The 72,089-nt window shown below is 38.6% G+C and overlaps 1 protein-coding gene across 3 annotated transcripts; it reads right to left on the bottom strand.

Moving 5' to 3' along the window:
- Window positions 1-3,781: 3,781 nt before the first annotated feature.
- On the bottom strand, window positions 3,782-58,091 carry ME2 (malic enzyme 2). 3 transcript variants are annotated; one of them, XM_032422747.1, is made up of 16 exons: window positions 57,320-58,091; window positions 50,083-50,202; window positions 40,257-40,390; window positions 35,802-35,951; window positions 33,641-33,716; window positions 32,372-32,533; window positions 31,915-32,018; window positions 29,961-30,070; window positions 29,550-29,647; window positions 29,123-29,236; window positions 26,608-26,722; window positions 24,170-24,312; window positions 17,132-17,234; window positions 9,138-9,208; window positions 7,985-8,083; window positions 3,782-4,218 (listed from the first exon to the last, which is right to left on the bottom strand). In XM_032422747.1, the coding sequence occupies exons 2-16, from the start codon at window positions 50,188-50,190 to the stop codon at window positions 4,051-4,053; spliced, it is 1,755 nt and encodes a 584-aa protein (XP_032278638.1). In that variant the 5' UTR covers window positions 50,191-50,202; window positions 57,320-58,091; the 3' UTR covers window positions 3,782-4,050. The 3 variants fall into 3 exon arrangements, with proteins under 3 accessions (XP_032278638.1, XP_032278639.1, XP_032278640.1); XM_032422748.1 differs by lacking the exon at window positions 57,320-58,091 and adding an exon at window positions 55,295-55,331; XM_032422749.1 differs by lacking the exon at window positions 57,320-58,091 and adding an exon at window positions 48,737-48,850 and having other exon boundaries at window positions 50,083-50,172.
- Between the last annotated feature and the right edge of the window lie 13,998 nt (window positions 58,092-72,089).

Raw genomic sequence — 72,089 nt, forward strand, 5'->3', positions numbered from 1 at the left:
GCTATTTCATTATTTATAATAGTTCCTTTAAATGGAATCCCAGTAGAGAGCTTTGATATTTACATGAATGTTCTTAAGTGTTATTTATGCTCGGCAGAGCTGATTCCATTTTGGTGAATCCACCAGAACCCTGGAACTGTTCAAGAATATAATAAAGTTCTCTTTAAGGGATACTGAATGGGCTTGGGAAAAAAGCTACAGAACATCTGGATGAAGGCAAGGCTTTCCCACTCCCCTAACCCCTTTGGGCCTTCTCAGTTATCTGAAAGCAGTAAATAATGCTCCACACTCCTTAATAATTTTGCTTTGATCTTAATTCATTAGCAACTCCTTTGCAAAGGAGAATGTAGAATCTTATTTCTTCAGAAGCTGGTAATTTTAGAGAAAGAGAAGACAAAGGATAGGGTAAGTCATATTATAAGACAACCAGTAGAGAAGAAACAATTATCCATTTGATAGCGAACCTTTTCAAAAATGAAGACGGGTTGCTAGGTTTTACTTAATAAGTGAATTTAAAAACTCTACTTGAGACCTGAACAGTATTCTAGTCATGTATTTTCAGAGCAATCTGTTTAAAAGTTCTATATTTTTGCCCCTATACACATCCCATAAAAACTAGACGTAAGAAAAACAGATGAAACCAATTCTATGTAAGAACATAATTTATCTTTTTCATATAAAGTATATACTATATGAGCACTAGACAAACTGCACACCACACTCAGTACTCAGTGCCTTCCCTGTGCAAGTAGCCTGGACACCACCTGGGAGCTGGTAAGAAATATAGACTCTCAGGCTCTACCCCAGACCCACTACATCGCGAGGAGTAATCAGCTCTCCGGATGATTCGGATGTCCACTTTAAGGCAGCGAATGAGAGGCAGGGGAAGTGTGCGTCAGAGTCCCCTGGGAACTTGCTGGAAATACACCTGCCAGCGCTCTGCCCCTGGGGGCCCAGGGGGCCTGGAAGGAGGTAGAAGAATATGCATTTTAAAGAAGCTTCAGGGTGATTCTGAAGCAACTTCCTGGTTAAGAAACCATCCTTTAAAAAAGATTTTAACCAAAATCTTTAACATGTTTACCAAATGTTAAACTCAATAAACCTTACCCCACAACTCATCCAGTCTCTTTCACACCATGGGGGCTGGTGCCAGATGAGGACATGTGTTCTCAGTTTCCCCTACTAAGTAATTTCTGACAGACTAATCTTACAGAATCTCTTCTCTATTCAAAAGAATGAAAATTTCTCTCCATTGCTGGTTTGTTTTTTTTTTTTAAAGATTTTATTTATTCATTTGAGAGGGAGAGAGACAGAGAAAGCACAAGCGGGGGAGAGGCAGAAGGAGAGGGAGAAGCAGACTCCTGGCTGAGCTGGGAGTCCGACGTGGGGCTCGATCCCAGGACCTGGAGTTCATGACCTGAGCAGAAGGCAGATGCTTAACCATCTGAGCCACCCAGGTGCCCCTCTCTCCATTGCTGTTTTTAAAAATAATTACCTTCTTGCTTGGTAAAAATTTCCATAGAAGATCTGAATGTTTGTTTCTTTTCCAATCTGATGCCATAATGCCACCAAGCCCTTCCCACCATGCTGGTAGCTCCTGCCTGTGTTCTTAAATTTTTTCTTCGATTTACATCCAATAGTTGTTACTTGGTCGGTAAAATACTGGTTGGTAAATAGCATGTGAGAATAGGTGGCTTTTAATAAATATACATTTTATATATATAATAATATATATTAACAAATATTCTATTTATTATGTATCTCATATAGTATGTGTAAATATATCTTATTTCTCCAGATAAATATGTATTCATTAAAAGCCACCTATTCTCATGTGTTATTTACCAACCAGTTTATTACTGGTTTTATATATATATATATATATATATATATATATATATATATGAATATATGATTTCTGTCTTATTTAATAAGCAGGCTATATGCCAGTTGGCCTTTTTTCCTTAAAATATAATTTCCATAAAGACTGTACCAGACATATTTACCAAGCAAACATCTTAGTAAAATTACATTAACTCAGCATATGGTCCTGCCTTCAGTAAGCACTAAGCAAAAAACAGGATTTGTAATTATTATACTTGTAATGTTAAACTCAAGTCAAGAGAGTATTTTTGGGGGTGATTTTGTTTTGACAAAGGTAACATGAAAAACATAAACCTTTCACTTTTAATTAAAAGAAACAAATAGTGACCTGATTGCTTATTTTATACAACAGATTTATATAACAGACTTCTGACTTTACTCATCTGTTAAATGGATTAATCAATTGCATTTTAAAATACTCCAAATGGCAGTGCCATTTCAAGCATTCTTAAAATGTTAAATTATATTCAAAATTAGTATGAATCAATCTCTACCTATACATAGAAGGACATATGAACATATAAATGATGTCCTTTTTCCCCTACAGAATATCACATCTAACATATCAAGGACTGTGGAGAGAAATACCAAATAATGTGCACCCTTACATGTAGCTATGAATAACTTTTTGTAGTTAATCTTCTAGAGTAAGCACTTAAAATAAGTTTTTGTTCCTTCAAAGCAATTCCGTTAGGCACATATCAAGTAATACTACTAACTTTCCAAATACTTTTGGGTTTTCCTTTAGAACTCTCCGATATGTAAGTCATAAGAAAACTGGTCTCGGGGCGCCTGGGTGGCTCGGATGGTTGGGCGTCTGCCTTCGGCTTGGGTCATGATCTCAGGGTCCTGGGATTGAGCCCCATATTGGGCTCCTGACTCAGCGGGGAGCCTGCTTCTCCCTCTCCCTCTGCCTGTCCCCCTGGTTCATGCTCTCTCTGTGTCTCAAATGAATAAAATCTTAAAAAAAAAAGAAAACTGGTCTCACTGGCCAATTGTTACCCATTTTACTGGGATTAAAAATGGCATTTCCTGGTCTGCACACCTACCTTATTCATCCCCACTTAGCTCTAAATTAAATTTGGTGGTTTCAGAAAATTAAATTCATCTTCAGTGGAAAGAGTTGTCACTAATGGTATTCAAAGGAATGTATCATAAAGACATTCCAAAATTATCCAAATAATAAAGAGCACCACTACTGGAATAGGGGGGATAGCCTCTCTAGTTAAACATGCTTCATTCAGATGTGAAACAGGACTAATTTGTTAAAAGTCACATGATGTCAGTTATAATTTATATATTATATCCCCTCCTTTGAATCATCTAGAAATAAATAAAATGAAAATAGGTGTTTTTCATAATAAGCAAATCTAAATTTCTAGTTGGACAATAAAATCGCATTAATTGAAGCAATTAAATTTAAGACATTACCTTTATTAAATAAAAAAGTTACACTAGGATTTTTATACACTGTTGAAAACAATGACTATTTTGTTTATTTCTCTAAAGACAGCAGTACTTCCCATTTCTCTCTCATGATATTATAGTTAAGCCTCAATTTAGGTCCAGAAAATAAATAACAGGGTAGATTTTTCGCATTTCTCTATATTTATCAACTGGAAAGGAATTTCAGAGCATGAAGATAAAATGAGGCTGAAATAAAAGAACTTTTAGATACTGACAGTTTGTCCTTATAATCTGGTTAAATTTGGCTTCTTAAAATTCTATACTCATATCCACAGAAGTAAATTTCTATCTTAGTAGCCCTAAAAGAGCTGGGGAGAGAAGATTATTACTGTAGTAGTAAATAGCAAATACTTTGGCAAGCATGAACAATAGCACAAGTAGAGACATTTACAAATACATCTGTAACGTCTCTTTGATGTGGTGTGAGCTACAAATCAGAAGAAAAGCATTACGGTTATTTGATTGCGGGGTACTGGTGGGCATTCACAATGTAGCCAACACATTGATCCTCTATGGAAGTACAGATTCATGAAAAAAAAAAAAAAAGTCAAGCAAAGCAGTGGGGGAGAATAAAACACAGGAAAATACCACAAATTTGAGAACATTATCTTTTTTTTCTGGGAAAAAAAAAAAAAAAAAACAGAAAAAAAAGGAGGGGGTTCCCTGAAGCATGGAAAGTATTTTTCAGTGGGTGTGCCTCTATTCCGTTATCAGGGGAGGGCTTAATGAAGATTCTGGCCAGTCATACACGTCTGGCAGCAGGGAATCATATTCACTTCGCCATATTCTTTCTCTAATGTATTTGGCCTTGTCCTCAGGTTCTGGGTATCGGAAAGCCATTTTGTTAGCATACAGGTATTCTGTAACCTGAAAAATAAATAAGATGACTGCGTAGGCTCTGAGTATTAACCTGAGAGAAAAAGTACTATTAAAACCCAGAGACGTGAATTTAGAACGACATTTTTTTTCAAATTAAAAAAAAAAAAATAACATTACTTTGACTCATTTCAAAACATGTGGAAACTATTAAAACTTGAAAGATGAAATAAAAATGATCTGCAATTTCACCATAAGTTTGATGTGTTTTAAAGCCCCTCCCCCCCATCATTGGCATTTCCTTAATACTTCAACCTAACAAACAATTTTAAGCTCTACTTTGTGTCAGTCAAATAGCCCTACTTGGGCAACCTGGCTAGCCCATGTCCTTCCCCCACTTTCAAGTAGCATGTAGAAGAGTTTATTTCCTACCCACAGATGACTGGACTGGGGTGAAAACCTAACCTAATGTGAGCCAGGTGTTTTTGCTCTAGAATTTGGATTAAGAGACACAGAAATTATTATAAATCAGGTGTTGAACACCAGAACTATAAGGTCCAGTAAAGTTGGGGCTGGGACCTACACACGGAAACTCCCCACCACCATCATGGAGTGCCAGGCATGTTCCATGTGTTTTACATGTACAGCTCATTTAATCCTCGCACGAATCCTATGAGGTAAGTACTGGTAGTATTATCCTCAGTTTACATATGAGGACACCAAAGTATGAGGAGTTTAGGTAAGTAACTTGCCCAAGATAGTTGAATGAGAGCTGTGTCTCAAACCCAAAGCATTCAGATTATAGATCCCAGGCCCGAAACAGTTAAGCCAGATTACTTCCCACCTCATTTGGCTTGGGTGGCTTTCCGATATTTGTAAGCAAGCCACACAAAGCATGACTGGTGATGAGGATAAACCCTCTCTGAGCCTCAGTTTTGATGTAAAATGAGGTAGTACAGAAAGCTTCCTCACAGGATAGCACAGTGCCTATTATATAGTAAATTCTCAAGTTATGGTTTCATTTTAACTTAAAAAAAATACTGTAACGCATGATTTAAAAAATTCAAACAATTAATGCCTTTCTCCTCCTACTCCAATTCCCCTTTTTTTTTTAAGATTTTATTTATTTTTCATTTGAGAGAGCTAGAATGAGAGAGAGAGAGAGAGAGCACACGAGAGGGGGGAGGGTCAGAGGGAGAAGCCGACTCCCCGTTGAGCAGGGAGACCGATGCGGAACTCGATCCCGGGACTCCAGGATCATGACCTGAGCCGAAGGCAGTCGCCCAACCAACTGAGCCACCCAGATGCCCCTCCAATTCCCACTTCAACTGGTGACCACTATGAAAGTTTATTTCAGCTTTCTAAGAAAAAAAATTTAACCAAAAAATGAAGGTTATTAAAAATAACCTTTCATTCCAGGGACTCAACCTTACTGTCTTTTGTGATGAAAATGTGTTTCAATTATTTTCTAGCCTATTATAAGAAACATATTTGTACACACAGAAAAGGCTGGGGCAAAGCATGAGATCAGAGATGCTCACTGGCTGTGGGATGGGGTGAGGGATAGAAACAAAGCACTGCCTAGTCTCCTGATCCCTTGCTCTTAAAAAGGAAAACCTTAAGCCAATGAAGAAGGAGCAAATGCTCTACCCTGGGGAAGGGAGAAGAGGCATGACCCTGCAGCTACCTCCTGTACCAACCCCGAAGCTCAGGCATCTCCTTCTATTCCATCTGACCTTCCATCTGGACACACCGGTAACCTCCCGACTGGCTGGTATGTTCCAAAATCTGTCCCAAATGTAGTATGATTCTATCTAAGGCTGAGCTCTTTTCATCCTAGTTCTGGGCTCTAAAATCCTCAGTTGTTTTGCAACAGTAAGGTATTTAGACTCCTTAGCCTGGCATTTGTGTGTCTGTACAAGATGGCCTGAAGGTAACTTGCAAATCCCGTCTTATGCCATTTTTCTACCTATACTTTAGATTCTAGCTCAACTGGATTGGCTGTTATTTATTTTTTAAGATGTTATTTTAAAGTAATCTCTACACTCATCATGGGGCTCAAACTCATAACTCCAAGATGAAGAGTCACATGCTCCATTGATTGAGCCAGTCAGGTGCCCCTGGATTGGCTGTTCTTTCTTTCTTTTTTTTTTTAAAGATTATTTGAGTGAGAGAGAAAGCACGCAAGAGCGTGTGTGAGTGGTGGGAGGGGCAGAGGGAGAGGGAGAGAATCTCAAGCAGACTCCCCACCAAGTGCGGAGCCTGATATGGGGCTTGATCTCATGACCCTGAGATCATGACCTGAGCCAAAATTAAGAGTCGGATGCTCAACCAAACTGACTGAGCCACATAGGTGCCCCTGGCTATTACTTCTTAAATATATCATCCTCTAATTCCCAATCTTTATTTAGTTTATGAGTGTTAAAATAATGCAACAATATTTATAGTCAAAGGGGTAAAAATTTTATAATCATCAGCATATAGTCGAAAATGTGGTTGATAAATTCTACATCTAATCCTGATGTTTAAGAAAATCTTAGTAAACTAGGGATGAAGATTACTTCTTTAAAAAGATAAAAAAATATTTATTTCAACCAAAAGCCAGTATCACATTTAGTATTAAAATACAAGGATGCCCTTATCAACTAAGTTGCTTAAAACTCCTCTTAAAGGGGAAAAAAAGAGCAATACATAAAAAATGAAGAAAAAAATTACTTGCAAATGATTCAAAACTCAAAATTCCAAAAGAGTTAATTAAAAGAGTTAAGATTGCTCAACAAACTAGTTATCAAGTAAATTCATAAAAATTAATACCTCCCCTATATGCCAGAAATGATAAGTGAGGAAACAGATATGGAAAGAAAAATCTTCATTTATTATAAAGAACAAAAAAATTTTAGAAAACAATGAATCATGGAACACTACATCAAAAACTAATGATGTACTGTATGGTGACTAATATAACATAATAAAGTTAAATTAAATTTAAAAAAAAAGAACAAAAAAATTTTAAATATCTAGGAAAATAAGTGTTAAGCAACATACCACGTTTAGAGAAGAAAACAACAAAATTATATTGACTTAAAAAAAGAAACAGACTGCGCTGAGTGGGAAGAGGTACTGGTGGGGAGGGAAGAGCCAGTCCCCAAGACTCAATTTCATTAATTTATAAGTCTGATAGTTTCATACACAGATGCAGGGTTTTCTTTGAATTTAAAAAATTGATAGAAAAATTCATCCTAAAGAATGCACAATTTAAACAGATATGAAAATACTGAAAAACCATAATACTGGGAAACAAATAGTTTCAAATAATACACATTATACATACCACAATAATTATTATTTAAGATTTTATTTTTGAGTAATCTTTACATCAACTTACAACTCCTAGATCAAGTTGCACTCTCTACTGATTGAACCAGCCAGGCACCCACATACCACAATAATTTTAAGGGTGCGTGGGTGCCCCCCAGGGGCACCTGGGTGGCTCAGTAGGTTAAGTGTCTGTCTTTGGCTCAGGTCATGATCTTGGGGTCCTGGGATCAAGCCCCGCATTGGGCTCCCTGCTCAGTGGGGAGTCTGCCTGAGATTCTCTCCCTCACCCTCTGCCCCTCCCCCTGCTATCTTTCTCTCTCTCAAATAAATAAATAAATCTTAAAAAAAAATATTGTGGGTTATATTTTGGGAGTAAGAAAATGGGTGATCTAAAATTTCTTTGCACCCTTGAAATGTTTCAAACTTCTCTCTAATAAACTTGTGTTACTTAAGGAAACATCATTAAAACTTATGTGAAGAGGTATAAATTAATACTTACTTTAATAGCAATGTTAATAGAAACTTCCTGAATATTAGCAAGTGGTGGGTAAAGTCTCCCTTGAGCTAGCTCTTTATCTGTCAACTGATTTGCCAGAGCCTGAAGAGAAAAACAGCATTTTATTTTATTTTTTTAATTTTTTATTGTTATGTTAATCCCCATACATTACATCATTAGTTTTTGATGTAGTGTTCCATGATTCATTGTTTGCATATAACACCCAGTGCTCCATGCAGAACGTGCCCTCTTTAATACCCATCACCAGGCTAACCCAGCCTCCCACCCCACTCCCCTCTAGAACCCTCAGTTTGTTTTTCAGAGGCCATCGTCTCTCATGGTTCATCTACCCCTCCGATTTCCCCCCTTCATTCTTCCCCTCCTGTTATCTTCTTCTTTTTTTTCTTTCTTAACATATATTGCATTATCTGTTTCAGAGGTACAGATCTGAGATTCAACAGTCTTGCACAATTCACAGCGCTTACCAGAGCACATACCCTCCCCATTTTATTTTTGATTGTTTAAATAACACAGAATAAGGACCTAATAAAATGGAAAAGGGGTTTGGGGAGGAGAAAATACAGGTAACATAATTCTTATTTTTAGCAGGAATATACTTAAAGCACTGCAGAGATTAAAACTGTTCACCACTAAACAAGAAATAACCAGATTGAAAGGTTTATTGACATATTCTACTTAATACCTACAAAGTTTGGCATAATTACATCAGTTACTATGGAAATAAACATTAAAATCTGTATTAATGTGAGTTCTTCAAAACTCACACTACAGTCTGGTGCTCAGACCAGCCCACTCCAAATAAACCAGTATTTGTCCACTAAAAAAATGAAGGTGTTACATTTTATCTATGCTGTCATAATATATTACCTTCAGATATATATATACACAACAGGTACAGTATGTGTTATATATATGAAAGGATTCATAGCTTAACATTCAAACATTTGAAAAATCATGATAAAAAATTAGTCTTATGCAAAAGTAGATAGCCAAATCAAAAAAGCAACAGATGAATAACTTCCTTTCCATTCATAAGGCAGATTTAACCCCTTTTCTCTCTCTGCTTTTAATTAAAATCCACTCATCTTTATAATTCATCCTGATAAAAGAGCCAAACAATATTTAAAACATTTACCTTTGCAGCTTCCAGGAAAACATGGTCACTAATATGCCGGGTGTTACAGAGAATAACAGCTAAAGCCACACCTACGAAACATTTTAAATAGTTTATTTAGTAAGGTCACTTTTCAAATTATGAAAGGAACCAAATAAATTCCTAGACTTAAAGCAAGTTAATGGTAACACTACCCCCCAGACAGCCACCCCCCTCAAACAAAGCAGCCAAGAGAAAACAGAAATCTGAGAGTGAAAATCAAATGATCTTAGTTAACTGTTACAATTCTTATCTCCTAGAATAACTTTAAAAATATGAAATGGTTTTTCTCAATTTAGTTTTTACAATGAGCAAAATTGCAATGCATACAATTCATCAACACTTGTTACAAGAAACATCAATTCCCAGCCCACCTTTAACCCTTCCACTTCTTGTTCTGTAGAAGCAGCTACTTTCAATTCTTTTAGCTGATTATTTTTATATTTCTCTCTCTCAAACAGCTTGCTTGTATGTCTCCTGATTGACGTCCTGTAGGAAATAAGTACTTGGCTTTCTTTCACATTTCCAGCCTCGTCCCCTCTTCCAGTATGGTTAGAGCACCATTTTGGCTGAATCAATCAGTAGTCAACGTTTATATTATGGCTTCATGAGTGTTACTCACAGCAGAGCCATTCTTAACACCGTGTCATGACTAGTTCTCCCTTCTGCATAACTTTTGGTTTTCCCTGAAGTTACTCTCCTGTTCTCCTTGTTTTACTTTTTCAGTACTTAAAATTATTTCACACTGAAACACTCATTCGATTGCCTGAATCATCCAGTATCTCAGTCACCTCACGTACTCTCTTCCTACATCCTCTAGAAGAAACTCTGCTGCCGCTACCATCTGGTGCAGCTGCTCTCCATCCCAGATCTGGATCAGTCATCCTGGAAAATCCCTTATGTTCACGGGGATTCCCTTTGTTTCTTTCTGAGTTCACTTCCTAAATCCCACCTCTTCCTAGCTTTTTGTTACTCTCTTTTTTTGGTAGGACACGGTTTCCTATAGTGCCCCCCTTTCAGTTCCTCTTCTGAAGATGCTCCCCTTTACCACCCCCCTTTTTTTTTTTTACTACTTTCCACTTATTTGATAGTTTGGGTTTAGAATTCTAGTTTGGAAATAATTTCCCTTCAGAACTGTGAGGCATTATTTCAATACCTTCTAGCTGCCAGCATTGTTGTTGAGAAATCAGTGCCAATTTGATTCCAGATCCTTTTCGGTGATTATCTTTTCACTGCATCTCTGGAAGTATTACGATCCTTTTTCGTACCGAATATTCTGCAGTTTCCCAGTGATGTGCCTTGAGGTGCATGACTTTCACATACCACATCTGGCACTCAGTGGGAGGCCCTTCCTATCTAGCAACTTGGGTCTTTCAGTTTGGGGAAATGTTCACGAAGTCTTTGACAGTTTTCTTCCTTCCACTTATCTGTTCTCTCCCTCTACAATTGTTTTCTGATATTGTACTTTCTGGACTAGTCCTCTAATTTTCTTCTTCTGTTTTCCATCCCTTGTTCTCTGCTTGTTTTTTAGGTGATTTCCCCAGCTTTTTTTTTTTTTTTAAATAATCCTTCTGCTATCAAACTTTTCATTTTCAAGAGTTCATTTTTGTGTTCTAATTAAAAAAAAATTCTGTCTTGTTTCTGGAACATAATATTTTTGTCTCCATGAGGATATTGATAATTTTTAAACTTTCCTTCTCCCCACCTAATCCCTGCTTCTTCCTAAACGGCTTTTTAACTTGTTTATTTTAGTCTCTTTTATGAGATAAATTGTTCATATAAGAGACTTACGTTAGCTGACCAGTAATCTTTGAGTGTTTTTCATATGTAAGGGTTAGGAACTAAAAGAATGATTGGTAGCCATGAGCATGAGGAGGGGGCTTGCCCACTCTGAGCATCACTGTGGTGACATGGCTTTCAATCAGCCTACTTTTTGGCACCTCCCTCCTCAACTTTGTCTGGTGTCTTCCAGTCTAGAAAGTCTCAGCTTTACAGCATTCAAAGAGTATCCCAACAGTCTTTGGCCAGAGTGGGGCAGTACAGTTATCCACTTAATCAAGGATGAGAAGGAAATCAGGTGGTTAATAGATTCCTTATTTTAATCCAGCCTCTAGATAATATATATATTTCAGAAAGTAGAGCATTTGTTCCATCTACAGTTAATATAGTTGCTTAAATGTTTGGGGCAAAATCTATAGTCCTCTTATATTTGTCTTGTCTATTTCATGTTCCTTCCTTTCCTCTTCATTCTTGACTGTTGGATTTTTTTTTTAATCATTTCATTTCCTCCCCCAACATTCTCTCACCATAGTTGGGAAGTTTTTCTAGTCTTCTAGTGGTTATCCTAAAATTTATAACATGCACCCTTATGAAAACTCCATGGCAATCTCTAATTTACCCTCCCACAAAATCTTTTCGCTCTGGCTGTATTCATAGTCTTCTCTTTGTTGTTGTTTGCTGAAGCCTCACAACGATGTTCCTAGATGCGGCCTTCCTTTTATTTATCCCACATGGGTTTCACTGGGTTTCATGTCAATATTGTGTATTGATGTCATTGATCAGGTTCTAAGAAATTCTCAGCCACGAAGCCTACAAATATTGCCTCTGCTTCATTCTCATGCTCATCTTCTGGGACTATACAATAAAGTATATCAATTAAAGGTATATATCTGTTTTTCTATATTTTTCTTTTTTTGGTCTCTGGATCATTTCCTCTGACCTTACAGTTTAATTCTCTTTAGTCTAATCTGCTATAAGCCTCATTCACTGAGTTCTTAAATTTATTTTATTTTTCAATTCTACAATTTAGTGTTCCTTGGCTGAATCTTTCAAGCTTGGCTTTTATCTCCATAAACACAATAGCATATTTGTTTCATAGCATCTGTTTGATATCTAGAATTCCAGAGTCTTCTTGTTGTTTCTGATACTTTTGGCTTCTGCTGTCTTGTCTCTGTATGTGTGTCTTTATTTTTTATTTTTTAACTGGGGGTGTATTTCAAAATTTGTGAAAGTAATTTGAAGAAAAGGATAGTGTTATCTTGTTCCACAGAAGATTTCTGTTCGCTTCTGCAAGTCACTTGTGGATGCTAGTAAGCCAGAACAAAGGCTTGAGGTCTTCTAGATCATCCGTGTGACAGTGCAAACTATACCCATATTCCAAGCTACAGCCTTTAGGGTTTCAGCCCACTAGTGGTTCACATAGAACCCCATTCTTGGCAGATGCCAGACTCTAATGCTTGCCCTCCTTCCAGGAGAAGCATGGTTTTACTGCTCAGCCACTTCTTGCTGAGAATACTTCCAGTGCAAAAGTCCTTCACATGCTGGTTTTCTGAGCTCTAGTCCTCTCCCTACTATTGATCCAGAATTCCCGAGGATTTTGTTAGTCAGTATCTTATTAGCCTTTGGACCCTTTTAAGGCTTTATTTTTGTTGTTACTTCACCCAGTTATAATTGCTGGACCAGGTAATTCAAACATTATCGGAGCCTTACATTTTTTTTTTATCAACAGACTTTTGGCCTCCTGCTTTAAAGTCCATTTTTACCTCTACTACCAAGTCATTTTTACATCTATATGTATAGTGCTGGTAATGGTTAATAATAAAGTTAGGACTTTGTAGTGTTGTATAAAAACAATCAATTGCCAAGTTCCTTATTCGTCAAATAAGATACAGAAAATGACTTTGTTAAAATCAGCAGAAAAGTATTCTTTTCCATGCTGTTATGCCTTTATGCCACAGAAATATTGTTGGATAGAACAGATTGATTTTGAACATTATCAAGTTCTAGAAAGAGATCACTGGTGATGGGAGAGTTCCTATTACAGACACTAGGTCTCAAGAGCCAAGCACTTGTAGACATGAAATGGCTACATGGGAGGAAAAAGGAGGAAAATTCATACACAAAAGCACTGGGATATTCACAGGCTAAAAGTCTTCTTTACTTTGACAACAGTTACAACGTGCTAGCTTGATGCTAGCCTACGTACACTAGAAATCCACCTGTCATGAAATCTGAGTTAGAGCCTACTATCAGCTCTTCAGGGAGAGGCCCACAAGAAGACAAAGGAAATTCAGGCCAAATCCAACAGTCTTTCATTAAAATGAATGAACTAAGGATCACCAGAAATTTATAGAAAATGAACAGCACAAAGGAAGAAATATTTAAAAGAATCTTAGCTCTCAGAAGAAACTCAAAAGGATCCTGCAACCTTTTAAAAAAAATAAAAGTGGCTATGAAAAAAGTGTGGCTTTAGGATTAGATAAAGGTATTGGGAATAAAAAAAATAGTATTTGAGCCTACTGAACTGATGATATGTGATATTAAGCAAATGTTAATTTCATGTGGTATGATATGAGTATTATGGTTATGTTTAATTTAAAAAATTACTTTTTTAGAGATACATACTGAAGTAGTTATAAATGAAATTATATGATGTCTCTGATTTGCTTTAAAATAACCCAGTGAGGAAGGAATGGGTAGGAAAATATGGTTACATGTTGGTAACTGCTGAAATGTGGGAGACTGGAACATGGGACTTCATTCTTCTCTCTGCTTTTGTGTATGTTTGAAAATTTTTATAATTAAGAAAAAGACTTTTTTGTTGTTTCTAGTTTTTACTTTAAGTAGGCTTCACGCCCACGTATGGGGCTTGAATTCACAGCCCTGAGATCAAGAGTCGCATATTCTATGCACTGAGCCAGCCAGGCACCACATAAAAAAAGACTTCTGAAACGTACACTGAAAGTGCTAAAAAACAGATGAATGAATGAATGCCACAGAACTCCCCCACATTACAGAATAAAAAAAGGCAGAGTTGAAAATGTGAAATATAATTTACAAGTCAAGGACAACAGAGGTATTTGACCATGGTCTAACATAAGTTCCGTAAGAGAAAAACAGAAATAATGGAAAGAAAGAAATGAGAAAAAAAAAGTTATAAAAATCTTTTGGAAAAGAAGATACAGTGACCTGGCCCCCCCACAGATATGCATAGTAAATGGAAATAAGCCCAAACCTGGATGCATCCTAGTAACCTTTTGGAAATCTAAAGATAAAGAGAAAAATTTAAGTATTTTTAGGGAGAAAAAGCTAGTATGGATAAGGAAATGAGAATCTCAATGACATCAGATTTCTCACAGCAACACTAAAAGTGGAGAAATATTTTCAAAGATCTGCGGGAATGGGTGTTCAATCTACAAATCTCTACCCAACCAAACTATCAAGTGAGAAGACAAAATAAAGACATTTTTAAGATATGTGAAAACTCAGGAAGTTTTCATCCATGCTTAATAAAAACACTTTTTCAAAAGATGTGCTCCAGAAAAATGAGACCAAGATAGAGAGGAATAGCACCAAGACAGAAATGGCACTTATGCATGAGAGAGAACAACATGGGTCACAAGAAGTAGTCTGCTATGCGGGGCGGCTGGGTGGTTCAGTCAGTTAAGCATGTGACTCTTGGTTTCGGCTCAGGTCATGATCTCAGGGTTATGAGACTGAGCACCGCATCAGGCTCCCTGCTCAGCAGAGAGTCTGCTTGGGATTCTCTCCCTCTGCTCCTCCCCTGATATGCACTCGTGCTCTCTCTCCTTCAAATAAATAAATAAATCTTAAAAAAAGAAAAAGTAGTCTGCTGTGGAGCAGGATCCAGAAGAAATGAAGAAATTAAAGAAAGATTCACTATACTTGATACTTGAAAGACTTTTACTTTGAGTTTAATAAAAATTTTGTAATATAGAATTACATATTCTACTATATTTATCAAATCATACTCCTGTTTAGATATAAATAATATATAATCCTATAATTTCAGAATCAATCCATAGACAAAGCACAGAAAATAATAGAGCACAACGTACATGTCCAAAAACCCTCTCTACAATGTAGAAATATTGACTAACCAAAATTGAGAGATGGAATAAGAACAGATAAAGCTAAATACCAGATTTTTCAACAGTGGCAAGCTAACAAAAACTGTCATAAGTTGCTATCAAAAGTTTAGATATGTTATATAAAAAATAAAGGTAACTACTAGGAAAACTAAAAATAGTAACACAAACTGAAAGGTAGAGAAGCAAGGTATTAGGAGGTACGTGTACACTATTATATTGAACAGTGGGAAGTTCGTACATATAGTCTACAGCTAGAATCAAGATAAGGGAAGATAAGTGTATCAGTCATGATGGCAAACCATCAGAAAAACTCAAAGCAAACCACTGACAGTGGTTATAGCTGAGAAGTATAATAAGGAGGTACCAAGTGGGACACTTGGACTGTTTCCATAGTTTGGCTATTGTAGATAATGCTGCTATAAACATCAGGGTGCATGTATCCCTTTGAATTAGTATTTTTGTATTCTTTGGGTAAATACCTAGTAGTGCAATTGCTCAATCATAGGGTAGTTCTATTTTTAACCTTTTGAGGAACCTCCATACTGTTCTCCAGAGTGGCTGCACCAGTTAGCATTCCCACCAGCAGTGCAAGAGGGTTCCCCTTTCTCCACATCCTCACCAACACCTACTGTTTCTTGTGTTACTGATTTTAGCCATTCTGATGGGTGTGAGGTAAGATTATCTCATTATAGTTTTGACTTGTATTTCCCTGATGATCAGTGATGATGACCGTCTTTTCATGTATCCATTGGCCATCTGTATGTCTTCTTTGGAAAAATGTCTGATTTATGTCTTTTGCTGATATTTTAATTGGATTATTTGGGTTTGGGGTGTTGAGTTTTATAAGTTCTTTATATATTTTGGATACTAACGCTTTATCAGATAGGTAATTTGCAAATATCTTCTCCCATTCTGTAGGTTGCCTATCGACTGATAAATGGATAAAGATGTGCTATAGGGCACCTGGGTGGCTCAGTCGTTAAGCGTCTGCCTTCGGCTCAGGTCATGATCATTCTAGCCCCGCATCAGGCTCCCTGCTCAGTGGGGAGCCTGCTTCTCCCTCTCCAGCTCCCCCGTGCTTGTGTTCCCTTTCTTGCTATCTTTCTCTGTCAAACAAATAAGTAAAATCTTAAAAAAAAAAGAAGATGTGGTGTATATATATATATATATACACACACAATGTAATATTACTCGGCCGTAAAAAAAAAAAAAGCATGAAATCTTGCCATTTGGGACAACATGGATGGAGCTAGAGAGTATTATCCTCAGCGAAATAAGTCAGTCAGAGAAAGACAAATACCATATGATTTCACTCATATGTGGAATTTAAGAAATAAACGAGCAAAGGGAAAAGAGAGGGGCAAACCAAGAAACAGACTCTTAACTATAGAGAACAAACTGATGGTTCCCAGAGGAGGGGTGGGTGGTGGGGATTAAGGTGGGCATTTGTCCTGATGAGCACTGGGTGTTGTATGGAAGTGCTGAATCACTATATTGTACACCTGAAACTAATACTACACTGTATGTTAACTAACCGGAATTTATTTATTTAAAAATTTTTTTTATTTTATTTATTTGACAGAGAGAGACAGCTAGAGAGGGAACACAAGTGGGGGACTCGGAGAGGGAGAAGCAGGCTCCTGGCTGAGCAGGGAGCCCGATGTGGGGCTTGATCCCAGGACCCTGGGATCATGACCTGAGCTGAAGGCAGACGCTTAATGACTGAGCCACCCAGGTGCCCCACTAACTGGAATTTAAATAAAAACTTTTAAAAAAGGAGGTACTGAAGGCAGAGATAAAGAGGATTAAATAATTCTATAACATTCTGTTCTTTTTACACTTTTATATACCATATACTACATTATTTCTATAATAAAAACAAGTTTAATGAAAAAGATGAATAAATACATTTATAGGGAAAATAAAGCAAGTTGGATTTGCTGAATTCCTTGAGTTTCCCTAGACATACATACCAAAATTCTATAAATACTATTGTTCATTTTAATCTTAAATTCTACGTAATTTCGTTAAGTATTTTAACGTAATTAACGAATACTCTTTAACATAAATAATGGTGGCACTTACCTGGAAAAATATACACATTGTTTCCTTGGCCTGGTGTAAAGAGTTGCCCGTCACTGAGTTTCACTGGCTCAAATGGACTGCCACTGGCAAACAAACACCTTCCCTGTTAAGAAATGAAATAACCTCAATTTGTAACTTAATGTGGACTAAAATTGAGGTGAATCAAAACAAAATTAAATCCTGTACTAAAAAAGACCAATGTATTACTTGCGAACAGGCATAATTTACTATATAACATAATCCTTTCATTAAAATTCTTATCAGAATGAGTTTTTATGCATACACACATTCAAATAAAATTGAAAACTGTCCATTAATAAACCAAAAAACCTCATGCTTCTCATTCCTTTAAAAAGTTTAAAATGTAGATGGGCCAACAAAAGCATCCCAAATAATAAAGATTGCTATAAACATCTGTGAATGAAGGGGAACACATCAAAAATTACACTGTGATCACTGACTATACATCTACTATTTCTGGCTCTGTACCAGGTGCTTGGTATGTATTAACTCAGTTTAGCCTGCACAAAAAGTCTTAGGAGATTATCATCATCTCCATCTCACTGATATAAAAAAAAAAGAATCTCAGAAAACTACAGCTTAGATTTCCAAGTACTCTGTAAAAAGTCACACATTACAATTGTAGAGGTTAAACTTGAATCCAGATTTTTTTTTTATAACTCCAAAGCCCATGATCTTTCTATTATGCTCATAATGCCCCCCGTCGGGCAGTTTACACAACAGATGTATGGTATAACCCCACTATTACCCCAGAAAAATACAGCATGTTGCCTTGTTGAAGAAAAGTAAGTCTCCAAATTTGTTGTATCAATTTTAGTACTGTGCTCAACAATGGCATATAATGTTACTAGCATATTCGATATATTTTTTAAAAAGATTTTATTTATTTGAGAGAGAGAAAACAAGCGAGCGCACAACAGTGGGGGAGGATCAGGGGAAGAAGCAGACTCCCTGCTGAAAAGGGAGCCCCATGCGGGGTTTGATCCCAAGACCTTGAGATCATGATCTGAGCCAAAGGCAGACACTTAAGCGACTAAGTCACCGAGGCGCCCCCATATTCAATATTTCTAAGAGAATTAGATACCTGTGAAATTGAAGAGGACCTGAAAGTAAATTTATAAATCCTTTATTTTTTTAAAAAATATTTTATTGATTTGAGAGAGAGTGAGCAAGAGAGTACATAAGCCGGGGGGAGGGAGAGGGAGAAGCAGGCTCACCACTGAGCAGGGACCTAGGGCTCAATCCCAGGACCCTGGGATCATGACCTGAGCTGAAGGCAGATGCTTAACCAACTGAGCCACCCAGGTGCCCCTATAAATCCTCTGAATATCATTTCCCTGCCACAAATCCCATCTGTTCCACTCCTCCTTGGCAAAAAAACACAAAGAGCAAGAAAACAGTAGTTCTCAAACAGGATAATCTATCTTGGAATACTTGAGGTATGACTAAAGTAACATGTTTATTTTTTAATTTTTATTTATTTTTTTAAAGATTTATTTATGTATTTCAGAGGGAGAGAGAGTGAGCAGGGGGGGAGGGGCAAAGGGAGAGGGAAAGCCAGTCTCAAGCAGACTCCACACTAAGCACAGAGCCCGACACCGGGCTCAGTCCCACAACCCTGAGATCATGACCCAACCTGAAATCACGCTTAACCGACTGAGCCACCCAGGCACCCCAAAAGTAAGTCATGTTTAAACAGCTACCTGGATTAAGTAAGAGATGGTTTACGGAAAACTGAACTATCTCCACACAGTAGGATGGACAAACTGACATAGCACCTCAACACTGGACAGAATAATAATTGTTTAGACAATGCTTTGTCTTCTTTTCTCTAGATCTAAAGATGTGTATTATACCAAGGCTGATTATTCTTTGAAGTACAGTGGATCCTTGGCATTAGTGGATTTAACACTCAACAATTTGACCCTTTGGACCATCTGAAGGTCTACAATGTATATTAATTATTACTTTTACAAGACCTACTTTCAGTTTCAAAGTGACACAAAGTGTAGAAGCTATCTACCTATGCTAGTGCTGGGCCCAGGTGACTATCCTGAAGCTACAATGTCAGGTGGCTGTATCATTTTCTACAGAGAGCTATGATCATTTTCTACCTGTTCTAAGCATGGTTCCACTTGTGATGAAATTGTGTTTCTTTGAAGATTAAAGTCAGTTCATGGTTAATGCCATATATCATTACAATGATAATGCTTATAATAAGATAGATTATTTTTGTGATACCACTAATTTTAATAGCTTTATAAAATGGCTTATACAATATAAGCTCTTTATAGGAAAAATGTTACATTCTAATGATATCAGTAAATTTGGAGATTTAGAAAGACCTTGGGTATCTTCTCTAGAATGGCAAGATTCTACAGCAGTTCATCTTCTTCAGGCTATTTTTTTTTCTTTCATAGTCAACCTATAGTTTAAATGTGGCTGGATCTCAATGATAACCAAGTGTTCTCATTCTGAAGTTCAAGAATTAAAAAAAGTATTTTTCTCACTAAGAAGCAGAGGGTGTTAGAGTAACACCAAGACTTCTCTCTACTGAAAACAAAAGGGCACTAAAAATTTAAGAGGTAACTGCAAATACGTGATTTATGCCATTATTTTATGTAACACTAAGAAGGAATTTATGTAAAATTAAACTATGACACAATGATTTTTTATCATTTTTAGGAGGTAAATACAATATTGAGAAAAAATTTGCATATTAGAATTGATGGAATACAACATATCAAACTAGTCTCCTTGGAGGATTTTTATTCATTCCAATAATGCACAGCTCTTATAATAGTATTTATTCAAAAAATAAAATTCTTAAATGTTTGGGCAGTCTTCTAGTGATACACTACTACTGCCCAGAACATTTACATTTTTTATATTTCCAAAATGCCAAAACCCACTGATACGTTGAGTATATTTATCAGTTGTTGTATAAGACTAAGATTTAATTTGGAGGCACAATAACCACTAGTTTTAAGTAGTAAAGACTGGTAAACAGGATACCCTACTTTGTAAAAAGATAAGACAGTATACTAAAGAGACTGATTTTTATTTATTTACTTTTTTGATATCTGGATGCTGATTTTGTGGATGATTTCAAAGAAAAATATTTCAATAACTATTAGAAGTTTCAGTGATTACTATAACTGTTGGAAACCAATAGTCAGGAGAATTTATTTTGACTAAACTGAGTGGCAATATGAAGCGAAAGGAATTTAGAGGGCATGTATGTTATCAAAATAAATTTTTTGGCAGTGAGAAAAAAAGAACGCTAAAGACATAAGGAGCATGAATACTCAGTCTGGAAAGTTCTGAGAAGGTTCTGCTTTGGCAATGATCTAGGCTGTTTCACACCAATTCTCCCTCTGATAACAATGAGAGAAACTGGATAAAATATATTAAAAATATCTGTTAAGAAAGCAGCAGTGCTATTAAGATAGTGAGAGCTCGGGTGTGGGAGATGCAGAAGAACAGGAAAACAAGGTATGCGAGCCCAGCACTTGAAGCTTTCCCCCTCAAGGTGACTGCGGACTTCAAAAGCAGTATCTGTGGCCGAGAGCCTGAGCAACAAAGCTTTCAGGAGCCTCACAATGACACAGAGAGAAAAGTAAAGTTCAGGGGCTGCTGGGGATGATGGGTGCTAATAAATACCCCAGGACTTTTGATTCATGCCAAAAGGGGTACACACTGGGAGAAAGGGTAAGCTGTGGAAAAAGAGCAGGCACCCCATGGACTGCATCCTGGTTAGATTATGGTGAGCTGCTCCGGACCAATACCCACCAGAGGAAAAGGGAAGACCCCTTCATCCAGAGCCTCAAATTACTGCTACAATTTTTCACCCATACCATCTAGCATTCGACAAGGAAACAAAAAACAAAAATAAAACTAGGCTTACAAAAATACAAGATGGCATAACCAAGAAAAAGAAAGACAGATAATAGAAATGGACTCCCAGAGAGTAAGGTATTTCTTGCTATCAGACATTAACTTTAATCATAATTCATATATTTCAGAAATTAAATAACAAGATAGAATATTTTAGCAGAGAACTATAAGCTAGGCAGAAAGATGAAATAAGTATTCTAAAAACACTGCTAAAAATTGTGAGGTGTGATAATGATACTGTGATTATATCTTTAAAAGAACTCTTAACTTTTGAGAGATACACTGTAATATTTATAATGAAACGATATGATGTCTTGAGATCTGTTTCAAAATAACCCAGGATGGGTAGGATGTAGAAGGAACAAGACTGATGAAGAGGTGATAATTAGTACACCTGGTACTGGCGTATGGGAGTTGACTAGACTCTCCTACCTCTGTATATGTTCGGAATTTTCCATAATAAAAGATGTTTTTAATAGAGTGGGGACAAAAACATTTTTTTTTTTTTTAAAGATTTTATTTACTTATTTGACAGAGTGAGAGATAGCGAGAGCAGGAACACAAGCAGGGGGAGTGGGAGAGGGAGAGGCAGGCTTCCCGCCGAGCAGGGAGCCCGATGTGGGACTCGATCCCAGGACCCCGGGATCATGACCTGAGCCGAAGGCAGACGCTTAACGACTGAGCCACCCAGGCGCCCGGGGACAAAAACATTTATCACAGATTTGTTACCTATTCTGAAGTACATGACCTAATAATTATTCCTGCTGGGTATCACTGTAAATGAGCCTTTAAATATTACTTCCTGGGGCCGCTTAAAGATCACTTACAAGAACAATACAGAATGTGGTTACATTGTGGAGATTAAAAATATATCCCTACAGAACAGTAGGAAAAAACCCACCTGTCCTAATGGTATATGAGCAGATACTTGTAATTGGTATATAACCCTATGGCAGTGTCAAAGAATTCAAAAGAAATAAATGTGGTTTTTTTTTTTTTTAAGATTTTTTTATTTGACAGAGAGAGAGAGAGAGCGAGAGCAGGAACACAAGCAGGGGGAGTGGGAGAGGGAGAAGCAGGCTTCCTGCCAAGCAGGGAGCCCAATGTGGGACTCGATGGATCATGACCTGAGCCGAAGGCAGACGCTTAACGACTGAGCCACCCAGGCACCCCAAAAGAACTAAATCTTAAAGATTTGGATGAAAGTAAAACTTGTTCCTGATAGCTGTCAGATGACTGAAAACAATGACCTTCCTAAAGACAAACACCAATGGTGAAGATATGTTTGAAGAGTAAAAAGAATTGTTTTATTAAATGTGAGGGCAAGGAAGCAGAACTGATTATTTCTATAATATGCCATTTAAGTCTGTGTCACTAATTAGAAAAATAGTCAAATCAAAATTCTACAAATGAAAAGTATAATAAAATTAAGACCCTAGCAATAGATTAGCATAGCTAAAGAGTATATGCAACTGGAAGATAAACCCAAAGAAAATCACCAGATTAAAATCCAGTATGCAGGGGCACCAGGACGGTTCAGTCGGTTAAGCTTCCAACTCTTGATTTCGGCTCAGGTCATGATCTCAGAGTCGTGGAATCAAGCCCTGCGTCAGGCTCTGTGCTCAGCATGGAGTCTGCTTGTCCCTCTCTCTCTGCTCCTCCCCCTGCTCTCGCTCTCTCAAATAAATAAATAAATAAAAATCTTAAAAAAAAAAAACCACACAGTATGCCAATAGGATGGAATACGCAGAAACCAGTGTAAGAGATGCATGAGATATGTGAACACGTCTGACACTCTACAACTGGAGACCCACAAGAGGAAGACAGAGAACGCAGCCAACTCAAGTATTTCCAACACAGACCACAAAAGAGGGCAGGCATCAAGATACAGAGCTCTACAGTCCCAGATGGAATAAATACAAACACAACTATGCCCACTGTAGCAAAACCCAAGACAAAATGATGTATCAAAAGGAAAACAGAAGTCATGGGGCGCCTGGGTGGCTCAGTCGTTAAGTGTCTGCCTTCAGCTCAGGTCATGATCCCAGGGTCCTGGGATCGAGCCCCACGTCGGGTTCCCTGCTCAGTGGGAAGCCTGCTTCTCCCTCTCCCACTCCCCCTGCTTATGTTCCCGCTCTCGCTGTGTCTCTCTGTTGAATAAATAAATAAAATCTTTAAAAAAAAAGGAAAACAGAAGTCAGAAAACAATAGAATAATATCTCTACTGACTTGTACTTCTATGCACAGTGGAAAACTATCCTTCAAAATGAAGGCAAAATAAAGAGATTATTAAGAGAAATTCATCAGATCCACACTCAAGCAAAGTTCTGGTAGAAGGAAAATGATCCAAGATAAAAGCACAGACATACAGGTCAGACAGAATGGCAACAAAAGATACTAAAATGTATCGAAATGAATATTTTATGTTTCAAACAATAACATCTTTTGGGATTTAAAATATAATGAAAATGCACAACAAGGGGTGCCTGGGTGGCTCAGTCCTTAAGCATCTGCCTTCAGCTCAGGTCACGATCCCAGCGTCCTGGGATCGAGCCCCGCATCGGGCTCCCTGCTCCACGGGAAGCCTGCTTCTCCCTCTCCCACTCCCCCTGCTTGTATTCCTTCTCTTGTTCTCTCTCTCTGTCAAACAAATAAATAAAATCTTAAAAAAAAAAAAAAGCACAACAATAGCACATAAGACATGAAGGTGTTAACATGGAGATATAAGGTAATTATTTTCCAGAATCCATACACGCAATAGTTTATATTAGAACTTGATGATCGGGGCGCCTGGGTGGCTCAGTCGTTAAGCGTCTGCCTTCGGCTCAGGTCATGATCCCAGGGTCCTGGGATCGAGCCCCACATCGGGCTCCCTGCTCAGCGGGAGGCCTGCTTCTCCTTCTCCCACTCCCCCTGCTTGTGTTCCCTCTCTCGCTGTGTCTCTCTCTGTCAAATAAATAAATAAAATCTTTAAAAAAAAAAAAAAAAAAGAACTTGATGATCCATGGGCGCATACTGTAATCTCTACAGTTAACCACGAAAAGAATTATGCAAGAATGTATAACTAAGGCTAATAGAAGGAAAACAATAGACACAACCAATTCATACAATTATTAGTACCTCTGTAAGTGTATATGCTTCTTCAGCCGTGCATTCAGCCATTGCTGTAGGATTGCTCAATGCAAATATTATAGGCCTTTCATTGATATCAGCCATGGCTTTGATTACAGTAGGAGTGAAAAGCCGGCCAGCTCCTGCAACTCCTATAATACATGAGGGGGGAGAAAAGCAACTTCTTTACATGTACCATAAAACAAGTCTTATCAACAGCATTTCTACAATAGGTTTAATACAACAAAAGCACAGATTTTGTATTGCTGAGAAAATGCCATGGGAACACAATCTCAAATCTGAAAACAGCAATAAAATGCTAAAAATTTTCACTAAAATATTTATTGTTTACCCCAAACATAGTAAATTGTAGGAAATAAAAAAAAGAGTATGACTATCTCCATCACTGTCTAATTAAGATAAAACTTGCTACAACATGAATGAACCTTGAGGACATTATGCTAAGTAAAATAAACCAGTCACAAAAGGACAAATACTATATGATTCCACTTATATGAGATACCCAGAGTAGTCAAATTCATAAACACAAAAAGTAGAATAGTGATAGTGAGGGGCTAGGGGAAAGTATTTGTTTAATGGGTACAGAGTTTCAGTTTTACAAAACGAGTTTTGGAGACCGGCTGCACAACAATGTGAATGCGCTTAACACTACCCGATTGTACACTTAAAAAGGGTTATGATATATGCAACTGATGAATTACTGAGCTCTACATCTGATACTCATGATGTACTATATGTTGGCTAACTGAATTTAAATTTAAAAAAAAAATGGTTATGAGGCAAACTTTATGTGTATTTTACCACAATTAAAAATGAATTTTAAAAAGATAAAAACTTGCATCTCAAATGTTAAATTGTTAAACTCTGGTGTTCATTACAAAATAATAGGAATTCAGAAGGGATAAAAAAATCATCTTGACTAAAGCAATCTACTTTCTTGATGCAATTTAATGACCTTTTCTTAAGCCCCTACAATGCCTCAGGCACTGCATTAGGCCATTGGGATACAAACATGAATACAATGCAGCTTACAGTTGAGAGAAGAACAAAGTAAGCAGAAAGCGAGAAAACCTGTAACAGGTGCCAAGTATGCAGTGTTACAGAAGCATGGAGAGTACTTAGCCCATGATGGGAATCTGGGGATAACCAAGCAATACCCCATTCGAGTACTGTTCCAGTTCATCTAGTAAGAAGACTTATATTCAACAGTCAAAATAATTATTTTTCAATTCCACTTTATAAACTGATATGTAATAAAAATACTGATCTAGAGGCTAGAGTTTTAGTGCTTGCTCGGTCACTCCTGGCTGTATGAAATATTCACAAATCTTGGGCAAGTTGTTTAACATCTCTGTGCTTGTTTTTCCTATGTAAAAAAGGAATTTATATTCAGTGTTTCTCCATGTAGAAGTGTGTGGACATATTTTTAGGAGTCTATGAGTTCTAAAAGAATTAAACATTTTTAATTTTTGTTTCCTTGACCCTCCAGAGATAGAATCAATGGACAGATTCTTAGGTTTTCATATTGAATTTTGAGAGAAATTGACTGGGTGATCTTCAAGATGTCCTCTTGCTCTAAGAAATTAAGAGTTCTAATCAATGAAGAAGCTAATGACCATAGAAACTTATTGTTTGTGACTGTTTTACTATTTAGCATTCAATAGGGCTTCTACATGAAAGTGACAAAATTATTAAAAACTTATGGATTCAAATCTTACAGCTATATAGAAAATGAAATAGCTCCTCTTTTAAAGACTTCTACATTTTCTGGGGTGCCTGGGTGGCTCAATTGGTTAAGCGTCCGACTCTTGGTTTCAGCTCAGGTCATGATCTCAGGGTGCTGAGACTGAGCCCTGTGTCGGGCTCTGCGCTCAGTGCGGAGTCAGCTTGTCCCTCTGCTCTTCCCAACCCTCCTACCTCCCCTACCCCCCACCCCACTCACATGCCCTCTCTTTCTGTCTCTAAATAAATAAATAAAATCTTAAAAAAAAATAAAGACTTTTACATTTTCTGGGGTGAACCCAATGCCATTTTGGCATATTCTGAAGTCAGCTATGCAATGTCTGACTCTCAAAACATACCAAAGCTTTCTGCTTTGTTGCCAATGCAAAGCTTTGACCCTGCATAGGACTTTCTTGGTTCAGTCTGTCCTATGACCTTGATCTTTTTCAGGTTTTGAGCATAGTAGTCACACCAACTCTAAAAGCAAAGCATGATCAATTGCACAGCTTCCCGCACTTAAGAGTACAGGCAACATCTGTTAACTGAACTTTACACACTATGACCAAAAAGCTATCACAGAAAAACACATTATATGCTGAAAGCTAGATAAAATAGGTCATTTCATTTTTAGTACTCCTGCATGGTAGTTATGACCAGCAACATAAAGTTAAGTGATATAATGACTTGTCAACAACTCTACTTACCAATTATAGCTGAAGGCCTGAGTATATTTACTGCATCTTCAAAAGTATCAGGTATATTCCCCGGGGCTGAGTGAGCAAATGGTTCCTGATGACTCTCTATTTTAGCTTTCCGCCCCTGAATTTTTGAGAAAAATACAGTATTTTTTAGTAAATGCTTACTGAGGATTAATTGAAAAGACATCATTATGAGTCACATATTGTTTCTACACTAGGAATATCTTTTCATTCTCATTTACTTTCCTCTTCACCCTTTATCTTCTAATTCTATCTTGCCGTGTCCACAAAACCCAGATATAAACATAAATCCTGTTATAAATAGAAACCTCCTAGTCCCTGTCAAAAACTCATTTATTTTGTGAAGTGCTTCTAAATCCAATATGGCACAAAGGCTTGGAATCCCTTATCTGGGCTAGATGTAAAATATTTTCATATTTTATAAAGGTATTATGGTAATATATCAAATATTATAAATTCCCCCACCATGGCACACCAAACTGAACAAAATTTAGTACACTAAGTACAAAAGGTCGAGATTATTAATACCCTCTCTGGTTTTGCTACCAGATAAGTTCAAGTCAATCAGATTTGTTACCAATTTCAAAAAAAACTTTGGGATTTCAGAGCTTTTAGGATTTCAGAATTGCAGACAGACATCATGGACTTGTACTAGCAAGAGCTCTGAAATAAGAGGAACAGGGAATTCTGGTTCAAGATGGCTGAATGAAGAAATGTGTTTTCCTCCCGAAATCCTAAGCCAAAAACTATAAAAATTAAATCTTTAGTAGTGTTTCAAGGCCAGGAGACATACCACTGACAAACCAGAACAGTGAAGAATTTCTCAACAATTTAAAGTGGTCAAAAATATATCAAATGCAAAAACCAACCAGGCTGAGAAATCCATATCCTTATTTTGGCAAAAGAGGAGACCCCACTGCAGAGGTGAATTTTTCCATCAGAACTCCAGGATAACCCCAGATAAGAACTAGCGGGGTCTGGGAAAAGCAGCACACTATCATCAGCTGGATGGGAAGTTAATTAAAGGACTGACATATAGGCACAACAGATCCAGGTTCTCAGGACAGGGGCTCTTTATGCTTGCCCCCAGGAGGATCACAGCTCTCCAATATGCAGGTTCAACAGGAAACTCTCAAAGTCTCAAAAAGGAGGGCAGTGTTTGGGTCAGCAGGAGAGTCTAGACGCCTAAAACCCATAGGTCAAGCTATTCACGCACCCTAAAAGAAGAATATACCCTGAACTTGCAGATACACAGGGATTCTCATTTGTGCTAGCCAACAGCATCCTCATTCTAGATTTGACTTTTTACAAATATAAAAAAGAAACAAAAAAAAACATTTGTGAAAACCAACACCACAAAAAGAAGCACCAAACTGTGTACCAGCAAAAATACGTATTCTGCCAATAGCCTTCTAAAAGTACAAAGTTTATAATCCTTGTATCTTATATACAAGCAAATACAGTGGTTATAGCTCACTTGGAAGGCAGCCCAGCTGAATGGCCAAGAGCACAGGCTTCACAGGCTGCTTGGATATGACCTTGGGAAAGTCACCTGCCCTTTCAGATCCTCAGTTTCCTTATTTGTAAAACTTCACAGAATTTTTGAGAAGATTAAATGAGATACCTGTAGAATCCTACCACAGTGGTCTGGTACATTTTAAACCACTATTTTAAATTATGTATAATTTAAGCACTCAAGATTTTTCATTCACACACTTTCATTTTATTTTCTGTACCAACAGTTGTGAGTACAAGTTAAGAAGAAAAGATTTCAGAACTGAAACAAAGTACATTGAAATAAGCTTGCTCCAAAGAGGTGTATTTCAAGTAACTGCTGTATGTCATTATATACAGCAAAAAGACAACAGCATTGTGTACTGGGTAGGTTCAACCCTGAAATGGTTTACCTAACGGGTTACACAGTATAAGATAAAATGCATTTAGTAAGCTACTAAAAATGGCAATCAATGCTAGGAAGGCAGGCAGGTGCAAAGGATGCTAAATTAATCTGGGCTGGAAGCTCTTTCTTATCCATGAGCTGGCTTCAGGAAAGGGTCCGTGGATTTCTCTCACACTGTTACAAGGGATTAAGATCTCTAAATGGTTAAGGAATTTCTGCTCAAATGTCGGATGTCCTGCTAATGATTTAATTAGAAACTTCTGAGTTCCAATTAAAAACCTAGTTTTAGAAAGGTCAAATACAATCTTATTTGTATGGTTACTTGATCTCTTAAGAGTCAGAGAACAAAGCAAGAAAGAATATGGCTGGTGCCAACACGGAGATTATGACTTACTGAATATGAAGCAAGAGTCTTTATAAAAGACAAAAAGGAGACTGGAGGATTTCTGTTGAGAATATACTGGAAGGTCCCCAACTGATACAATCTAGATAGTTCAGTATGATACAATATTTTAAGAATTGATAATATTTTTAAAAAGTCAAACTAAAAGTATCATTGTAACAACATTCTTTTGCTTCTCCAAGATTTAAATAGCTTACCTTAAATAATAAACCAAACTTGTCAACCATCCAAATTTTCTTTTGTGCCTCTTCTTCTGGGAGGCCATTTTCTACCATAGCCATAACTATGAGATTTGCAATTCCAAGAGCAGCCTGTCCAACAAAACATAAATTTAAAAAATAAAGACCAGGGTATAATACAATGCTTGAATTATTTTATATATGAGGATTATACGTTATGAGGAATATTTGGTTTATTCCCTAACAAATCATGCAAAAGTTGATTCTTCGTGATATTCTCTCTAAACATAGTATTATCTCTAAACATATTTTAAATTACCTACGTTACAATAGAGATTTTCACTTCATACAAGATCCCAACAAAATTAGAAGCTCATTATGTCACATTTTTCCAATTCTAAAGGAGAGTTTTAGTTTTAAATTCTAAAAGCTTACAAAAACTTACCTCTCCTGCTCCAAGGAATAAGATTTTGTGTTCTGAGAATGATTTACCAATAACTTTTTGTGCTGCAAGAAGACCTGCTAGAGCTACTGCAGCTGTTCCTGTAAGAAAAAAAAAGATTTTTTAAAATGATTTATTTATTTTGGGGAGAGAGAGAGCTCATGAATGGGGACCAGGGGGAGGGCAGAAGGAAAGAATCTCAAGCAGACTCCCCACTGAGTGCAGAGCCCAATGCAGGGCCTGATCTCATGACCCCGAGATTATGACCTGAGCTGAAATCTAGAGTCGGATGCTCAACCAACTGAGCCACCCAGGTGCCCCCCAAAATAAATATTTTTTTAAATAAAAAAAGGGCAGATTAAAAACATTTAAAGAAGGAGAGATCAAAAACCTAAGCTTTTCTTTTTGCTTTACCTTGAATATCATCATTGAAGGTACAATACTTTTCTCGATATTTTCTCAAGAACCTGAATGCATTATGATTTCCAAAGTCTTCAAACTGAATAAGTGTGTTCCGTCCATATCTAAAAACAGCAAAATCCATAATGGCTGTGTTGAAAATACCATTATTAAACAGCTTTCCTGTCTAATATTTTCTTATGATCCCATTTAAAAATAATGTATCATGTTAGTCCATTTAAGGCCACCTGGCAATTTTCAGAGCCTGTGAAAACTGGAGTTGAAATGCAGAAATCTACCACTCATTCAGAAAAATTTATGGGGTGAATCTATGGGATATTAATCGGTATAAGCGATTTCCAAGTGCCTACAAGGTTGCCCAGCACATATAAGCATGAAATAACTTCCTAAAAAGAGATTTTTATTTGAGTCTCATAAAGTATATATTTGATATGTGTAGTCTCGTTATATTAGGAGTTAAGCAGCAACACAGGAAAGTATATATTAAATAAGAGGTTAAAAAATAATTTCTGTAGGAGTTCACTGGCATTCAAAAAAAGAACCCAATCATCTGGGGTAAGGGAAGGCTTGAAAAGGAGGTAAGACTTTATTTGGGCCCTCAAAGAACAAAAAGTAAAGAGGAAGGAAGAAAACCAAGGTGTATTTTGGTGACCCTGAATTTTCAACAGTCAGGCTATGTATTTCAGGGTTTATATGAAAGGATCAGGAGAAGTTGGTTAAGGTAGGTTGGGGCCAGATAAGGTAGACTCTTGAATGCAAAATTAGGGAATGGGGATTTTATTCTGTATCTGATACAGAATCACTGAAGGGCTTCAGGAAAGGAAAGACTCTCTAGGAAGGACAGACCTGCCAGTGACAATGCAGCACATTCTGGTGTGTGGAGAAGCAGCTAGAAGGCTCCTCTGGTATGGGGACAAGAAAATCTGAGGGAGAAGCCATGGGAAGTCAAAGGGACAATTATGAGACATTAGAATGAACAAACAGAACTTGATGAGGACCACCTGAGATGTAAGGGAAAGGCTGTTCAAGTGCCAGGGCCATGTGGATGACTAAGAAGATACTATTTGATTGTCCAAGGTAGGGAAGTGAGGGAAGGGAGGAGATGGCAATTTCTGGGAAGATGAAAAGTTTAGTTTTAGATATGTCAGCTTTAACTCTGAAAAGGCATTAATTTTCTAGTATGTTCTATGTACAAGCAATGTAAAAGGTAGGGCTGAGCTGGATCATAAAGAGCTTGGACTTTACCCTAGGACAACAGGGAACCACTGAGAGATTTCAAGCAATAGAATGACATGATGAAGTGCACATTTTTAAAAGATTAACACAGAAGTAAGGTGAAGATGAAATGGAGAGGAGAGAAATTAGAGGCAGGTTTAGAAGCATCCCGGAGAAAGAGGAGGATCTGCAGAAAGGCTGTGGCAATGGAAAAGAGGAGATGTATCTCTAAGGCATTTAAGTGGTAGGACCATCTGGGTCTGAGGACTGATGGACTCTGGAGGGGGTTGACGGAGAAGGAAGAAGAGTCAAAGATAATATCAAGAGCAAAGTTTTGGCCAGAGCGTGAATGTTGCTGCCATTAATAGAGGTTGGCTAAACAGAAGACAGGCAGTTTGCTAAGGGAAGGAGTTGTTTTGCACACGAATATGAAGAAGCAACAGAATGTCTAGATGGAGGATTCTGCGTGTTAGAACTGAATAGTGAGGGTCTGGCGGGAGCGGGAAATGCACACTTGCCACATGAAGTCAGACAACTCAGGAGAGCAAGGCAGAATACAAAGGGTGTCGCCAGTCTCAGTACATCTAAGCAGGCAGGACAGAACCCAAGCTCTCAAAAATCTAATCTCCTTCTATGCATCTTCAAAAGAGATAAAGAAAAACAAAACTGTGGTTCCTTTCTTTTATTAGTTAAAGACGCTTTCATTTACTCAAACTTAAAAAAAAAAAAATACCTGTCAGTAATGGCTTTCATAAACTCATCAATCAGGTCATCATAACGTTGTGATCGATCTCTTTTCTGATATAAGCCCATGTAAAACGGATCTTTTAAGAGTGCCTATAAAATAGACCAAATGTAATAATCATTTTGTTACATAACCAGCTTAAACATGTTCTATAAAACAAAAATTGCGAAATAAAAAAATTACTAATGTAATTTTTAAAACCTTACTACATTTCTTCAAGAAACTCTTAAGAGACTTAATTTATTATTTGTATAAATATTTATAAATAAATTTATAAATAAATAAAATGTCATTTGTATAAATATTAAAAGCACAGTTTAAGACAAAGGCTAACTTTAATCACAAAATTTTCCCATCTTATATTATCTTCCAAAGAAGAGTGCAGTAAAGCTTTCGTTTTTTAAATATGGGAGGGAGATCGAAGGGGTAAAACAGTCTTACTCACTGGATTATCAGTTCCTACATCAATGCACACAGGCAGGCATCTATCAGGCCGTATTCCTGCACAAGCAGTATACAAACACAGTTTCCCCACTGGGATTCCCATTCCATAGACACCCAGATCTCCGAGACCCAGAATTCTCTCTCCGTCAGTCACCACGACAGCCTTAATTGCAAAAAAAATATATAAATTAAAAGTTGTCAAAAGTGGGGTACTAAAAAGCATTTGAAAAAAGATTCTCTGTTTATTTTCACTCTCATTTTTAAAATAATATTGTTTCTTGACTAACTACCAAAGTAAGCCAACCAAGCATATTTAAAATTCTAGGATTTCTAGAATCTAGGTGTAAAATAAAGATGAACTAGATCTGATTTCCCTTTGTCTTTGATTTAGAAACAGAATGTTTCTGACTGGAGGATCAGCTTATAGATCTTCACAAAAACTAAACTGGGGAGAGGCAGGCAAACTTCTGATAGAGATTAACCAGAAGAAAAAAACAAGGTTAGAAATGAACAATATGCTGCTCCCACATAATAACCTAGGCCAAACAAGAAACACCTTAACAACAGTGGGGGGAAAAAAGATCTAAAATAAAAAATATACTTATCTTCAAGGTTTGAAGATGATACTATGAGTTTAATTATCTGGCTAAATTTTTTCTAGATTATTAGAACTCATGATTATTCATCAAAGATTATTTTGGTGAGGAAGACATGTTATAAAGGCAAGTAAGATTACTGCCTGTAACAAGCACTAAAGCCTGCCAAAAGATCTTAAGTAAATCATTAGATTTTATTTTATGAAAGACAGCCAGATGGACCAGATTTATATTTATGACATTTGAAACTCTAAGAGTTTTATATTTGCTTAAGGATCTAAATCTATCTGAGATTTAGAAGAAAAAAGGTGTTCATAAATCCTCTCACCACCCACCAAAATGAAAGTTTTTATGGCATTTTATTTTCTCTACCTAGAATAATATTAATAGAAACAGAAAAGCAATAGAGAGAAGGTGAGAAACACCAGTGGCATCAACAGTGACAGGTTCACCTGGTGAACTAACTCCCATTTCATTCCCAGAGTCGAACTCTGTACTGGTGACCCAGTTTGCAATTATTACTATCATGATCTCCTCAGAGCACAAAATCTGCATGTATGCAAGTGCAAAATAAATCAGAGCAACAATGAAAACTATTCTTGGAAATTCAGAGGTAACTTACAAAGAAGGAAAAAAAAAGATTATGAAGAGGAAGGTTGTGCTGTTAGTAGTACCTTAACATGATTTTCTGGCCAGTTATCCACAATTGATCTAACATGACCTCTGTCTGAGATTGAAATAAATAATCCCCTGCAACAGAACAAAAACACCTTTGCATTTCACAACAGTTTTTTGTTTTCTCCTAAGTTTTTGTTCATAACTGGAATATTTAGATATTTTAATAAAACATCAAGACACAGTATCATTTCCAAGCAGATTTGGCTAAATCACACTGGATTATTTTCAAATATTTTCAACTATTCCAAACTGTAATTGCATTGCTCACACAGGAGCTGCAACAAAGATCGTTATTAAATGACATGATTGTATTACCCAGGAAGAATCTCGATACATCTCCGGTAGAAAGCAGTATAAAAATAAACCACCAACGCAGGACAGCATAATAAAGCTATGTAAACTACTATTAAAACTCACTAAAACTGAAAATTTGAAATTTGAAGGAGCAGGAAGGGAAAGGAGAAAAGTATAGTAACTTCACACAAAAGAGGATGTCCTTGAAGCATTAGGAAAAAGTGAAAAGTTATTTTAAACACACTGTGTATTGTTATCCAATTGAGATAAATCGTCCAGATTTTTAAAAAGGAAGAGAGGAAGGAAGAAGGGGTGGGAGAGAAACATAGGTTGTAGAAAACAGGTTAGGTAGAGATGAAGGCCAACAGGCGCCCAGTGCCTTCACACTGGTTCTTATACTTAACTTTCTCATTGGTATCTCAACTTTGGCATTACTATCCTAACTCAAATCAGTTTAAACAGTTTCTCAACCATAGCTGAATAATATAATCATCTGATGGGCTTTTTAAAAAATGCCAGGGGTCCCACCCCCAAAGATTCTGATTTAACTGACCTGGATTTTAGATCAAGATTTACTGACCGTCTTCTATGCAAAAAACACAGTATCTGCCCTCACCCCAAAGCCATATTCTTTATGCTTCATGTCAGTTCTGAGCGCTGGGTACACATCAGAACTACACCAGGAACTTTTATGAAACACCTACATGGGGGCTCAACTCCAGACTGACTGAATCAGAATCTCTATAGGTGGGGCCCAGGCATAAATATATTTTTAAGTTTCTCCTTGTCCTTTAATCTGGATTGAGAACCACTATTCTGAATGAAAAAGAACTATAAAAGAGCTGAACAGCTGGGTTAACGTAACAAATTGTTTAACACACATTAATTGATGGCAGCACATAGAACAGACAGTGTTCTCAAAGTGTCTTCCAGGGAACACCTGCAATACCATCACCAACTGTGTTCATTAAAATCCAGACCTCTACAACTTTCTCTTTTTCATTAGAATCTTGGGAATGGGAAAGAGAGGAAGGTTGGCACGGATCAACATTTTAAGTCCCACAGCTGTTTTGTACACACATTAAAGTCTGAAAGCCACTAGGCTAGATGAGGGGAGAGTGAAGATCAATGCTATCATGCATTGTCTGAAGGTCTACATTTGTATCGATATGTAAGCAGGACATGGGAAAGGTGTGAGGACTGTTGAAAATGCCAATAGGTTAGAGGAGCGCAACAAGAAAACACAAACTAATCATAAGTTTACAAAGAATTGTCCCATCAGTTCCTCATCTGACCTTCTCAGCTGCTCTTTAATAGGTACTAGCATCCCTATTTTATGAGAAAACAGATTCAGAGGGAGAAAGTGACTTATGGAAAGACTTAAGTAGATGCCCATTTCCGTACTCTTTCTATTTAAAATATTTGAGGTGCTAGAGCTATTTGAAATTAAAATTTGGAGAAGCTCATAAAAAAGAACAAACAACAGAGATTAAAGCCAACAAAAAAATTAGAATCTTTTAATGTGGGCAGACTGTCAAACTGACATTAATGATAACTCTGGAGAACCTGCCACCAAAATTAATAGTACGCCCCCCCATTTTTGTACAGAAATGCACAGTTCTTCTACCAATCATAATAACTTGCAGAAGATTAGGAATGAATGTTGCCATTTCTACAAAAACAAGATATGAACATGCTGGGTTTTTATTAACCCCTTTTTGTCCAAATTAAGCTTTTGTGAGGTGGGAAATGTGATTGGCATAAGACTGTAATACATAAAGGAGAAATGTAAGAGGTGTTAGGGAGTGCTATTTTTCCTATACAATAATCATTTACAAATATATCTTTAAAAATAAGCCTTACTTAGGTCTTCTAAAGATGTGTCCATATTGGGAGCAGGCAAGACCCACTGTTGGTGTATATACAATTGGCATCAGACTTTCAATATCATCTTGCAGAATTCTATAAAACAACTTCTCATTTCTTTCTTGTATTCCCATTATATAGATGTATCTGAAATTAAGCATAGTAAATAATATCTACATCAGTCAGCATTTACACTCAAAGTCTTGGCCTTTAGAATTAGAAGTTATATGTAAACATCTAAAACTGAGGACTCCCCTTCCTACCAGAAAACAAAACCCTAAATTATCATTTTTAACACCAAGGACAAAAATTAACAAAAATAAAAATGTTCTTAAATGGTAGATGATGATAACAAAGAAGAGGAGGAGGAGAACAGCAGAAACAACAGCTAACATTTATTGAGCCCTTACTGTGAGTCAGGCTCTGTACCAGGCACTAGAAATGCAAAGACTACCAAGAGACCACCCTACTCACAAGGAAATAACCTTCAAGGTGACTGACATGTAAATATGGAAGCAAAATAAAGTGGCATTCAATCAGAAAGGATGAATACCCAACTTTTACATCAACATGGATGGGACTGGAGAAGATTATGCTAAGTGAAATAAGTCAAGCAGAGAAAGTCAATTATCATATGGTTTCACTTATTTGTGGAACATAAGGAATAGCATGGAGACATTAGGAGAAGGAAGGGAAAAATGAAGGGGGGGAAATCGGAGGGAGAGATGAACCATGAGAGACTATGGACTCTGAGAAACAAACTGAGGGTTTTAGAGGGGAGGGGGGATGGGGGATGGGTTAGCCCGGTGACGGGTATTGAGGAGGGCACGTACTGCATGGAGCACTGGGTGTTATATGGAAACAATGAACCGTGGATCATCACATCAAAAACTAATGGTGTATTGTATGGTGACTAACATAACATAATAAAAAAATAAAAATAAATAAAGTGGCATTCATTCAACTATTTACTAAATACTATGTGCCAGGCACTATGTTGGACTCCCAGGATGTAAGAAGTGACCCCTGCCCTTGTGGAGTTAGAATCCAGTAGCTTAAATGCGTTATAAGGTCCATAAAGAGTGCAGCGGTACCACAAAGGCAATGGTAAATTTGTATACATATATAATAAATGGCTTTTCAAGAATAAAGTTTAGAAAACTGGGAAATGTTGACTTGAAAAAAACCAATGACAGGGCGCCTGGCTGACCCAGTCAGAAGAGTGTGTGACTCTCGATCTCAGGGTTGTGAGTTTGATGTTGGGTATACAGATAACTAAAAAAATAAAATAAAATAAATGAACTTAAAAAAATAAAAAGCTGTAGATGCTTCTACTTTTAAAAAAGAAAGAAAAAGAAAAAAGCCAGTGATCATCTTGAATTAAGTATGTGTAAAACAGACTCATTACTTTTCACTCAAACTTGTCTCTCCTATTATCATCTGACCGAATGGGGATCTGAGATCCCATTCTTGATTTCTTCCTCTCCCACTCTGTCTTACCCTAGTCTAATAAATCAACAAGACCTACAGTGTCCACATGCTAAATAATTTTCAAATATACCTATAACTCCCCTCCACCCTCACTCTGTCCAAGCCAACATCATTTCTCACTTGGGCTACCTCAAGAACTTTCTTTCTTTCTTTTTTTAGAGGTGGGGGCAGAGAGAGGAGAGTGAATCTTCAGCAGGTTCCACGCCAGCATGGAGCCCAACTCAGGGCTCAGTCTCACAACCCTGCGATCATGACCTGAGCTGAAATCAAGGGTTGGACGCTTTACTGACTGAGCCACCCAGGCGCACCACTTTAAGAACTTTGCCCCCCTGCTCCAATCTATTCTTCTCTTAAAAAAATAACTCCGACCATTTCTATTCTCCTTGAATGCCTTCCAAACACCCATTAAATAGGCTTATGCTTCTAAAACGGTTAACAAGACCTCTGCCTACTTTCTAGCCTCATCTTCCTACTGAAATTACTTCAGTTTCTCAAATGCACCACATCTCTTACCTTGGTGTTGCTATATACAAGACACCCTTTGCCTGGAACACCCTCCATCCATGCACAGTCCCATACTTACACTCCCTGAATCAAACACAGGTGGCACACTCTCCCTTTCTGACCGTTCCCCTCCCCCAACACACATACTCTGCACAGATTTTCCTGTTTTCAGGTCCCTCAACACCCTACTCCTACTTCTGCAATTCTCACTCCACTTCCTGACTTTGTCTTCCCTCCAGCCTGGATGATACCATGAGCTAGGGACTATTGCCTTATATAAATCTGTATTTCCAGTAACTAGCAAAGTTAATGGAATATAAGTGGTGTGCAAATATTTGGTGAACAAATAGGGAGAAGTGATTCCATTTATAAGAGGAATAATATTTTCTATGTAGCTACTGCAGACAGAAATAATACCAGTAGGTTCACTTTCACCTTCATTTCACTTTGGTCACTCTTCTGAATGCTTCCCACTGGATCTTGTCCTCACCTAGGACTGTTACAGCTCAGAAATCTCGAATGCCACTAATGCAGTACTCTGATCATAACCCTCTCCCCTTTGGCTAGCTATATAATGCCCCACTTCACAGTTCTTAGGGAGACCTCTGACTTCTGGATCGCTTCATTTCCTCCTTTTCTATTAGGCTCCCTCCTGGCCTCTCTTTTTTCCCCACTCTGGATCCCATGAGCAAGCCTCTCACTCTCAACAAATCTTCACCACTGTGGAACACCCCCGCACCTTTATCACCGCACTACCCTGCCACAGCGTCAGTCTTTTCCAGCCATGAACCCCCTGAAGGCAAGGGCTGAATTTCTCATTTTTGTAGTTCTAGAGCTTAAAACAATGCCTGGCACATAAGAGCCCTGAATGAATATTAGCTGAATGAATTAATGTAGCATCTTTGCCAGCCCAGCAAACCCCAAACCTGAATTACTGTTACATTTTACCTTTTCTGTGGAAAAATAACATTGCTGGGCAGAATGGCATCAATACAAATAAGATTATGCCACTAGGCCTTCCGGGCCTACCCATGCCTTTAATCTGTCCTTGTTCAGCTTCACTTTTGGCTAAATGGCTGTTCTAAACATTTATCACTCTCCTTACCAATTCTATTTAACCTTGGTCCTTATAAATCTTAGCCACAACCTTCATATTCTACATCATAGAGAGAATCAAGGTCATCAGGTGGGATGAGATCTCACAAGCTCTGCTCCACCACCTACATACACCACCTTCTTACCTGTGTCTGTATTTTATCTTCAATCTCGCCTCAGAGAATGAGCTGTTCTTTTTTCTTGTTCAAGGCCAGCCTCTACCTCTGTACCCAACCCAGTGCTCTCTATCTTTGCATTTGACCCTATGAGCTCTACTTTTGCACTTGACCCTATGTCCCTTTCCATTCTCTGGGATCTTGTTCTATCAGTTACCCTTTCTTCTGGGCTCATTCCTCACAGCGCAAGCACCTTCAACTTCCTTCTAGCCTGAAAAATACCACCCCCCGCAAAATATAGTCCCCAAGCAGGACTATAAACCCAAGTCTTGCTTTACTTACTGTTCAGTGTCTTTCCTATCCCCTTACCTAACTTCTTGAAAAAGTGCATTTCCTTTCCTCTCAATCATTTCTCAGTCTATTGTACTCTTCCTTTTGCCCTGACAGATCAAAGAAACCACTCTCACCTGTCATCAAACAATTTCCCGTACTTAACAAACCCAAAAGATATTTCTAATTCTGCATTCAGACTGATCCCTCTACACAGAATACCTTGCCCTTCTTTCTCCTTTTACCTGCCACCTGTAACATACTGTTTAAAACTCAGCTCAGGCATCACTTCCTCTAGGAAGCTCTAACGGACTCCCTAAGTTCGGCTAGGGGCCGAACTTTCAGAACATCCTCTGCATGTACCTTTTTGTCATTGTTCTGCACACTGCAGTATAGAGTACAATGATGATCACAGTGTAACTACTGATGAGCTCCTAGAAGGCAGGGCTGTGTGTTACTGGGGTGGCAACACATTCTAGTTCGCCTGGGACAGTTTCAGTTACTTCTCTTTTTCACTCCCCTGGATTGGATGATATATTAAATGGTCACCTGTCTTTTACCTACTTTACAACCTCAGTGGTTAGTACAGTGGCACACACAAAGTAGAGGATTAATAAAAGTTGTTGAATAGAAAGGGTACAAATCAGATGATAGCTTTTGCTTCTAACATTCCATTCAAGGCTGAAATGCTCTGTGATTTTAAGCTTAAAAAATAGATTTCTGCTAAATTTTACAACAGTGAACACAAGTATTCAGTGAAATAAAGGAAACATAATCATTATAAAATAACAGTTAACTGCCTAAAACACAAACTTCATTATAAGACTGCATATTTCTTATACAATAATAACCATCATGCTCCCAATTTTTCTGATCAGAGCATCAATAAATAACTAAACATCTAATCAACTCTTACTTTTCCAAAGGGCCATTCAATTTTTTCACGTTTCTATGAAATCGTAAAGCTTGAATATCTTGTGTCTCTATTTTGGGAGGTAGAAGTCCTTGAAGACCAAGCATTTGTCGTTCTTGTAATGTAAATGCCATTCCCTAAAAAGGAGAAAAGGATGAAAATTTATTGCTTACTGAGGTTGCAATGGTGCTATCCTACAAAATGTAATTTAAATGTAAATTTTTTTTTAAATCAGTAAGATATCATTTTGCCCAGACTGTAAAAAATTTGTAAGACTGATCATCTCTAGTGTTGGTAAGGGTGTGGTAAAAGAGTTACTCTCACATACCATTGCTGGAAATGTAAACAGGTTTAAGTTTCTAGAAGACAACTTAAAAATATTCTTAAATTTTAATGTATATACACTATTTCTAGACAGCCATCTTAGAGAAATATTCATACATAAAATAAAGAGGCGTATACAAAAAGATTAGTTATAGTACTGTTTCTAGTTCTCTTAACTATTACAAACTACCTAAAAGTCCATCAATCATGGAACAGTTAAGGAACCTATGGTATTTCCATACCATGACACACCATACACTTAAACACAGATCTCCAATTATGTAGAATTATCTCTCAGACACATAGTTAAGGAAAAAAAGCAAGCTGCAAATCAAACACACTCAATGTTGACTATTATGTTCAGAAAACCCCCATAAAATACATATTACACACAGATGCCTGCATACATTAGAAACGAAATTAACAGAATACAGCTTGAAAGAACACAGACCAAACTGATGACAGAAGCTACCCTTGGCTAGAAAGAGGTGACGCTGAGTTGAAGAGGGCAAAAGAAGCAATGATACTTAGGAAGAAATTAACGTATGTCATAAGAAAATCTTTTCCAATTTCTGATATTCAGTTGTGTGTTAAATTCTTTTCATCCAACTGATGGCAGTGAAAATGCCAGAGTAAGGACTTCCCAAATCTTTTCCTCTATAAAAGCAGTAAGAACACTGGCCAAGTGATCAGAATAAACTTCTTCAGAATTCTGGAAACTAACCAAAGGCTTCATCAATCAGGGAACATTCTATTCAAGAAAAACAGCTGAATTCTCAAAAGAACAGCAAGCTTTATGACATTTTTATTTGCCTTATTCCTATGCTTCCCTCCCCAGCTCCATAGTAGCCTAGAAAACAGCAATCACTATGAAGCAATCGCTTTGAAAAACAGCCTGGCAGCTACTAGAGGGAGGCTAGAGATAATTCTAAAGCCCCATACTCAGGAAATTTGTCATTATTTGACTTGTCTGGTGGTTCAGTGGAAGACTCCACTTGCAAGGCTATCTTTATTTAATCTGATTTGGAGTTCACCCAGTGTGAACAGCTTTTTCTCCAGAAGAGCTTGTTGAAAACAATCAGAGGTAATTATTTAACATGGCAGCTGCCTAAGGCAGTGGATGACAGCTGAGGCAAACAATAGGTTAACCAAAAAGCTGAAAACGAAAAGCTGAGGAACAAAATGTGCACATGGTGAGTGGGAATTTGAAAAGCTTGACATATTCCTAAGAATCTAGACGGTCACCGTGAGCTACAGGCAAGTCCAGGAAAGATTTGGGAAGGCCCTTAGCTCCCACCTCTGGCTAACCTTGAGCCTCTGTGTAAGCAGGAAGTGAAGGCTGATGTGTAGTTGTAAACTGCCCGAGTCCTAAAGGCATGCCCCAACATGTACACAGAGCCCTTAGGTATTTAAGTCTCTGTCTGGTCATTAGTTGACCACTAAGCTAACAAAGCAGACTTTCGTGGGCATATCAAAACAAGAATAAAGACTTTAAAGAAGTCGTTCAATTATACTTTACACACATTAAAAGAATTAGTTCAGAAATGTCACTAAATAGACAATAGCAATACAACAAACCCTGGGAGGAATATCCGGTTTCCAGAGCAGCCACATTGTTGAATATGTCCAGTTTTCAACAAAAAATTGTAAGACATGCAAAAAGACAAAGTCTGGCTCACGCACAGGAAAAAAGGGTAGTTAATAGAAACTGTCCCTGAGGAAGCTCAAACATTGTACTAGACTTTAGTGATTTTAAATATATTCAAAGAACAAAAAGACACCACATCTAAAGAACTAAAGGGAGGGGCCCCTGGGTGGCTCAGTCGTTAAGCGTCTGCCTTTGGCTCAGGTCATGATCCCAGGGTCCTGGGGATCGAGACCCACATGGGCTCCCTGCTCAGCGGGGAGCCTGCTTCCCCTCTCCCACTCCCCCTGCTTGTGTTCCCTCTCTTGTTGTCTCTTGCTCTGTCAAATAAATAAATAAAATCTTTAAAAAAAAAAAAGAACTAAAGGGAAGTACAAGAATGATATCCAACTACAACATATCAATGAAAAGAACCAAATATAGAAATTCTGGAATTCAAAGTACAATAACTGAAATAAAAAAATTCAGAGGGGCTGAACAGCAGATTTGAGCAGGTGGAAGAAAGGATCAGCAAACACAAGAAAAATTAATTGAGATTATCCAGTTTGAGAAACAGAAAGAAAAAGCAATGAGTGAATATGAACAGAGCCTCAGAGACCTGTGGGACACCATCAAGTGTGCCAACATATGCATAAGAGGAGTCCCAGAAGGCAAGGAGAGAAAAGGATAAAAGAATATTTGAAGAAATAATGGTCAAAAGCTTCTCAAATTTGATGAGTAACATTACCCCTAGAAGAAACACACATCCTAGAATCTCAACAGCTGCAATCAGAAAAAAACTCAAAGAGATCTACACCTAGACACATCATATTCAAACTGTTAAAAGACAAAAGAAGAAACGTGAAAGCAGAGAGAAGTCACTCATCATGTACAGGGGATCCTCAAAAAGAGGAATAGCTAATTTCTTAACAGAAACCACAGAGGCCATAAGGCAGTAGAATGACATATTAAAAGTGCTGAAAGAAAAAACTGTCCACCAAGAATTTCTAAATCCTTACAACATTATCCAAAAATGAAGAAGATATTTAGATATTTTCAAATAAAAATAGAGAACTCGTTGTTGGCAGGCCTGTCTCACAAGGAATATCAAAGGGAGTCCTTCAGGCTGAAATAAAGACACTAGACAGTAACTCAAATCTACATGAAGAAATCAAGAACACAAGTAGGATCACCATATAGGTAAATATAAAAGTCGGTATCAATGTATTTTTTTTTGTTTGTAGCTCTTCGTCTCTCCTACCTGACTTAGACAGCTACACACACACAGTGTGCCTGGGTGACTCAGTCGTTAAGCGTCTGCCTTCGGCTCAGGTCATGATCCCAGGGTCCTGGGATCAAGCCCCACACTGGGCTCCCTGCTCAGTGGGGAGCCTGCTTCTCCCTCTCCCACGCCCCCCTGCTTGTGTTCCCTCTCTTGCTGTCTCTCTCTGTCAAAAAATAAATAAAATCTTTAAAAAAAAAAAGACAACTACACAAAGAAATAATTATAAATCTGTATTGATGGTCACACAATGTATAAACATGTAATTTTTATGAAAAAGCAGACAAAGGAAAGGATGGAACTATACAGGAACAGTTTTTATTTTTTTATTATTATTTTTAAAGATTTTTATTTATTTATTTGACAGAGAGAGACACAGTGAGAGAGGGAACACAAGCAGGGGGAGTGGGAGAGGGAGAAGCAGGCTTCCTGCTGAGCAGGGAGCCCGATGCGGGGCTCGATCCCAGGACCCTGGGATCATGACCTGAGCCAAAGGGAGACGATTAACAGCTGAGCCACCCAGGCGTCCCTACAGGAACAGTTTTTATGTACTATTAAAATTAAGTTGGAATCAATCTGAATTTCACTGTTATAAAGATGGTAATTATAATTCCCAGGACAAACCACTAAGAAAATAAATCAGAAAATGGCAGTAGAAGAAGTGACAAGGGAATTAAAACGGTATACTAGAAAATATCAATTTAACACAAAGGAAGGGAACAATGGAGAAAGAGAGGGACAAAAAAGACAAGACACTTAGAAAACCAACAGACATAATGACAGACATAAATTGTATCTTATCAACCATTATATAATGTAAATGGATTAAAATCTATAATAAAAAGGCATGGATTGGCAAGATGGAGAACATGATCTAATTTTATGCTGTCTACAGGAGACACACTTTGATTCAAAACACAATTAGGTAGAAAGTAAAAGGATGGAAAAACATATACCATGTAAATAGTAACCCAAAGACAGCTAGAATGGCTAAATTAATGACAAACAAAATAGATTGGGAAACACACATTGTTCACAGAGAAGGACATTTTATAATGATAAAAGGGTCAATCCATTAAGAAGATGTAACAATTATAAATATATACGCATCTGTGAAAAAGGCCCAGAAATACATGAAGCAAAATCTGACAGAATCCTAGGAAGAAAGACAAGTTGGAGACTTCAATACCTCACTTCCAATAATGGAGAAAACAACTACACCAAAAATCAGAAGAAAACAGAAGACCTGAACAACACTATAAAGTGACTAGACATGACAGACGTGTATGGCACACTCCACACAACAGCAGCAGGATATGCATCCTTCAAACCGAGTGCCCACAGAATATTCTCCAGGACGCACCACACGTTAAACCATAAAACAAATCTCATTAAATTTAAAAGGATTTAAATCATCCAAAGTATGATCTCCAACCATAATGCAATGAGATTAAAAATCAATAATAGAAGGTAATTTGGGGAATTCACAAATACATGGATTTTAAACAACACACTCCTAAATGACCAATTGACCAAAGAAGAAATCACAAAGGAAATTAGAAGATACTTGGAGATGAATTAAGACATACATACCAAAACTTATGGGGATGCAGTGAAAGCAATGCCCACTGGGAAATTTACAGCTGTAAGCGTCCACATTAAAAAGGTAGAAAGATCTCAATTCAATAATCTAAACTTCCACCTTAAGAAACTAGTGGGGGAGAGAAAGAACAAACTAAACCTGAAGCAAAAAAGAAGGAAATACAAAAGATCAGAGTGAAAATAAATGAAATAGAAAACAGAAAAAACAACTGGAAAAATAAATCAGTGAACCCAAAAGTTGGTTCTTTCAAAGGATGTACCAAATTGACAAACCTTTAGCTACACTGGAAAAGGAGAAAAGGGAGGAGACTGAAATCACTAAATCTTTGCACCTCATGATTCTCCTTGTAATATTTCACCTAAGGCTGGGATATATAAAAGAGGTAAAACCCAAACTGTCACCCTTACTTCCTTTTCCCACACTAGTACAAGGCTAAAGTGGAAAAGCTAAACTTCATTCATTTTTTTAAATTATTCATTTATTTATTTAAGTAACCTCCGCACCCAATGCGGGGATGAACTCATGACCCTGAGATCAAGAGTCGAATGCTAAGCCAGCCAGACACCCCTAAACTTTAGATTTAAATGAACTAATTAGTTCACTTAAAGGTGCTTCACCTACCCTACTGCCCAAGATAAATGAGTTGGCTACACAAGGTGTCACTGCCTATCTCCTACTTAGGTTTAAGGGACACTTAAAAGCGTTTTATTTGGGGTGCCTGGGTAGCTCAGTCAGTTGGATGTCCAACTCTAGATTTTACTTATTTATTTATTGAGAGAGAGAGAGTGTGTGCAAGCAGTGGGAGGGACAAAAGGAGAGGGAGAATCTCAAGCAGACTCTGAGCTGAGTGGGGAACCCCCACCCCAGCAACCTGTCCCACCATGTCTGCCCTTTTCTCATCTACGCCACAGCAATACCCTCCCAATTAACATAGTGGAAGTGTGCCTCCTTTGGCTGATCCTGAAAGATCCCCTGAGCTATTTTCCTTTAGACACACCCAGTTTCTTCACATAAGCCAATATTGATAAAAATCCGTTAACTAGATTTGAATGTATAGGTACACACTGGGAAGAAAGAAAAATCTCCTATTTGTTTCCCTCCAAGTGCAGTTAGAATAAACTGTCAGGAATTACAAAGTTACCAAATACCTACTTACAAAACTGCTAACTAATAACTAATGATTCATAATGTCAAGACTGAAAACGATATTCAACAATAGCATCATGGCTAACTAAATTATAAAACATCCCCTGAAAGGAGTTACTCACACTTACATAGAATTTAGAGTGCCTAAAGTAGCTTTATAATTTTCCTTTTTCTCCACAGCAGTCTAGGGGAAGAAACTGGGATCCAAAGAGGTTATATCTACCCTGAAGATTACAAGCCTGTAAGGGTCAAACTGGGTCTCTCTTCAGTCTCTGTGATTCCAAATCTACCTACTGGACTATTATGCAGCCATATACAGAAGGCTTATGAAGGATCATGGAGATTATTTATAATATACTCTTCCCAGTAGTAAAATGGCATATAAAATTATATCCTATGATCTTCAAAGTAAATATACTTTTTTTAAAAGATTTTATTTATTTGTCAGAGAGAGAGAAAGCACAAGCAGGGGAAGCGGCAGGCAGAGCAGGCAGAGGGAGAAGCAGACTCCCCGCTGAGCAAGGAGCCCGATGTGGGACTCGATCCCAGGACCCTGAGATCCTGACCTGAGTGGAAGGCAGCTGCTTAACTGACTGAGCCACCCAGGTGTCCCAGTAAATATAATTTTAGGGGGATTTGGTAAAATAAAAACAGATGATATACTGGGATGGTAGGAATGTGATTTTTCTTTCTTTTATTAGTCATAATATAATTATTATTTATGCAAAAAATAAGAAAAATTTGAATTAGTTTACTATTAGAGATCCAGCCAGGGGAAGTTAAAATAAAAACAAACAAAACCCTCACAGAACTAAGAACCATAAAACCAGTGCTCCAGGTACAAACTGGAAAGTGCATGCTTCCTACAGGAAAGGATGCAGAGCTGAGTTTCAAAAAATTATTTAGGGGCGCCTGGGTGGCTCAGTCGTTAAGCGTCTGCCTTCGGCTCAGGTCATGATCCCAGGGTCCTGGGATCGAGCCCCATATCGGGCTTCCTGCTCAGCGGGAAGCCTGCTTCTCCCTCTCCCACTCCGCCTGCTTGTGTTCCCTCTCTTGCTGTGTCTCTCTCTGTCAAATAAATAAATAAAATCTTTAAAAAAAAAACCAAAAAACAAAAAATTATTAAAAAGGTTACCAAATGAGCATGAGGAGAAAAGGGGAAATCCAATCTTCCACTTGCACAGCCTTTTGAATATTTCAAAATGCTATATTACCTACATGATTTCAGTGAGAAAACTGAGGTCTGGAGAGGTTAAATGAAGCGTGATTGTTTCATGGCTAGTAAATTCAAATTCACACTGAAACTCCTGCTTATAACCTAGCACAATGATGTCCAATCCTTTGAAGTATAAGGACTTTTAAAAAATTTCGTAAAGAATTTCATGTTCATACCAGAATAGGCAAATCTATAGGAAGAGAAACAGATTCGGGGTTGCCAGGGGCTGAGAAGGGGGAGGGGGAGGGGGAAGGGGAGGTGACTGCGGAATGGCTCCTGGGTTTCCATTTCAGGTGATGGAGGCACCACACTGAATGTACTTAATGTCACTGACCTATACACTTTTAAATTGTTACAACTGTAAACTGTACACTATTTACCACAATGAAAAAGCCTGAAAGACATAATAACAGGTCTGCCTTTAGTAGACAGTGATTACAGAACATCTTAAAAGATTACAATCTTAAAAGAATTCAATACTGCCTAAAATTACTATTTTATTAATCATAGCAGCAACATACTCTTAAAACATTTAGCCTACAACGTTTGAAGCACAAACGTGATTTCTTTTAAGTTCCCAAGGAGTTCATGACCCTCAAATCAGGAATCACTAGTCTACGTTCCTTCTTAAAAACACACAACAAAAAACTCTTCTTGATGCTTAAGGGGTAATGAGGTAATCTTACAGATGCTATTCAACCTTAGAGATTTCAGAGGGCCAGAGCATTAGATTTTCTTTTCTTTCTTTTTTTTTTTAAAGATTTTATTTATTTGACAGAGAAAGACACAGGGAGAGAGGGAACACAAGCAGGGGGAGTGGGAGAGGGAGAAGCAGGCTTCCCGCCGAGCAGGGAGCCCAATGAGGGGCTCGATCCCAGGACCCTGGGATCATGACCTGAGCCGAAGGCAGACACTTAACGCCTGAGCCACCCAGGCGCCCCTAGATTTTATTTTCTTTACAGAAGTATTGTAATGCATTTTAGACTACCCTCCTCCTTAAAATTAACTTGCCACTTAATGTACTTTATACATTTCTCACCATTCTCTCATAGTACATTTTAAATAGTTTCTGTAAGGATAAAAATAAAATAAGAACAATATAATTAGCAAATATTTACTATATCTGTGGCATTGTAAAAAATATAAAATTTTGAATGGTCCCTGCCCCAAAGGAACCTGAAATACAGTTAAGAAATACAAATTCATGGAAACGTAAATACCAACAATTACTTCAATGACAACTTAAGACATGAAAGGAAGCACACAGCAACAGATATTGATTACTTGCCATAGGAACAGGAAGATAAAAACTGCTACAGGGTTTCAGAGAAGGGAGCGATTATTCCAGTCTCTGGTGTATGAAAAGGCTCTACAGGAGAACTGGATTTTGAATGAGTTGCATCTTGAAGAGCAAGCAAGATTTGGGGAAGCGAGGCAAAAACAAGAGAGGATTAGAAAATCCCTCATTAAGCTTCATTTAATTCACTACTGCCTGCTGAATTCTCATTCTGTCCAAGGTACCAAAAATGCAAAGATAAGGCACTCTGGGTAACCCTTGGTCAATTTCCCTTTGTAGGCCTGAAATCCTTCAAAACATATCATACTGTACAATTAGTTATCCTCAACCCCCATCATGGGAAACAAGTGGGATTGGCAAATTTCTGATGACCGTTGTTTTAAAATAAATCACACCTTAATCTGAATGCATTATTCCCAAGAGGTAAATTTCACATATTACAATGAACTCAATGTACCCTCTTACAAGCTTTCCGTGAAAAAATCTCTTTCTAGAAGTATGTGTACTTACTAATTAATATCACCACTAGAAAATAGAGAGGGGCTTGCCCACTGAACACAGCTTGGACATGGAATAAAGGCAAGACTAGATATCAATAATGCCCATCACTGGGGCGCCTGGGTGGCTCAGTCGGTTAAGCGACTGCCTTCAGCTCAGGTCATGATCCCAGGGTCCTGGGATCGAGCCCCGCATCAGGCTCCCTGCTCGGCGGGAAGCTTGCTTCTCCCTCTCCCACTTGTGTTCCTTCTCTCGCTGTCTCTCCCTCTCTCTCTGTCAATTAAATAAATAAATAAAATCTTAAAAAAAAAAAAAAATAATGCCCATCACTTCTGCCCCAAGAGTATAAAGAGTATAAAAAAGTCTCTCCACTTTGAAGCAGTACTGTGAGATTAATGGACAAAAGCACTTGTGTGCAATGATTTGTGTGCAAAAAGCTGGGTGGAGGTATAGACATTAGACAAAATTTCATTTTACAATTTTAACCCCATTTTCCAAGGGCTCAATTGGATTTGAGCTGGGTAAATCTAAATATCCCACACTGGCCAAAAGTCCTGGCCAGATTGCTATACTAGGGATTTTTCTGAGCTGAAACTAGGAAACAAAGTCAATCTTTTTCTGGTGGTATAAGTTGTGAGGGGTGAAACTGGGAGCCATAAAGCAGTCATGATTCTTGCCATGTGGAGAAAAGTGGAAAGTCATGCAGAAAAAGCACCTACCTCTGAATAGTTTTAGTATAAAGCTACAAAATAAAAAAAGTTCATACTTTATCAGTCTAAAATATATCAAACCTTTACCAGGAAGAGAGAAAATGTTATGTTAGTATTAATGTTACTAACCTTGTTTGTTCTTGGGTTCAACATGAGTGTCTTGCCTTTTTCTTTTATGTGCATATGACGACATGCTACAGTACAGGGAGTAGCAACTATTCTTAACCGGGACAACATCTTTCCTTTCACCTGGGGAAAAAGAAGCAAATAAAGGATGAGAAACATATTATAGAACTGCATGCACATCAGGTATCAGTTTTCAAAAGCAGATACGGAAAGCTTAATTTTCCACACTTGAAAAAGCTTTATCAAAGTAAATTTATGTTTCTAGAGGTTGTAACCGTTGTAAAAAAAAGTAATAATTGGGTGAAGACAATGACTGACTTTTCCTGACAATACTCTTAAGTCCCTAGTTAATAATCATTGCTATTTTGTATATACTGGATACTACCGTGTGCTAAACATTTATTCTTTTTCTAAGCCACAAGTGTGGCAAGGCTTGTATCTCCCGATTATGAGAGAAAGAAAGAAATTGAGAGATTAAGAAACAAGGTAACATCAGTAAACAAAGACATGCGGCCCATGTAAATGCATATGGGAGTTTAGGTTGAAGGTGGAAAAGTAAGTAACAGGAAAGCCTGCAGCATAAACATTCAGAGGAAGAGAAGCTATTCAAATTCTTAATCTAGCTGTATGATTTTAATGTACTAATAATAGTCAGCGTTTAATTGTAATGTACTAAATATTTTTTGTTTTCATAAAAACCTGTTATTTAATATTAAAAAACATGCATATTGGCTAGAAAACATGTTTTTGCCCTTTCACGACCATCACAAACACATGGGAATTTTTCAAAATGGAAAACTCTACATAACACGTTACACGTTAAATATTTAAAATGGGAATATAATAGATTCCTTCTGCATGTCAATTCTCCCACTCAAAATCACTTTGCAAAGCCAATTTATCTTAATCATTACAAATCATTGCAATTATCTGGCAATAAGTTTTTTACTGGAATTTTTATTTGCTTAGAAATAAAGGTGGGTATACGGGGTGCAGCAAACCATTACAGTGGGATTATTTTTTAAGTTAATTTTTATGGAAGTGAATTCACATAACAAAACTTGCCATTTTAAAGTGAACAATTCAGAGGGATTTAGAAAATCCATAATGTTGTACAATCCACATCCACCTAGTTCCGAACCATCTTCACCATCCCAGAAGGAAACTCTACCCCATTAAATAGTTCTTCCCCTCCTCCAGTACCTGCAACCACCAACCTGCTTTCTATCTTTATGGATTTACCTATTCTGGATATTTCATATAAATGTGGTGCATAAATGTGGCCACAAAAACAAAAAATCTATCTGATTATAAGGACATCAAGAATCATGAGAGATGGGGACTGGGGTGGGAGGATAGGACAGATGTTTAAACGTACAAACTTGCAGTAAGAGTCCTAAGAAATAAGCAACTCCTAAAGATATAATACATAGTATAGTGAATATAGACAACAATATTGTATTATAATCATCAAACTTTCTAAGAGACTAGATCTTAATTGTTCCAACCACTAAAAAGAAATGATAATTACATAACATGAGAGGTGATAATTATCACTACAATGGCAATCATGTTACAATATATAAATATATCAAATTAATGTTATACAAGTTAAATTTATACAATGTCATACGCCAAATATACTTCAATAATAATAATAAAAAAGAATTATGAGAGATATACAACAAAATAATTGGGTCACTCTAAAAAGTCAGTGGAAGACAAACAGTAAGGAACTACTGTAATTTAAAGAAGATGGAACATATGACAACTAAATACAAAACCTGAATCAAAAGAAAAATGCTATCAAGGACACTTATTGGGACAGCTGGCAAAACTGGAAGATATACTGTAGCTTAAATAAAAGTACTGTAAAATTTTCTGTATTTGATAATCATATGGAAGAGATATCCTTGTTCTGAAAACACAGTGAAGTCTTAAGGGGCCAAGAAGTATGATGTATGTAACCAAAGCCTTTCAAATCATTTCAAAATAAATTTTAAAAAGATTGAAATGGTAGCACTGATTATGTGTTTGTGTGGTTCTTCCAGGAGAGAGCATTATTTGTCAAAATTAAAACTTTGGTACCAAAAGACTGGATTAGTATTGCAGTATATTGGTGAGGTAGGCAAATCTAAGATATAGTATGGAATACTTTTTACTTTAAATCAAAGACAATCTGAAAAAGTTTCATTTTGTAATCAGTACTTGTGGTATAATAAGAAATATATTTGGGGGAGCTCCTGGGTGGCTCAGTCATTTAAATGTCCGACTCTTGATTTCCGCTCAGGTCATGATCTTAGGGTCCTGAAGTCGAGCCCCAAGACAGGCTCCAGTGGAGAGTCTGCTTGAGATTCTCTGCCTCTTGCTCTCCCTCTGCCCCCCAAAAAATAAATAAGTAAATAAAATCTTAAAAAAAAAAAAAGAAATATATTTGGTTTTTGTCCCCAGTTTCTGGCACAGAGCTCCTAAAAATCCTTGGAATTTCCTGAATGATAGGAGTATTTTTTGTTATTCATAAGAAGCCACTTTTGATCACATTTGAGTTTATGGTCCGCCTAGGATGGACCACTACAAAGCCTCAGATAGAGCTAGTCACCAGCAACACCAAGTGATTAGAGTAGGAACTTTCTGCCCCACTCCAGAACCTCCAGAAAGGGAAGTGGGCAGGGCCTGAAGACTCTTTAACGAGGAGATCGGATGAGCTTTCATGTTGGTGGACACATCTAGGTGCTGGGGGGTGGCACACTCAGGGAGGGCAAGGAAGCTCTATGTCTCCCCACCCCCCACTCCCATCAATACCTAGTTCTATGTATCCTTCCATCTGTTCCTGAGTTGTATCCTTTTATAATAAATCAGCAAATATAAGTAAAGTATTTCTCCGAGTTCTGTGTGCCGTTACAGAAAATCATCAAAACAGGAGGGGGTTGTGGGAAGCCTCAATTTATAGAGAGTTGGTCTGAAGTATGCGTCACAACCTGGGACTTGCAACTGGCATCTCAAGTAGGGGCAGTCTTTTGGGACTGAACCCTTAACCTATGGGATCTGAAGCTATCTCCGTATGGACAGTGTCAGAATTAAGTTAAATTAAAGCAAACCCAGTCAGCATCTGCTGAGAATCGGATAATTGCTGGGCGTGGGGGAAAAAAAAATCCCACGTTTAGTGGCCAGAAGAATTGAAACTGCGAGTAAAGAAAATTAAAGTTTTTCCTTTCCGTAGTTAACTTAAGAGCAGCATTCTACTATATGAAATCTATTTTCAACTCCTGGTTAAAGTTTTGCTTCTCTCCAATACCGAATTTAGTCTGTATAATGAAGATAACACCACTTGTCAAATCGACCTTACAGATAATTGTGATGATCAAATGAGACTATATGCAAAAAAGTATAATTACAGAATGTTTTATCATTGAAATTACTAGTAAGCGATAGAGAGTAAAATAAAATATAAAAGTAATTTTAATAGTGTCTTTAAAACAGTGCTAAGTTAAAAAAATTTAAGGAAAAAAAATCTGCCAAAACTAGAACCAAGGACTAAGAAATAGACAGGGAGGCTTAAATACCAGTAATGAGAACAATGAGAGGCAACAAGATAAAATGTTATGTTATGCAGGTGGGATGGAAGAACTCTAAGAATGAGCGAAGTAAAAACAGGAACCAAAAGGCAGGGCTTCTAATTTTTAATTAATATGTAAAATCAAGCTGCTTGCTTCCTTGACAGTTTCTGGGATACTGAGATATGCCTCTGGTTTCTCCCCCTGGTGTGTCATTCACATGGCCTTGCCCTGGAACTTACTCTCTGGTGTTTACAAACTGGACCGGGACAGAAACTGTTAGGCCACTGGCTGGGCTGCTGGAGACTACTCTCCCTGGCCCCCTACTTGGGATTAAAGGAGGGCAATGCAAGGGAGACAGAAATTGGAGGTCATGACTGGGTGCAAAGAGCACAAGCTCTGCAGTCAGACTGAAGTCTGAATCTGTACTCAGCTCATCACCGTTTTGGATTCAGTTGTGTCACCCAGGCATTCCCAAATGGTCTCTGAATTGGTGTTAGCCTGGACCACATTTTTCACTGGTGTGTGGCCAAATGAGAAAAACTGGGACAATGCAATACAGTCATTCATAGAACAAAATTTATTCTCTTGATTTCCTGTTCTAATTATGTTCTTCCTACCTTTTTGGTGATAAAAATGTCTTTTCTTTTATGAAAGGATGGGGATGGTGGATTGCAATAGTTCTTAAAAGGGTCCTTAACCTTGACAGAATTAAAAGTTGGCAGTCTATGTCTGGTCCCAATTGTCCCCCCATACACACCTGCCCATCAAGTCCAAAAGTCTGGGGACTGCCTTAGAAGTCAATGAAACAGGGGAGGGGAACTCTATTTTGCAGAGCTGTGTGTAGTAATGATGATATTTATAAAGTATCAAGCAATTAAGAGCTTTATCATCATCATAAAGAGCTTGACTACTTGAAAGTTTATTCAATAAAATCCATATCCAGGCAGTTTAGCAGAGTAGTCAAAGATAAGCTCTGGAATCAAACTACTGGACTTAAATCCTGGCTTGGCCAGTGCTAACTCTGATTTTGAATAAGTCTGTTGCAGTTTTCTCATCACTCAAATGGGGATGATAAACAACAGGACCTACTAATCAGGGCCATTTTAAGATTTAAATTAGATAATCCATGTAAGATGCTTATCACAGTGCCCTCTAAGTGCTCTATAAATGTTAGTTATCTAAGCACTGTTAGTAGAAACAGACTAAGGTGGTCAGAAGGTGTCTTCTGAATGCCTGTTAGTCTCTGCATCAACATCTTCTACTGTGAAATCCTTATTAAGAGGCTATAAGGATAGTCATGGTTAGTATTTATTTAAACTATTTCAAATCAAATCTCTAGGTCAGTAATGAGAATTTGGATGGTATACAGATCCAGGCAACATCAAATGTCATTCTGAACAACATCTACAGAATCAATATAGTATTTTTCATTACTTTTGAAATTTGTAAATATTGATCAAGGGAAATATACAGCCATATAATCAAAATAGTGACTTTAAAATAAAAGTTAACTTTTTATAAAACAGATTTTCAGAAAATCAAATGTAGAGTGATTTTGATAGTATGGATTTTGCCCTCCTCCTAAAATTGATCCTCAGTAAACAACTATAGGTTTCAGTTATTATTTATGTTTTAAAGTATGACTGAATTTGGGGCACCTGGGTGGCTCTGTCGGTTAAGTGTCTGACTCTTGATTTCAGCTCAGGTTTCGATCTTAGGGTCGTGAGTTCAAGCTCCGAGTTGGGTGTGGATCCTACTTAAAAAATAAAATAAAATAAATAAAATATGACTAAGTTTGTCAAAAATTCACCAACATAAATTATAATTTATTTTAGTTTAACTTAATATAAAAATTAATATAGTTTAAAATAGCTTATTGTTATAGGAAAATACAAGTTATGCTTCAGCAGCATTATAGGAGTTAATTTGCAAAAGCAATTCTCAAATGGTAAATGAGTTTTTCTTTTATGAATTTTTAATGTGTTTCCATAACAACTGAATTTTGAAAGACAAAAACATTATACATAAACACCTTGTAAGGCTGAAACCTGTAAGCAGTTCTTTCTCAGGAGTAAGTACTGAGCAAGAGTATATTTAATTCTCAAGAGAATGAAGAACTTCTACAAAAGCATAGCCCAACATTTCCTTAATAAATGATAAAAGTGCTATCAGCATATCTGGGCTCTACGCCTAACTTTTAATTAAGTCTTTATAACTACCATAAAAGAGTCAAATACAGATTGCAAATCAAAGTTCAAAGCTAATTAAAGGTCCAACATTAGAAGACAAGAATTAAACTGTTTTTTCTGTATTTCTGCAAACCATGTAACATAGTAACATGTAACTCAATTAGTTTTAGTAGATACACAATAGATTATCTATTCATCTATATTTTGTCCAAAATAAATATACACATAATAAACACATGGAGGAAGGTGGGAGGGGGAAGTGTGGGCAACTATTTCTTCTCTAACTTCCAGGATGCCTGGAAACTAAAGAATAAATTCATGAGTAACGATGAAGATTAAAATTCATGAGGACAACACTGCAATTACTTTAACAACATGAACAATGCTTAAGAAGCAACAGGATTAAGAGGGGGCTGGAGTCGTTGTGTTAAATTGCCTGAGTCCGAATCCAGACTTCGCCACCTAAAACCTGTGATCTTGTGAGAGATACCTAACCTTCTTAAGCCTTAGTTTCATTTGTTAGGTGGAAATAACAGTACCAACCTCAAAGAGTTATTTTGAGATGATTCATGTACAGAACAATGTCCAGCCCATAACCGACAATTAATACGTGCTTCTATTGTTACCAATTGCAACACTAAAAGAAACAACAATGCTATTAACTATTCTGCTTAGAAGTGACTGCCACAAGCATTGGGAAAATAGATAAGGAGATAACGCATTTTGTAAGGAAGCACTATTGTTAAGATGTATTGTTTTGATTATGCTTCTCATCAAAAGGCAACATGTTTTCTAAAACTGTTTTCGTAACCACGAAAGAAAGTCAATTCCAGGACCTCAAATGTAACATCACCACACAAGCAGAGGTGCTTATCACCAGCTTCAAAGAAACACCTGCCAATTCTGGTCTATTTATGCCATTTCACATGAATGGACAGAACTGTTCCAACCTCAGAACTTTCTAGCTTGTAGCAAACTTCCTTTAAAGAGAGGAACGAACAAACGAACACACACACACAAAGCCTAACTCCTGTCATTAATTCATCCCTGCAGGAGCAGATTTGATAAAAGGTGTCAAGCCACAAAATCGGTCTTCAAAGGGCGCGGGAGGGAGCGACGCTCGTGGTCTGGAAGCCACTGGACCTCATTCAGGGGCAGGAAGGGGGCCGCCCTGGGACCAGCGAATCTAGAAACGGGCAAGTCGAGCCCCAAAACCGTGCCCGGGAAAGAGCCGCGGACGCTCGTACTGAGGACCGCCGCGACCTGACCGCTCCCCGCCCTCACCCCGGGCTCGGGGCGCCGCTTCCCTTCACCCCGCCCCGCCCATCCGCCAAGTGGGTCTGGGCCGGCCGCACGCGCGAAAGCCGGCGGCGGGTCCGCAATCGGCTCGGCTGATCGGGCGGGAGTAGGCGGGCGCCCGCTCCCCTCCCGCGGCTCCCGCCCGGGCCCCTCCGCGCCAGGCCGCCTGCAACCGCGCGCTGCGCGGAGCCTTACCCGAAGTCTCACCCCGCGACAGGTGGTGCTGCGGTGAGAGAGGCAGCGGCCCTGCCGCCCACACGCGCGATGCTCAGCTGCGGCCGAGTCCGGCCCCCCTCTTCCCTGAGCTTCGCGGAGCCGGCGCTACTCAGGTTCGGACAGGCATGGCAGGCCGACAGCCGGCGAGGCCGCCAGGCAGTCGGCTTAGTGAGCCAGCGAGCCGGGAGGCGGGCCGGCGCGGCCCGGGGAGGAGACTGACGGGCGCGCGGACCAATGCGGAGGCAGAAAGCCGGCCCGGGGGGCGGGGCTCCGCCCGCCACTTCGCGGCCGGCGCGCCCGGGTTCCTTCCCCCTGGGACCTTCCTTGATCTGGTTCTTTGAGGTTACTGTTTTGAGGACGAGCGCGCGCCAGTGTGGACGCGATCTCGAGGAATGCGAGAGGGGCCGTGTAGAGAAGAAGGAGTCCGGAGACCCAGGCGACGCCCGTTGTTCCACGAAAGGAGCAAGAGCTGGTTTACGGCGGACCCCGCATCTCCCGGGTTGCCGGGGTACTCCAGGGGGATGGCAGCGCGTTCGCGCGAGAAGACGCTCTGCGCAGGCGCGGGCGGGCCGGGGGAAATCCGCGGGTACCAGTCTCCCAGCCCAGGAGGCGAGAGGAAGGCTGGGAGTTTGGGTCCTTCGTGGACAGCGAGCGGAGGCAGACAGAAGATGAAGGAGAGATTAAGAGCTGGATACAGGACAGGTGGCTGGAGAAGCAGAAGAGGGGGGACGCAGGAAATGTGAGGCCTCTGCACTTAAGGAACGCTTTCTATCTCTGAGCTATTTTTATGTGTCTAGGCCTCGATCTTCTGCAGAATTCTTTGCCATTCTCCTCACCTGCTGGCACAGTTACTGGCTCGCAGGGAGTTTACTAATCTCTTATCACAGTCACCATAAACCGATGTTCAATGTCCTCTCTCAGAAAAGCACTGCAACACTAAATTGTCATCTTGAAAGCACCAGGGACTGTACTTTAGTACCCCTTTACCCACTCACGGTTATGATATTGGAGGATTTTTCTTCACTTTTTTTAAGAAAAATCTTATCACCAGAAGTTCTTTGCTGTAAATGAGTTTGTGTACTTTTAAAGTATGGTAATGCTAATTTTATTATTTTTTTAAGATTTTGTTTTTAAGTAATCTCTACATCCAAAGTGGGGCTCAGACTCACAACCCCTAGATCAAGAGTTGCATGCTCCGTGGACTGAGTCAGCCAGGTGCCCCTGGTAATGATAATTTTAAAGTGAAGATGTAAAGGATACAAAAAGAGTCAAGGAAGATGGAATAAGAAAACTGAAAGTGATGGAAATGTAAAATAGAGAAAATTGAGTGGAAGTAGAGAAAAGTGAGTTGTCACTTCCTAAACGCTGACAATTACGGGAAATCTGGAGCAACTAGGCCGCTGTGAGCATCAAAGGGCGGGCATGTTTGGGAACACTATAGTTAGATGATAAATGATAGGTGTGGCTGCTATAGTAACCACCACAATAAAAGGACTGTAAATAAGCATCACCTAAAATAACCCTGCTCACCAGAAATTGTCAAGAACATCAAACTGAATGAGGGAAACTTCAAAAAGTAAAAGTGTCATAAATGCTTCATTAGAGAGACAGTTTGTCCTACATTAGAATAACCCTGGTCTGAAAAGTTGTAGAGAGCTATCATGGATGGAACTTATTTTGGTTAAATTGAGGTCATTTCATTCCTTAAATGAAATATTTGTTACTGTCAAGAAGGCGAACACTGCTATTTGGCTGGCCCACCCCTATTAATTTATCCTGAGTCACTTTGGTGATTGGTCTGAGGCTTCCTATCCAAGACAGTAACATATGGCTATCGAGCACTTGAAAGGTTGCTAGTTTAAATTGAGATACACACTGAGTATGAAAATAATACAAAAAAAAAAGACTGTAAAACATGTATCTTGATTTTTAAAATATTGATCACCCATCAAAAAATTTTTGGATATTTTTGGTTAAATGAAATGTGTTATTGAAATTAGTTTCCTCTCTTTTTTCCTTTTTTAACATGGCTATTAGAAAATGTAAAATTACATATGTAGCTCCCATTTGTGGCTTGCATTATATTTCAGTTGGACAGAGCTAGTCTAAGAGGACCCTGTTAAAGTCACATACATGGAAGCTGCTGGATGGGACTTCTGGAAAGACTTTAAAAAATAGACTCAACTGGCATGTACCTTTGGCTTTTTGCTTCATTCCACTTCTTGCCAGAAAAGTTTGATGGCATGGCACCCATCATTGGACCGTAAGATGACAATCGAATGGATGAAGGCTTACACTCTAAGGATATTGGCAGGATTAAATATCCTTGGATCCCTGATAATATTATTGAGCCACATTCAGCCTTGGTTCCTAGCCTTATATTTCTTATTTTGTGAAATAAGCCTCTGTATAAATCAACTCAAATAGGGTTTTCTGTTGTTTGGGGCTAAAAATAATTTCTAACAAGTACTGTTAAAATACACAGAAATCTTGTTCCCTGCCGTAATATCTTAGTTTATACTTCTTTCTTTAGAACAGCTCATAACTCAAATGGAGGATATCAAACCTAAAGTAGTAGTAACAGTAGTAGTAGTAATGATAATAATAGATTTTCCACACATCAGTTTTCAGTCATATGGGAAATTTACCACCAGTTACAGAGTAATGACCACATCATCTAACCCAGATGCTTATCCTTCACTGCAGTTCTCCCCTGTAGAAACCAGCAGAGGAAACTTTGGGAGGTTTTAGGCTTTATGTCTCTATTAATGATTACTCATGTTTTCCAATTACATTTGTTGTTCTCCTACCCTTGCATTGTCCAGATCAAGAATATAATATATGTAAGATGTCACCAAGTACCTGTTATGTGAAAGAACATGTTAATTGCTATATTAACTTTTCCATTTTGTATGTGTGTGTTGACGAAGAAAACTTTCTTGTTCAAATTTGTCTCATTTTAGGTTTTCCACTTTCTGGATGTTCCTTAAGAGAATGAAAGAACTTCTCCTTAAATGCAGGGTTCTCTCCAGTAAATGGAGTTACCGGACAGTCCTTGAGTAGAAATGCAGCTAAATAAGAAATGTAGCTCCAGGGGTGCCTGGGTGGCTCAGTTGGTTAAGCGTCTGCCTTTGGCTCAGGTCATGATCCCGGGGTCCTGGGATGAACCCCATGTCAGGCTCCCTGCTCAGCGGGGCGTCTGCTTCTCCCTCTCCCTGCCGCTCCCCCTGCTTGTGCTCTCTCTCTCTCTCTGTGTCAAATAAATAAAATCTTAAAAAAAAAAAGAAAGAAATATAACTCCAAGCAGAGTATAGAGTATCCACCAATTAAATGTCCCATTTATGGATAACCTGGGAATGATAGAAGGAAGATTGTTGAGATTCCTGTGGGCATGTTTAGGTATAGTGGGGTATGTGTGCAAATTATCTGAACAAATGCCTCAGTTCTTCAATAGTTTTTTACTTTTGTTTTTTGTTTGTTTGCATCCTTGTTTATATTGAAGGAAAGAGCACACTTTGGGAGTTTGAAACACTGGAGTTCTAGTACTCTCTTGCACTCATTTAAAAAGTCACTCGACAGCTTTCTCCTGTCAGGTAGGTGCTATTAGACTTTCTCTACCTATTGCAAAGGTCACTGAAAGGAGGAAGTGTGATAAAAGATATACAACAGCTTTGTAAAGTCAAAGAGATACAAATACAAAGTATTCTCATTCCTGTTCCTTTGCTGGCATATAGATGATGTTCAATAAATAATAATTAGCATTCATTGAGCACTTATTTGCTAAGCATTGTTCTAAGGTTCCTTATGTATACACTAAAATCATTTAATTGTCTCAACAATACTGTGATGTGTAGGTATAATTATTATTCCCATTTTACATGAGGGAAATCTGAGGATTTAGAGGTTGATTCATCTAAGAAAAAAGGGATACAAACTACGTTGTACAAACTCTGAATATTTTTGAATATTTTTATATACAGTTCAATGTCTTGGAAAGACCAGAAAAAGTACTTGGATTGTTATGCCACTCCAACCCCCAACCTAGGACGTAGGAAGGCCCTTCCAACTTAAGCTGTCTATTAAAATCATCTTCATAACTTAAGGACAAATTCTAAGCTCACCTCTTCAGTAAAGCCTGGTGTGATAGAATGTAAATATGCATTGGGATTACCTGGGACACTAAAAAAGAAAAAATGCCTATTCTATACTAATTAAATAAGAATCTTCTGATATGGGACTCTAGCACCTGTGTTTCTTAATAATTCTCCTGTATTTCTTTTTTTTTTTTTTTTAAAGATTTTATTTATTTATTTGAGAGAGAGAATGAGACAGAGAGAGAGAGAGCATGAGATGGGGGAGGATCAGAGGGAGAAGCAGACTCCCTGCTGAGCAGGGAGCCTGATGCGGGACTCGATCCCGGGACTCCAGGATCATGACCTGAGCCAAAGGCAGTCGCTTAACCAACTGAGCCACCCAGGCGCCCTCTCCTGTATTTCTTTTTAATATACTTCTTATATAGTAAAACCTCCATGAGAGTAGGGGCTTATAAAAATTATTTCTCCCTGTATTCCTTTCAAGCCCTCACATATGGTTAATGTTTGATTAATTATAGGCAGGTTTAGACATATCAACATCTTCTTTGTTCCAGTGAAGGAGTTCTCAGAGTGTGATTCTAGATCATCATCATCATAACCATTACCACCACCACCACTATCACCACCACCACCACCTGGGAACTTGTTAGAAATGCAACTACTTGGGCCCTACCGCAGACCCACTGAATCAGGAATTCTGGGGTTGGGGCCCAGCACTGTGTGTTTTGACAAACTGTCCAGTTGCTTTGGATACACACTCAAGTTTAAGAATCATTGTCTGATGCCATGCATTGATCAGAATCTAATTTATGTTTTTGTGTAGAATTTCCTGCTCATTGGGAAACAAAGATGAAAAAGATACAATGCTTGCCCTCATGGAGTCTGCATTGTAATATAGACACAAAACAGTTACTCATGTAAGTGCAATTTAATAAGCAATGAGTTGTTAAGTATTTACAGGTGAGGTGACAGGATCATGATGTCTTGGGTTTGTTTTAAAATTTTCTAGGGAAGGCCGCCTGGCTGGCTTGGTCATTTCAGTGGCCAACTCTTGGTTTTGACTCAGGTTGTGATTTCAAGGGTCCAGAGATGTTGCCCTGCATTGGGCTCCAGGTTCAGCACATGGTCTGCTAAGTTTCTCTTTCCCTCTCCTTTGCCCCTCCCCCCCTCACTGTCTCTCTCTCTCTCTCTCTCTCTCTCTCTCTCTCTCTCTCTCCTCTCTCCCCTCCCTCTCTAAAATAAATAAATAAATCTTTTAAAAAAATTATTCTAGGGAAAAAAATGGGGATTGATGAAGCAAGATTGGCAAAATGCTATTATTAAGGTTGGGTGATAGCTTTAAAGGAGTTTATTATACTGTATTCTTTATTTTTTGTATAATTGAACGTTTCATTATAAACAAAATTTAAGGCAATATGTGAAAAATAAGCTCAAAATGCTGTAGTAGTTCAAGAGAAGCAATCACTTCTTATACTTGGATTACCTAGAAAGCTCTGTGGAGGACATGGTAAGAGAGCAAGACTTGACTTACATAGAGAATTTCCTTAAGTAATACATTACCTGCAAGTCCACAAACTCTTATCCATAACTTCAAATCCAAAGATTTTTATTTGTAATTTTGGTGGTGCCAGAATTTATTTGATGGCAAATAAGAGTTGTCACAAAGCTATTTAGGGCCTATATTTCCCCAACATAATGTAAATATTTGTATTTATATTATTCTTCTTACATATTTGTATATTACATATTCTTCAATAATTATTAATGTTTGTTATGTTACTACTAAAAGTAGTAGGAGGAAATAGGAATAGGGTTTGGTTGCTAAACAAATAGAGAAGGACGTGGGAGTGGATAAGTCTGTGTCAGTCCTGTGGTTTTGGGAGCTGTCTCAGCCTTTGCTACCTGAGGCTTTGTCTCTGGTTTGGCTAGTTCACCTGTGAAGTGGGAGGAGCCTTAAAGGGGCACGCTTCCAGGGCACCCCTGGCCAGGCAACTTCCTTTTAAAGCTCTTCAATAGGCAGCTTAAAGTGTTATATATGCCAGTTATCTCAAGATGGACACACTTTTGCCCACCTTTCTTAAAATTAAAGGAAGAAGCTTGGAAAAACTTCAGTACCAGTTGCCATGAAAATAGAGCAACTTTATTTCATCTAAGCACCAAGTGTGTTTCCTTAAAGACAATCCATATGATTGAGTTTTCAGAGAATTATAGAGGGTCATTCTCCTTATAATGAGAATATATGTGGTAGGATCATTGGTTTTAGGTTGGCACATCATCTATAGCAAAAGCAGATAGATTGTGCTAATCACGTGTTTAGGTTTACACAACTCCATCTGCCTTAGATTAGAAAACATTAATAATGAATGCTGACTGCACCCCTGGGAATTATCTTTCAATAAATTAGGGTCATTAAAAATGCAAACTCTTTAAAAATAAAAGAGAAAATAAACAGTATATCTAAAGGCATTTATGCTAGACGCTGCAGAAACAAGCCTCCAGTCAGGCTAGTTTGAAAGTGACACAAGCGTTTGATGTTTAAAAAAAAAAAAAAAAAGAAAGGCATATGGTATAGGTAAGTACTGTCATTAAAAAACAATGATGTTTTAAAATACAATGAAGTGCCAATGATGGTTATTACCGCTAAAAAAGCAGTACTGTTTTTTATATAATTAAAATAATGTAACTTATCAGGCTGTCTACTAAAAGAGTAAACTATACCATAATAAGCAGTAATTAATACCATAATAAGCAGTACCTTCATTACCAAAATATTTTAAGGAAAGTTCTAGAAACTTTTGTGAAGAACAACGAAGTTAATATCATAGGCTTATTAAAAATAGAGGAATATTTACTCCTTAAAGAAAAATAGCACTTTGGTGTTTATGGATAATATTTTACCTCTTGATTTTCCTCTAGGACTCAGGTAACCCAGAGAGAGTAAAATTTGCTAGTGTCATGTCATTGTGAAAATACCTTCTTTTTTTATGAAGGTGATTTAGTCTTACTAATGCCACCTCTAAAATTTTCTTGAGCCATTGGCCAGCTTGGTGTTACTCATTCTAAATCCTAGTCTGGCTCCATCATTATCTATAAGCCCTTAAGAGAGGACTGGAAGAGCAACAACATTGGCATCACCAGATTGTTAGAAAAACGAAATCTGGACTCCCACTCCAAACCTACTGCATCAGAATCCAACATGGCCAGGTGGTTCCATGCACATTAACATTTGAGAAGCATGGAGAACCTCTGAAGTTCTAGATTCTGTGAATTCATGCTGCTGTGAATGAATTTTTATTTCTAGATATGGAATAGTGAGAAACCCATGAAACTATCTTCAAGAAGTTCCTGTGCCAAGGCAAATGCAGTTGTTCTTTCCTGCCCGTACTGAGAATATGTTATGCTTAAACCATGAGCAGCACAATTTTATTCTTCATTCACTAGATATGTAGTTATGGTCTAGATAGCAGGTAGAACATTTGCACCAAATAGACTGTATGCAAAGTCTCTGTCTGATGTCAGGGGGAAAAAAATCCCAGAAATGTTTGCCTTGATCACCCAAATAGCATCCCTGGTATCTTGAGCATTACTTTACATATGGGTCCTTAATAGACCCTGAACACTTCGTAGTTCTTAGACTATATGGGATGAAAATGTACCTCTGAGATTCTATCTCTTGGGGTCAGTACTGGGACATTTTTCTACAAAGTTTTCAAGATTTCTGTGGCCAAGAGAGTAGCTATAATAGATATGGTAATTTAAGAAAACCATGAATTAATAAATTGGGTTTGATTATCCAATATATTTTCCTACTGAGCAATAAATGGTGGACTCTTTGGCACAAGGGATATCAGAATTCTAAAAACAGCTTTAATATTGTTAAGTTGAGTATTTCATATCTTTTAGATCAACAAGATATGGTCTAACCATAAGAGAAATCTCCCAGGCATGCCTTTCCTCCCTTTACTGTTTGATTTTAGACCTGCTAGCTTTCTGAAATGTTTCTCAAAGTGAATCATCTCCCACACCAAGCAGCAGTCCTCTGCTGGGCATTCTTCCACATGTCCTTTCCATGGCCATTGGTTACCTCATGAATGTCTGGGGACCCCAGGACCTCCCTGGAGGTTTGACTCAATGCTGATGGTTCACATTAGAACGTGGCCATCTTGGGGTCTGTACCAATTCCAGCAATTAATTGGAGCATCTTAATAGGCATCCAAAGGGAAGTAGAATATCTTTCTTTCATTGCACTTGAACCAAAAGTATATTGCCCAGAAGAATATAGAATCAGGGACGCCTGGGTGGCTCAGTCAGTTGAGCATCTGCCTTCGGCTTGGATCATGGTCCCAGAGTCCTGGGATCATCCCCAAGTTGGGTTCCCTGCTCAGTGAGGAGCCTGCTTCTCCCTCCACCTGCCACTCCCTCTGCTTGTGCTCTCTCTCACATAAATAAATAAATAAATAAATAAATAAATAAATAAAGTCTTCACACACAAAAAAGAATATAGAATAAAAGGTTAGTCCCAAACAACACAACCTTGGAAAAATTATATCTGGATTCCAGCTTATTAAGGGCATCAAATGGTGTAAACATAATCTCTTGTTCATATCTTTGTGCCTGCAACTAGAAATGATGAACCATAGCTTTATTCATAAAATGCCAGATCAGAGGTTCTTCATCTTCTTTTATGCAATGGACATCACCAACAGTCTGGTGAAGCCTACAGACTCTTCAGAATGTTTTTTTTTAATGTATAAAAAAGAACATGTAGAATAACTAAAGAATCTAATTATAATAAAATAAAATTACCAAAATATTTTAAGATTTTATTTATTTATTTGAGATAGAGAGTGTGAGAGAGAGAGAGCAGGAGTTGGGGACAGAGGGAGAGGGAGAAGCAGGCTCCCCGCTGAGCAGGGAGCCTGATGCAGGACTCAATCCCAGGACTCCAGGATCATGACCTGAGCTGAAGGCAGATGCTTAACTGACTGAGCCACCTAGGTGCCCCAAAATATCTTTAAATCCCAAATTTCTGATATAATAATACATGTACTACTTTATAATACATTAAATAAAAATCTAATGGTGGGTCTAATAACTAGTAATGATGAGTATAAATGGTATTTGAAAGTATCTGCAACAACTCTAAGGTGGTATAAAAAAATCTGTGGCTTCTGTTAATCCTAGCAATTTGTTGCTTTCATCCATAATTGAACAAAATGCTAAATTCCAGTTAGAGATAGTGAAAATAAACATATTTTTCTCTTTTTTTAATTTTATTTTTCATTTATTTGAGAGAGAGAGCCTGAGAGCACAAGTGGGGGGAAGGGCAGAGGGAGAGGGAGAAGCAGACTCCTCACTGAACAGGGAGCCCCACTTGGGACTCGCTCCCTGGACCCTGGGCCATGACTTGAGCCAAAGGCAGATGCTTAACCGACTGAGCCAACGTATTTTTCTCAATCCAAGTTCACCTACTACCTGTGGTTAAGAACCCCTTGTACTGGACTGTTTTTACCCAAGCTCAGCAATTTAAGAGTTCAGCTTTTTTTTTTTTTTAAGATTTTATTTATTTATTTGACAGAGAGAGAGACAGCGAGAGAGGGAACACAAGCAGGGGGAGTGGGAGAGGGAGAAGCAGGCTTCCCGCGGAGCAGGGAGCCCGATGCGGGGCTCGATCCCAGCACCCTGGGATCATGACCTGAGCTGAAGGCAGACGCTTAATGACTGAGCCACCCAGGTGCCCCCAGGAGTTCAGCTTCTGATACTGGAAAATAGTTTCCTGTAGCAGTTTGTTTTGTCAGATCTCCAGTTTCAAGGATATGCGGAGACATTCCCTGTCAACAGGTCTTTTGTGACTTACAGTAAATCCTACTCCATTTCAATTTATTGAGCTGTACCTGGGACAGTGCCCCCTGGGCTTTCCCATAGCCCAGTGACTCAGCATTACGACACAAACTCGGGTTTACCTGGTTCGCTTGCAGGGGTTGCTCTCAACTTGAAAATTGGCCAAATTTCCCAGCCTCCCAGGTCGATAATTTAGGAAACTTCCCTTAGTCATCTTCTGTTCCTTGTTAAGAGGGATTTGTTCATGTCTCTCCTTGTGCCAGAGGCACATACTGCTAGACATGTTAAGAAAGTAATTTATTACCGACATTCTTTTTTTTTTTTTAAGATTTTTTATTTATTTATTTGACAGAGAGACAGCGAGAGAGCGAACACAAGCAGGGGGAGAGGGAGAGCGAGAAGCATACTCCCTGCTGAGCAGGGAGCCCGATGAGGGGCTCAATCCCAGGACCCTGGGACCATGACCTGAGCTGAAGGCAGATGCTTAACGACTGAGCCACACAGGCATCCCCTATTACCGACATTCTTACTCTTGGAGTAATTGTTCTAGAATACATTTTTAAAGCCTACCATGAGAATTTCTTTTTTAAAGATTTTATTTATTTATTTGACAGAGAGAGATGCAGCAAGAGAGGGAACACAAGGAGGGGGAATGGGAGAGGGAGAAGCAGGCTTCCCGCCGAGCAGGGAGCCTGATGCGGAGCTCGATCCCAGGACGCTGGGATCATGACCTGAGCCGAAGGCAGAAATGCTTAATGACTGAGCCACCCAGGCGCCCACAAGAGGATTTTTTTAAAAAAGAATTTTACAATTTTTGTCTTGGTAGAAAAATGTATCTTAGCTCCTTTTGTGAAGAAAAATGACTTGCTCATATTTTTTTATTTCATTCACATTTTCTGAGTAAACATGAAAAGCAACTATCATCCTTCTGTAAGTTTGGAAAGGGAATAGAATGTTATTTCACACCAGCTGTGAAAATAACATTCAAAAAGCATTTTGCCAACGGTGAGAAAAGGGAAATTGAACCGTTTGGTCATGAATTCAGCCCATTCTTACGTATTAGGGTGGAAAGGAGAAGTGAGAAGAAAATGTGAGAAGGAACATTCTGGTACTCATTTTACTCTATCCAAATGAGGGGGCTTGACTTGTCTCCATGGGGTTAAGCCCTTTTAACAAACAGCCTGCAGCTCTGCTTGCTCCTATGAAACCAGTCCCTTCCTTTTTTTTTTTTAATTTAAATTCAGTTAACATATAATGCATTATTAGTTTCAGAGGTAGAGATCAGTGATTCATCAGTCTTATATAATACCCAGTGCTCATTACATCACATGCCCTCCTTACTGTCCATCACCCAGTTACCTGATCCGCCTACCCCCTCCCCTCCAGCAACCCTCATTTTATTTCCTATGATTAAGAGTCTCTTATGGTTTGTCTCCCTCTCTGATTTCATCTTGTTTTATTTTTCCCTCCCTTCCCCTATGCTCCTCTGTTTTGTTTCTTAAATTCCACATATGAGTGAGATCATATGATAATTGTCTTTCTCTGATTGCCTTATTTTGCTTAGCATAATACCCTCTAGTTCCATCCATATCATTGAAAATGGTGAGATTTCATTTTTGATGACTGAGTAGTATTCCATTGTATTTCTATACCACATCTTCTTTATCCATTCATCTGTTGATGGACATCTGGGCTCCTTCCATAGTTTGGCTATTGTGGACATTGCTGCTATAAACATTGGGGTGCAGGTGCCCCTTTGGATCACTACATTTGTATCTTTGGGGTAAATACCTAGTAGTGCAATTGCTGGGTCATAGGGTAGCTCTATTTTCAACTTTTTGAGGAACTTCCATGCTGTTTTCCAGAGTGGCTGCACCAGCTTGCAATCCCACCAATAGAGTAAGAGGGTTCTCCTTTCTCTGCATCCTCACTAACATCTGTCATTTCCTGACTTGTTAATTTTAGCCATTCTGACCAGTGCAAGGTGGTATCTCATTGGGGAAACCAGTCCCTTCCTTATTGCTTATAGTCTGGCTTCCTTCTCCACAGCTTTATTAAAACTGTGCAAAACTTGCTCTTTTTTGGTGGAATTCAAACCTTTTTTTTAAAGATTTTGTTTATTTGTTTATTTAGCGAGAGAGCGGGCGGAGGGGAGGGAACAGAGAGAAAGGAGAGCGAGAATCTCAAGCAGACTCCGTGCTCAGCATGGAACCAATGCGGGCCTCAATCCCATGACCCCAAGATCATGACCTGAGCCAGAACTAAGAGTCGGACGCTCCACCCACTGAGCTACCCAGACACCCCAAACCCTTTTTTCAGTCCTCCACTTCCTTATTCTTTGAGCAAAATTTGCCCCAGCTGGCCTTCCCTTCCTTCTCGAAACACTTCCTTTGGCATCCGTGGCACAATACTCTCGATCATTGGCCTCACTTTGCCATTTCTTCCTCCTGCTGCCCTGTAATGAAGGGTGATCCCCGAGGTTCAATACTAAACTCATCCATCATGAAGGCTTACAAGTCTGGGTCCTCTGCTGCGAATTTTCACCTTCGATCCTGGCCTTTCCTCCCCAAGTTTCCATTCATTCAGGAAACATTTTTAGAGTGCCTACTTGTTTTCAAATTGTCCCCGCCCTGAAGGAGTGTTGAGGAGGTGGAGGGGGCGGCAGGTGAAAGACTGAAGAATGAGGAGAGGTGGGAGCAGACACGTGTACAGATAATGATGTCAGGGCACTAGTAGAAATGAGTCTTCCACTGCGTAATGGGGATGTAGAGAAGAGACACCTAACCCACCTGGGATGGGGATGGGGCAACTTATTAATGTTAACATTCACTCAACAAAAAGCAGCAGGGACCTGCTATGCACCAGTAATAAAGCCAGGCACTAGACCGTGAGAGTGAGCAAGGCAGCCCTGGTCCTTGCTTCATGGAGCTTACAGTCTGACTAAATGGGAGAAAGAGACCTTAAACAAGTCATACAATTTTATAATTGTGATAGGTGCCACAAAGAGGTGAGCACAAAGTGCCGGAGCGTCTAATAGGGAGATCTAATCTGGCTGAGAAATCGGTGAGGGCTTTCCTAAGGAAGTGACATTTAAGCCGAGGCTGGAAGTTGCGTAGAGGATAGGCAGAGTGAGGGAAGAGTAAGCTGGGTATATGATGACTCAGAGGGAGGAAAATTTGACAAAGGGCACAAGGTGATTTGCAGGCCCTTGCAGGTAATGTAGCCTTTATCTTAAAAAAAAAAAAAAAAAGAACAACACCCAAGAGTTTTTAAATAGGTGTTGACAAGATCAAATTTCCATTCAGGAAAGGTCAGTTTGGCTACAGGGGGATAATAGATTGGAGAGGGGGCAGGGGCCAATGAGGAGGGAAGCTGTAGCAAACTTCTAGATGAAAGTTAGGGATGGGGAGGCCTGGGTGGCTCTGTCGGTGAAGTATCTGCCTTCGGCTCAGGTCATGATCCCAGGGCCCCGGGATGGAGTCCTGCATAGGGCCCCCTGCTCAGTGGGGAGCCTCCTTCTCCCTCTTCCTCTGCCTCTCCCCCTGCTTGTGCACTCCCTCTCTCTATCAAATAAATAAATAAAATCTTTAAAAAAAAGTTAGGGATGGTTTGGTCTTGGGGGGCAATAAAGATCGGGAGAAACAGACATATTTGAGAACTGTGTGGGAAGGAGAAACTAGAGGGCCTGGTCATTGGATGGTGGTGGTGACAGAGAGGCATAGATAGAAAACTTCATAGGAGAAGCTGCTTTTGCAAGAAGGTAGAGGAATAATGGCCTAGAAGTACTGATTTGGGGGGGCCGGAGTAGCATGTGGCCAGGCAGCGGGACTGAGCCGTTAGGGGAGTCCAGTGGTGGCCGTGGTTACGGTGGTGCTGCTGGGACACCAGCCACTGGAGGGTTGGAGATGCCGCGCTGAATGCCTCACCACTTGCCGTACCTCATGACTGGAGTATTTTTTATCTGAGTGTTGGGGAAGATTTTAGGGGAGGCATCTGACCTGAGTTTTGAAGGATGAGTAGGATTAGCTCAGAGGGAGTGTGAAGGAGGAACGGTTTCCCAGGCAGAGGGAACAGAATGGGAGAAACAGCATAGCTCAAGGGATTCGGAATTGCTAGAGCGGGCAACAGGGTGGGGAGGGGCAAGACGTGAGGCTGGAGAGAGGGCAGGGCCAGCCCAGGGAAGGACTCTTGGGAGCTACCGAAGGGTTTTATTTAAGAGAGGGGGAGACATAGTCATTTTCGGATTTTGAGGCCATCATTTAGGCAGCCGTGTGAGGCAAGGCAAGGCAAGAAGAAAGTCCGACGGAACACTGAGGAGGTTGTGGAATGGACAGGGGGACCGAATGAAGGCCTGAGCTGGGACAGTGGCACAGATGGAGCAGAGGGGCAGGAGACTCTGCAGAAGTATTTGGGGGTGAGGGAGCCAGTGAAGGAGCCAGTGAAGTGAGCCCCCAGGCTTCTGGAGTAGCTCACTGGAGAGGTGAAGCCACCAGCTGAGACAGAGAACAGAGGAGTAGAAGCAGGCTGAGGGGAAAGATAACAAGTCCAGTTTGTAGCCTGTTTCCTTCAAGAGCTACCAGGGTGGAGCTTTCTAGGCGGCAACTGAAGAAACAGGGCACCTGAAGTCAGTCAGAGGTCTGCACTGGATGGGCGGATCTGGATGTCAGCACACACAGGTGGTGGTTGGGACGGTGAGCGCTTACTCCCAGAAAACTGAGACCACTCCCAGGAAGTGGACTTAGCGGGAGTAGTGGACCCAGGGTGGAGTCCCGGCTGGTCATTTGTGCACTGTCTCTCGGCTCCCAGTCACCCTT

The sequence above is a fragment of the Phoca vitulina genome, unplaced genomic scaffold (genome assembly GCF_004348235.1).
Source record: "Phoca vitulina isolate PV1807 unplaced genomic scaffold, GSC_HSeal_1.0 scaffold27, whole genome shotgun sequence".
Lineage (NCBI taxonomy): Eukaryota > Metazoa > Chordata > Mammalia > Carnivora > Phocidae > Phoca > Phoca vitulina.

What these genes read in the sequence shown, in the direction of transcription:
- ME2 (XM_032422747.1), bottom strand. Translation starts at nt 50,190, where the DNA reads ATGTTGTCCCGGTTAAGAATAGTTGCTACTCCCTGTACTGTAGCATGT. An exon ending in CTTCAATGATGATATTCAAG is followed by an intron (nt 29,648 to 29,960) that starts GTAAAGCAAAAA and finishes TTTTTCTTACAG; the next exon opens with GAACAGCTGCAGTAGCTCTA. An exon ending in CTATTAACATTGCTATTAAA is followed by an intron (nt 4,219 to 7,984) that starts GTAAGTATTAAT and finishes TTTATTTTTCAG; the next exon opens with GTTACAGAATACCTGTATGC.